The 72,089-nt window shown below is 33.7% G+C and overlaps 1 protein-coding gene across 1 annotated transcript; it reads right to left on the bottom strand.

Moving 5' to 3' along the window:
* Positions 1-41,623: 41,623 nt before the first annotated feature.
* mmm (missing minor mitochondria) lies at positions 41,624-70,373 on the bottom strand (the record flags this gene model as incomplete). Its single annotated transcript, XM_017620785.1, has 8 exons — positions 41,624-42,245; positions 55,835-56,037; positions 57,794-57,969; positions 58,155-59,255; positions 59,321-59,511; positions 63,814-63,988; positions 64,052-64,713; positions 70,233-70,373. Coding segments are annotated over 8 exons (3,271 nt in total), but the record flags the coding sequence as incomplete, so codon positions are not given.
* Between the last annotated feature and the right edge of the window lie 1,716 nt (positions 70,374-72,089).

Genomic DNA, 72,089 nt, shown 5'->3' with positions numbered 1-72,089 from the left:
GTACAAAACCGCGTATCAAGATAATGCAAAACCGCGTATGTGAGGTTGCATAATATATTTTCTTAAGAGTAAAAACACTCAAATTTCAAAATGGTTCCCTTTTTTATATAGCAATCGCATTTCTGGCTAGTATATTTCAGGACGAATGGATAAGGCTTGAGCCAAGAGCTTGTGTGAGCAAATCCAATTTTTAGCAAAAATGTCAGCTACGCGGTTTTGTACATACCCTGCAGGAAATGGTAGTAGTTTGTAGCTTATTATTAACTAACCATCAGTCGACTAGTGATAAATATTTATTAACTATTTCCTTTGGCCGTAACTTATTACTTTTAAAGGGCGATGGCCGCAAAATAGTGAGAACTGGTTTCCTCTGCATTACTTGTCAACTAACTTGTAGCTACCTACTTTTAGACGTAAACTATCATTAAAAAAGCGGGGTTTTCAATTTTTTATAATTTTATTTATTGAAATATTTTATTTAACATTACATATTTGCTTATTTGTTTACATGTTCTTTTGTAGGTGGTATCATATTTAAATTCGATCAGACATAACATCAAAATGATAATATAAAATTCGTCCTTTATTTTCTTTGTCCTGAATATGAAAAATAATCTGCGGAATGAAGAAAAAAAAGTATTGAAAAAAATTTTTCTTGAGGATATTTATGTAGAAACTTCTAAAGAAAACAAACTCCCGATAGCGTCTGCATGACTCCTGCACGACTTTACAACCTGGTGCGAAATAAAGTCCATTGACATTATTACCTTATCAAAAGCGAAATAAAGTCAACAAAAATTTGAAAATAAAGTTATTGACGCTATTTCCTCATTCAAATGGAAATAGCGTCCACAATGCTTAAAGTAGGTCGATTCATAGAAAAAAATGTTGTTCTTACAATAAACATTGCCCCGTAAGTATTGTTTCTTAATGAAAAAGGTTAATGCCAATTGATTTTATTAAACAATTTAAAATTACGAATATAGTAAAAACACGAGGCGAAAAACCAAACGCAAAACGCAGCTGGAATACGAGAAATATTTGAAGAAAGAGTGTAGAAATGATCCAGAACTTGCAAAACATGTTTCGTTTCCACAAAAATAAAGCGAACACTATTAAATTAAAGAAACAGTCCACATCCACAAACACCGGAGGAACACTGAAAGAATTTTGTGTTTTAAATTAGCATATTTTGAACGAATTCGGAATGTCTAAGGTGGGAAAGAAACCAACCTTTCTATAAGGAAACAATTATTGGAAAGGAATTTTCTTACACTGTATTCATGTCTCCGCCAGCAATTTGTGACGACATCATTTAAAAGCAGCTAAGGAGAACGACGACACTATTTATTAGATGACCAAGCCAATGTGTCAAAATGCGGGTATAAACAATTATTGATTATTTAATATCGGAACCGAGACCATGTAAGTTAATTGATTGGTTTTTGGATTCCACACACTTTTGAAACACAAATGATATGCTCTTTTATTGCAGACAAGTTGTTGCCAAAACACAGCAGAAAGCTTCCAATAACTTACAAATATAAAAATGTGAAATATCGAGAGTTAAGCCCTAATACCCTTTATCTGCAATTTGCACAAAAACTAATTTGTGATTTTAGAAACCATCTGGGACTTATTACCTGTCATCACTGATATATTACTTCTTATTTCCAATTTATAATAGTGTAAATTCTTCTGTCAAGCGTTATATAAGGTAGCATTAATATCACCGATGACAGTTAAATCTTAGGTGGATTTTTATTTTAGAATCTGATCTTTGTGAAAAGTGTGCAGATAGAGGGTATTATTGAATATAAGCCCGCGATATGTAAAATATATAAAAAATTTATTTCAACGTATACAACAAATAAATCTACCTGCGCTACAGCACGGCGGACTCGGGCCGCACCGAAAGAGCAATAATGTCAATGGATTTTATTTCGCTTTTTAAAAGGGTAATAATGTCAATTGACTTTACTTCGCACCAGGGTGGGAAATAAAGTCAATTGACCTTATTTCCGTTGATCTTATTACCTGTCACCTAGTTTTGTCATAGCTAATTAAAATCAGTTATTGATCGAAATCGGCCGCTGTGGTGTAGTGGTAAGCAGTGCGCGCTTCCACTCCGCAGCACCTGGGTTCAAGCCCTGGTCAAAGCAACATCGCAAAAAAATATAGAAAAAAGGTCTTTTCTTAACAGCGGTCGTCCCTCGGCAGACCTCCAAGTGTATTTCTGCCATGAAAAAACAGCTTCTCATAAAAATACAAACGCCGTTCGGAGTCGGCGTAAAACTGTAGGTTCCACCGCTTTGTGTGACAACTAGAGTTGTCAAACTATCGATGGCACTATCGATAGTATCGATAGTTTCAATTTTTTTAGACTATCAATACTCATTGATAGTTTTTTCTTATACTATCAAAAATATCGATAGTTTAGTAGGACTATCGATCATCTCTACCAATTATTTGAATTTTTTAATTTGAATTAAAAATTTTATTTTTTAGTGTGATGCCGACGTCATATTCAAATATGCACGCATTTAGGCCAAAATACAAACATATGTTAATCGTAAGTCCTGTTTTGTTTGTATAACTTGTGTTTGTTTTTGAACTTTCTAAAAAGAGAATTATTTTGGCTAAGCATTTACTTAATTTTAAATGATTATAACTTTTATAAGATAATATTTTTTTCACTATGATCCTGTAAAAAGAAAGCAACCTAATTGATTTAGCACTATCGATAGCGCTATCGATAGTGCTATCGATAGTTTTGTTTTTTTCGAGACTATCGTGAATATTGATAGTTTTTCTGAAAACTATCAAAACTATCGATGGTGTGACTATCGATAGTTCGACACCTCTAGTGACAACATCAAAGCGCACGCAACAAATCGGAGGAGAAGCTCGACCAATCACAAACATATGTGTAAGCGCCAATCTATTAGTATTATATATTATCTATCGAAATCCGGCAAAAAGCTAACTAGAAGTTGGATATTGATGATTGATAATTTGTTTCTGCAGGGTACTTTAAACGACGGTATGTTACTTTCTTCATGAACATTAAAATTTTAGAATTAATTGCGATGATGCCAATAAAAATTGTAAAAGTTTAATTTAAGTTTCTCAAATCATAGTCATCTTTTACTCAATGTAAGTTGTTTTCATTTGGTGACACACAAGTTTTATTAAACTAGATTCGTTGGTTTGGAAAGAAAAACAATTTCATCGCTTAATTTTAACATTTTGAACTATCTCTTTGTTTGTTATTTATGACCCTTTTGTTGTTTATGGAATGGCCTCACGCTCAATAAAATTGTTGAATAGTTTGAAGTACCTCAAATTATTAAAATTAAAAACCGTAAGATTTCAAAAATTATAAAATAGCTGCGAGAGGTATCTATTTTGCATGCTGCCATTTTTATTTAACTTCGTGGCACACTCTTTAAACATAGGGCTGCCAGACGTCCCGGTTTTCCCGGACATACCCCGGTTTTAGACTATTTGTTCCGGTGTCCCGGTCCAACCTTAAAATATGCCGGGTTTCGTTTAAGTGTCCCGGTTTTCGATTTGATTGCACAAATTTTGAATAAAAATGACTACACTGAGAGAAAAAATGCGTTGTAATATTAAGAAAAATTTTATGAATTTACTGGGGGAAATAACGCATAGTAAACATAAATATATTTTATTTGGTTATCGTTTTAAAATGTTCGTATCTAAAAACAATACTTTCATACCACGAACACGGGGTGTTCAATCAAACTGAACATTTGAATGCACACTTACATGTCTGGCTGTAGCTGAGTGCACGAAGATGCTTGCCACAATTTGCTAATTTCCAGAGCGTCAGGGTTCAAATCCTATTACAGGCAGCATGGAATTTAAATATTTTTTTAACTTAATTATGAAAAAGCATCTGTTAAGTGCAAAGCGCCTCATTTTAATATTGGCGTATTTCAATTGAATATTTCTATACTAAATACTAAAATTTGTATACTTAAATTTATAACGATTTGGGTTGGTGCTCTTTCATATGCGAATTTTTTTTTAAATATAGCACGTTTTGCACAACCAATAGTTGATGATTAATATAAGTATGTACCTAAATACGTTAAAATGACATGCACAGAGTTTTACAATTATATTAAGCAAAAGCCAGAAGTTTTGAAACAAGCTCACAACAACGAATCAAATGACTGATATTTTAATGTTACCTTGTATAGTATAGTATACCTTGTGCGCTCGGGTATAAAAACAGTTTTGGTCTCTTACCTTTTTGTATTACTAAAGCAATTCCATTTTTAATGGATAACACGGCACAACTGCCTTATTCGCCTGATTCGGACCGATTTACTATTACCCGATATAACTATTCCGACCCTCTTATTACGCCTTATTTGGTTTTATTCTGATATATTCCGTAAATAATGTTATTCCATTTAATTCCCAGCAATCGAACTTTCTGTAATAAGGCCGTTAGTTTATAATTTAAATGGAAATGACTTCGCAAAGTGGCATAAGAACTTTTTATAATAAATCTAATTTTTTTTGTTCGTAGGACAAGAAATTGCTTTATGCACTGGCGCGCTCTCGGACACGGCAGATAATCCAACCTACTCGCAGCTTCCCCTTTTCAAGAGTCCGGCCTGGCAGTTCGCCGATTTCCACCACGGCCATTCTTTGTCCCAGAACTTCTATGCCAGTGCATACATTTTCCTAAAATGCTGAGTGGTCGCCACAGCGCTCCATTTCGGTAAGCACGCCGCCTTCGCGGGTTTTCCGAACAGATCGAATTACGGTCTCCGTCTTCTCAGTTTGGAGCTTACCACGTATCGTTCCCTGCACCTCTGCATAGGTTTTGCCTTCAGCTGGCTTAATGATTAGTTTGGCGAGACTCTTCTTTTTTCCAGTGATTATCTGGTACGGTTTCCTGCGCATTATTATTATTACCATTATTATTATTATTACCATTATTGATAATAATATTATTACTACTATTATTATTATTATTAGTACTTTTTTCTTTTCCGGCTCGCCTGTAGGGGAACCGGATCGAGTTCGAGCTCTCTTTTGCTAGACAGGGCCAGTTTTCCGCAGCTCGGAAAGGGTAGACCCCTTCCGCCGCTGCTCCCGGAGGTAGCTTAGTGTATTTAAGCTTATTTAAGCCATTTTTATGTCCATGGACACATTTTTCTCTTTGGAGAGAGCCCTCTTCATCTTCTTCAAGTTCCCAAGCTTGTCGGCTTCTGCGCCACGTCGACAGTTTTCTCCGTGCTCGTGATGCCGGGTTTTGCCTGCAGAGGAATTTGTGACGGGGAGGAACAACTCTACTGCTCTTTCTGAAAATGCGCTACATTCTTCCTCGAGAACACCTACATCTGTCACATTTGTCTTTGTTGTTTGTTTGATCATTTCAATTCTGTTGGATCTCCGCTTCAAGCCGCTATCTCCACACGTAGCACAGACGCTTTAAGTGTCCCGAAGTTCCCTTCTCTCAAAGGAGCAGGCCATCGCGAGGGCTGTCACAAGTCCTTATGGGATATTGTGTTCAGAGCCAAGACAGCGCAAATCCCGGAGTAAATCCCAACTGGACCTGTGCGGGCAACAAGTACTGAACGTACTTGAAGACCTGCCAGGGTTTTGACGAGACGGAGACGATTGCAGCATTAGCCCACAAGCCATTTCTGTGAGGTATCACCCTCACATACTAAAGTGGTGGCATACTGCTCTCTGCTCTCGCCCAATGTCGAACTAATCGTATACATGTTCCAGTATGCCATGAACAGGATCTAACTGGTCTCAATCCTGGGATGCTTTTTGGGAGGCGGCATCTGTTCGCCCGGACACAGGAAATTCATCAAGCATTTCTGATATGTTAAATCAGGCCCTCGGCTCTTGCCGCTCTTGGTCTGGAACTACTTATTGGTTATTCGCAGCTAACCCACCGAAGTAGGCCGTTCACGATCCGCCCCAGTGGCCCCGACAAAGTCCTGAGCTTAGCCCTTACCATAATAATAATGTCAAAGAAATCCTCTGGTTTCCAGAGGGGTTTACTTGATAAAATTGCTGGAGGGGTTTGCAGACTCTGGTCAGAACCGTGGTCGCCACGGCGATCTGTTACTTCTCAGCTTGAAAAAATTGGCCACATCCCTTAATTGTGGCAATATCATAGTTCTATGACTAATGAAGCATAAGATGAATAAACAAAAACCAATTTCAAAACTGATAATAAACCTCAATTGCAGTTAGAAAGTTATTTTAACCATGATGATATTATCTTCCGTGCTTATGGGATTTGACAAGGACCTACGCGTACAGTCACTAAACGCACTTCAGAGCCGTAACTGCACACATAAGTTTACACATATTTATACATACGTACATACATATGTAAGTATTTATATGAACGAGTATGCAAATAAAAATACACAAAGCAATAAGCGGCATTTATTTACCGTAAACACCTCGCAGGAAGCTAGATAGCTATCAATACTAAAATTATATTTGCGGAAGTTTGCAATTACCTGACCCTGTTACGTGTCGAAAAACAACGCTAGTAAATCCTCCATATCCATGCATTTCTAAATGATTTATATGCGAAGCTAACGCCTGAGGCACGTCCACCACTTCTGTGGTCCTTGTAGCATTTCGTGTTGGCTTCCTTTGTCACAATTGTCGCAAATTTTCCAATAAAAAAGGTCGAAAAATAGCTGGTGTACGTGTCTTACGATGGCTTCCTCTATCTATAAATCTCATTAAGACTTTTTAAATACCTTCAACTAAGTCCTAACGAAACGTTTATTTGCTTGATACGCCGAAACGTTTTATTAAATTCCAAGTGGCATGCATGGGAAAAAACGAACAAGAGAAAAAGGTGAGAAATGAGCACCAAAGGCGTCATATCAGTCAAGTTATTTACATAGATCAAAGCCAATAATTCAGTAAATTGAATTGTCACGCTGATAAATGCCAAACACTCTTGGCAAATTTCCATGGCTTTGGATACTTTACCGTAACAGCTCATTGACATCAAAAGAATATTTTCGATTTTATTGACTTAAAAATGACTGGTAGTTGCGAAAAATTGTAAATCTTCTTCGATTAGTAGCCACCGGAGACAGACTTAGTAAGTGTACATTTTTAGATAAAAAAGTTAAAAGGTATAGTAAAATTGCTTTATGCAATTCTAGTGTTTATCGCGAATATTGGCATAACTCAGAAAGTGTCAGTTGGTAAGTAATGTCTTAACAGGAAATAATGAAATTTTTCGTATTGCGCCGTTGCTCAGTAATACAAAATCGACTTATTTTCGTTTAGCTCGTTTAAAAAAGTTGGCGGCGATTAAATTCTTGACAACTATGAGGTGAATAAAATTTCTGTAGCTCATGAGGCTAGTGAAATTTTTGACAAATGCATATAAAATTTTGACAATCGCAAAGATTGTTGATGTGTGGAATTTTTCGTTAAATAAATGCTTAAATTAATGAATTGCAATCAACGATGGTAGATCTTTACTTAAAATATTAATTTCACTTCAATTTGTAATATTTTATTCCGCTTAAATCTGCGGTTATCAAAAATTTACTGCTGTCAAAAAATATTTCATTTCACACAGCAGATTGGCAAAACTGTCTCACCATAGTAAAAATATTATTCAACAGCTTTCCCCATACAACTTTGTTACCGATTCACACACGCCCTTAATAACAGTTTGCTATTGTTAAAATAAAATAATTTTTTTTTTAAGTGATCGTAATTTGAAAGCTAACAAATTGATTGCAAATAACGCACAATAATTACAAACATAGTATTGCTAAATTATGAAACGCAAAATCTTTAATCGGATCTATGCAGATATGTACCCATAATTTTGAATCTGGTCCAATTCTTTTCGGGCCACATAAACCCAAAGCAAAAGTTTTTTTCAATAGCTCATGGCGATACGACGACTACAGAGAGATCTGAAATGCCTTAGACCACCTTAAAAATAATGGGAACGTATGGTCATACTTTTTGAATGAAAATGATTTCTTTCAGCTTTTTCTAAAGTACACCACCACAATTTAAATTCAAATCGTTCAAAATTGAAACATTCTGACATTTTTAATTGAGTTTAAAAGAATATGAGGTTATCAATTCGTTGGAATATTTCTTTCACTTATGGAGTCATAAATGGATCAGTAATCTTGTATCTTTTTAAGATATTGTTGTAAGTTGGCGTCTTTAGTTATTGAAACATCGCAGTTTTCGTATTTCTGAAATTTAGCGTTACATATAAGTGCAGTAACTTTAGTCCGATTTCTAAAATTTATAACATATTGCCTTTTTCCGCCAAGGTAGATAAATGTGCCGAGATTGGTAGAAATTGATAAACCGGTTAATGAGATACATAAGGCGTAAGTGGGCGGCGCACCGCCTATCTTCCAAAAATTTCCCTAAATATCATTTTCTTCTAATACTATGTTCTGACCGACAACAAAAACAAGTTTTGGGATTGTGGGCTGTTCACAACGGCTGTTAGTGTTTTCGTTGACATTTCTTACATCCTTTCTTTACAATTTTGCTACAAAAAAAAAAAGATAAACCAAAATACTTTTCTTTCATTTTCTTCCCATTATTCTTTTATACTTATCTTAATTTGGCTAGCCAATTAACAATAAATCCGAACTGGCATATTGAAGATGATAAAATATAACTTCCACTTCGATAAATAATCGAAAAAACTAGTGCAGACCCCGATTGGAATGAGTGGAACGTGAGTTTTCAAGTAGTTTTCAGCGAAAATTGGTTTTCGTTTGACAGATTTTACATGCACGAAAACACAAGTTTTAGGTCGATAACCAGTCTTAGCAACGAATTAGGCGCATAAAGAAAATCACACAATTAGTCGCATAGGGTCCCCAGTGACCCCAATAAAAAAAAGAGTGTTACAAATAAAAAACGAAGTGTGTTTTTATCAAAAATATTAAAGTACTCTATTATTAACTTAAAAAAAAACATATTTTCGACTTCAACCTTAAAAAAAAAAATTAAAAATTTATCTCCCCGAAAAGAGGTTACGTTAGTGCACGGTGCAGCGAACAAAGGTGGCGCCGTCAGTGGTACCGCTACTTTGGTTTTGCCGATTTTGACAGTTGTGACAACTTGTAAATAAACCTTTGTTTACAAATCAGCGACAAAGCGAATTTTAATTATAAGTGAAAAATCAGTTTAAATTATGTTCATTTGCAATTTGTGATTGGTTTTTGAGTTGAAGACGGCGTAAAAACTAATAGAATGAAGTGCCGTGTGCTAAATTTCGACAGTCGTCAAGATGCGAGATGCGTAGATGCAAGTGTAGCGCTGCGACGAATTGCAGCATTTTGTATACATAGGGCACGGTAAAGCCGTTCTCGAAATGTATCTTTGTTATTATATTGACAGCATTTCGTCACGATCATTTCGCTTCTGATCCAAGCATCCTCCTTTAGCAAGTTAACTAAATAGTCCCGCTGAGATGCTGCCGCAGTTTGCTGCATCAGCCTTAATTGCAAAGCAATGGAGTGCACTAAAACGTTTGCTGCAGCAGCTTCGATTGCAAATCAATCGAGTGCACTAACGTTCACTATTCTCTAATGGATTATGTGAAAATGCAATATTTTCGCATTTAGCAAAATTAAAACACGTTTTTCGCTGTAAATTGAACTGTTTTGGTAGTTTCAATTCGTTTTTCTTTTCGCTCTATTCTTCGTTTACTTGTGGTACACAAATGTCAACGGCCAGGATGGCGCAATCTTGTATTCTATCATTCTTGACGTTAGTGGTGGCATGGGGTTAGCACCAGTGTTGCCAGGTCTTCGGCATGAGAAAACGTCACTCTTGGTCGGAAAAAACGTCATTTCCTGCCCAAAAACGTCTTTTTCAAATGTATGTATGTACACAGGATAGTTCTTATTAAACTTTTATTGTACACAAAGGTACATACATAAGTATATATGTAAGGTGTATTAAAATGTCATTTCGACAGATCACATTTAAAATTCATTGTAAACTGGTTTGAGATTGTTAATATAAATATCATTTTATATATACACTTTTTATCAGCTGATTAAGTCATCAATATTTTGATCGATTGTGGCTGTATTTCTTTTGTTTATCTAATGTTTATTATTTTTCCATAAAAGCCAAGCAGATTATATAACAAACGAAATGTAAATCCATATTTCAAACTTTGTGCAAAACTTATAAAAAATCTGCAAAGCTTCAGCTAAATTTTCAAGTTTTTATTCGGATTTTTAAGAATTTTTTTGAGTATGCAGTTTGATAGCCCATTATCTTCCAGGGTAATAATGTACAAGTTTTAAGTTGCTAACGAATCGCGTTGATTTTTAATATTTTTTTTTCTTTTGTAGACATTTGGTTAGGTGGTCGATTGTCGAAAATGCTAAATTACGTTCTGCTAAGAAAGAGCATAGCAATATTTCAGCCTTTTTTGCGTTCATTACATTTTCAATGAAGTCTTAAAAAAGTCGCCTACTTTTTTCTGACTTTTTATGCTGCTACAGCTTTTTTGGTGCTTTTGCGAGCGTGCGTGTTTCAATAGATCAGCTCTTCCTGATTTGACTTTTAATGTGCAATTGCAAACATTGCAATAAGCCTCGTAACCTCAAGTGTTTACAAAACCAGCCTTTGAACGCGGGATCCTTAGTCCAATAATCCAAAAAAAAATGACCGTACGCTTGGTATGCATCGTATTTAAGTCATTTGTGTCCAAAGGACAAATATCTTTTGAAGAAGCTGCTGCTGCAAAAAAAAAGCTTGTTAAGATTTATTAAGAAAATAATTCAAAATCAGTTCTACTGACAAGATTTAGTAACCGAGAAAAATTACTGGGAAGTTAAAAAACGTCATTTTTTGCACAAAAAACGTCCGAACGTCAACAAGATACAAAAAACGTCCAAATGACGTTAAGAACGTCAACCTGGCAACGCTGGTTAGCACTCAAGCGAGTAGCGACACATATGTACATATGTACGCGACGATGTTCTAGCCGTGACTAAACATATAAAACGAAATGTGTAGTTTCACAAATATTAAATCTCTTTATTATATGTGTTGATGTTGGTTGATTTTTCCGACAGGGTGGTAAGATGATTTATTTTGGAACGAATATACGTCATCCCTTGTCAAGGTTGGTTTGCAGACAAACCGGTTTCGGCGTTGTGCCATCTTCAGTGTCGGAAACAATAGTTAACTTTTTGAAAGAAAAGCATAACTTTGACTTCAAACTTAGATACAAAAATAGAAAACTTACCTCCGCCAAAAAATGTTACGAAAGTGGTCGCATGGGGTTAGGACTTTAAACAGTAACGATACACGCCGATGCTCAACTTGAAATGGTCTTGACCTCATGCGCCTAATTAACCCTAGTGTTATTTTTTTTTTTTATGTATGCTATCGCATAACTATGGACCACGGTAACCGATTTATATAACTATATATATATAACATAATTTGGTTTAGATCCGATCATTGGATCATGAAAAAATTAACGGTACTAACGGTATTTGTATATGAGAATTGAAGTCGGCTGTGGTTTTCAAAAGTAATAAAAAATGTTAAAAAAGACTTTTAATGTAAATTTTCCTCGATTTCTTGTTTTGTTGTGGAATTCTGACAATCGCTACGCAAAATTTTCGTTGCCAAAATTCTCTAAATGAAAAGCAGCGGGCCGAAAAGTATACTTAATGGAAAAATAATAACTGTAATGTGTAATCAGACAAATCTGGCAGCATGAGGGGCATGTAATTAGATATTGCATGTTGTTAGGCGTACCTGCTATTCTTTTGGAGATTTTTGGCGATCAAAATTAGCGTTAGCAAATGCTGGAACCCTGGTGCCGGTTTTCGATGGAGATTGTGATTTTCCCCGATTGCCTTTTTTTTAATATTTCGAATACCGAAAAAAATAACTGAACTTGTATTTGTATTATGTATGTAGCTGGTTTTGGTGGAACCAATTCGAAGTTGGAAAATTTTAAATCATGGAATCCATTCCATATTTCCAAGGAAATATTACCTTTAAGTAGCTCCAAAGAGATGGCTACCTTAATATAAGTAACCGATTTGACTCAGTTTAAGGGAAACACAGTTCCTTTGTTTTCAGTACTATTTTCTTTTATCGACAGAGCAAAGCTCTGGAGTGCTAGTCGAGACATGCAAGGTTGTATTTTTATACCCGAGCGCACTTGTGCACAAGGTTTAAATTATCTTTAAATTAGCATCAATACGTTTGTGATCGGTCAAATAGTTTCCGAGATATTATAAATATAAAAGTTAAACTTGAACTTTTTTTACTGGCTTTAGTTTTTATTTGCGCCAAATAATCTTCATTTGGTTGAAATCAGCATGGAAAGTTCTATTAAGCTATTTTTTTTTATTTCTTTATGGCTAAACGGTTGGTATTCTACACCACGGCTACTTTGGACTATTTCTGTCTAAATGCTGGAGTACCGGGACAGGCTAAATGTAAATAAGAAAAAGTTAACAAACAAATGTCAAATTAAAGTCTGAGTTTATTAAACACCTCAATGAGTACACTTGACAGTTTTCCATAAACTTAAAACGTTAAACAAAAAGTCTTCACATAATAGATGTTTTGCTATGTTACATTTAACCCTGTAAAGTCTTAATTATCCCGGAAACTGACTGAGCACCTTAAATAATTTTGACGGCCCTAAAAAGCCCCTTAATATCACCTAATTCCTCAGCAATATATATCTGTGTTCGACCAAAATTTATAAAGTTGGTCGGCTACCGTGACGTCAAGCGATTTTTCAATGTTTACTGGGCAATATTTTTAGCGATTTTTCAATGTTTAACGATATTTGCAAAGCACATAAAAAGCACAAAATAATAAACCCAATTAAGCAGTAAAAAGTCTTCACTGGATGGATGTTTTGCTAAGTTACAGTCAACCCAGCAAAGTCTTAATTATCTCGGAAACTGGATGAGCTCCTATAATTATTTAGGTGACTCTAAAAAGCCCAAAAATAGCACGTAATTCCTCAATAATATTTGTCCGTGTTCGACCAAAGTTTAAGAAGTGGATTTTTCAATGTTTACGGTGCAATATTTTTTTAGCGATTTTTCAATGTTTAACGGGCAAGATTTGCAAAGCACATAAAAAGCACAAAATAATAATTCCAGATGAGCAGTAAAAAGTCTTCACTGGATGGATGTTTTGCTAAGTTACAGTCAACCCAGCAAAGTCTTAATTATCTCGGAAACTGGATGAGCTCCTATAATTATTTAGGTGACTCTAAAAAGCCCAAAAATAGCACGTAATTCCTCAATACTATTTATCCGTGTTCGACCAAAGTTTAAGAAGTGGGTTAGCTAGCGTGGCGTCAAACGGTTTTTCAATGTTAACCGGGCAATATTTTTAAAGCCCATAAAAAGCACAAAAAAATAAGCCCAGAAAAGTAGTAAAAATACTTCATTGAATGAATGTTTTGCTAAGTTACGGTTAACTTAGCAAAGTCTTAATTATTTACCAAATGGTCGGAGCACAAAAAAAAAACAAAAAGTGGCCGAAAATAGCACACAATGAGCACAATAATACGAACAAATTTTTTCTTCATTTTTTCATTTTAGCGCCGCTAACTTGATTGAGCTTTGGATGAAAGCGCTTACATTTCTTTTTATTTTGACATTCTATGTTTCTCAACCAACAACAAAATACATGGTAGGGTTGCGTTTGCTCTACTGCCATGCGCCACATCCTCTACTATCTAAATATGGATTCCAAAATAAAATGCCGCCATCCCAAAGTAATGAAAATGAAATATGAGCCAAGTCAATGGCTTGCAATAACTCACTGACCTGCATCAACGATGACGGCAAGCCCAAATATGAGAATGTATAGGTGAAAGTAAATATGTGCAGGGTGGCGACGAATAACTGTTACCCAGGTTTTTATGAAAAACAAAAGGGTCATTTATAGATTTTGCAAAAACCTTTATTTCCCTTTCCATTTATTTACCTTTCAGTTATTCGTCGCCACGCTGTACATTGTACACACATCCAGACGTATATACACGAATTCTAACAGATTTAAGTACATATTTGTTTTTTTATTCCTTAAATTAAGTCCTTGACTGAGAAAAGAACAAGTTACTTCTAATTTGGGTGCCTGACCAGTAAACTTGAATGCTAGAATTTGCGTAGCAAATATTTTGAGAAATACCTCAAAATTTTTTAAAGTAAACTTTTGACCGGAAAGTTCAGGAAAGAAGACAGACACGGTCATAGGTAGTACGCAGAGTGAAAATAATATACATATGAAGCAATTCGCGTAAAATGTCACAAGCGCGGTGAACAAGCTACTTTTCGACTAGTTAGGATAGGAATAAACACGCACGAAAGAAAAAGATTGCACACAACAAGTAAAGAAGTATAAGATCGAGCGAAACCGAGCTTTATATACGCGGCTCAGGTATCAAATATCGTCTCAACTTTCTCTGAACTACCTTTGCATGACAAGTAGGGGTGTTTACCCGATTTCAAACTTTTTCGATAATATGCAGAGTTAGACTTAATGATTTTCAATTATAGTAAGGTTACAAATCGACAAAGTGGATACCGAGATACATCTTTGTAGTCATAAAGTGGGCGGAGCCACGCCCAATTGGAGTAAATTAGAGTCCTCAGTTATTGAAATATCGCATTTTTCGTATATAGGAAATTTACCGTTATATGGGAACCGGGTGTAATTTGAGTACGATTTCAATAATTTTCAACGAATTGCTTTTCCGTACCAAGGTTATTAAGTGCACCGAGTTTGATAGAAATTGATCGGTTACCGAGATACACATTCATGCCCATTATCCAAATCCATCGGTTTACCTTCGTTTGGACCCTTTGCCAATCATATATATTATCGCTTTACAGCAGTCCCTTCCAGGAATTCTGACCTTATAGGGCTTGTCAAAGGATAATTTCGGTAGCACGATATCTGTGATAGAAGGATCACGCAGAAAAGGCTTGAGAACCTCCAAGTGTCTCCAAAGATCCTCACTCTTCATGCTGATTACATTAGGCAGCGATAAGGCGCTTCAACAGTAGAGCTGGAAAGCAATCGATGTTTGTGACCATCGATGTTTTCGATGTTTTCAAAGCAAAAGATCGATGTACTATCGATGGTTCCCCAGTAATGTACATAAATGTACATCCTTGGGGTGGAATTGTAAAACTATTTGTTAAAAATATATTACACAGCGACTGGTATCACACATAATTTAATACATAGTGGTAAAAGCTAAAATTTAGAAAACTGGCTTCAAAAGTGTTTTTAAATATTATATAAACGTTAATACATATGCGGTCTTAACCAGAACAACTGTGAGTTTGGCTAAATATTTGATGGCCTTGTAGATATAAGTTGCCCAGTTTTAAATATAAATTTTTATACTTTTAATAGCTGTATGATTCCTGTAGCTCATTCCTGTAACTCTTCTCTACCGATTATTTCTCTACTGGTAGAGAATATACGTCATTCTCTACCACTCATTAGCAGTAGAGAACAAGGCGGCGAATTCATATCCTAATTCGCCTTTATAGAGAGCTACTGGTTTGACCATTATGAAATGTAGGAACCATTACAAAACAACCAAAATACCAATATTTGGACAAATTCGCTGCGGAGAAAATTTAAAAAATAAACAATTCCTTATTAACTGTCATAAAAGATTTGACGAAAATCAACCCTTTGATGGATGCATTAGTAGAACCGCAAAATGTGGAATATATGGGAAAAAAATCATCGATAATGACAGAAAAAAATATGGATATTGGGGGAAATTGGAAAACATCGATGCAAGCGATAATGCCATCGATTGTTTTCCAGCTCTATTCAACAGGCCTGCTTTTCTATCAGAAGAGATAGAGGAGGAATGCCTGTAATTATACCGGGGGCATCCGTTGGACAGGTGCGCATGGCTCCTGTGATGGCCACACAGATCAAGCGGTGTAGCTTGCTCAAGGTGGCACCCATTTTCCATGGAGTCTCTGACAGGTATAAAACGCCCTTGTTGCCTCGTTGGTAATGTTAATCAGATGTGAGCTTCAACTGTCCAGAATTACCCCTAGATATGTACTTCGTCTCTTCTAAGAACTCAATTTCTGTCCCTGCCAAGGTGGGTTTAGTTAAGTTGAATAAGAACATCCTTTCTTGTCATATCTGTCGATATTGCTTCATGAGACGTGTTGCCGAAAGCACCTGATATGTCCAGGAGTGCACACAAAGCTATCTGTTCATACTGCAATGCCTTTTGAATGGTTTTAGTTAGGCTACTCATTGCAGTAATATGTAGTAGATTTATCTACCTGATATGCNGTCATATCTGTCGATATTGCTTCATGAGACGTGTTGCCGAAAGCACCTGATATGTCCAGGAGTGCACACAAAGCTATCTGTTCATACTGCAATGCCTTTTGAATGGTTTTAGTTAGGCTACTCATTGCAGTAATATGTAGTAGATTTATCTACCTGATATGCTGTTGACTCTGACATAGAGGCTTATTCCTGAGAAAGTTATCCCTTATGTGAAAGTCAATAAGATTTCCAATGTCTTTACTAGAAAGGAGCTGAGGCTAATTGACCTATACGCCTTTGGGAGTTGTGCTGAGTTTCCCCCACTTTGGGTATATAAACCACTTTGCAGCAGGTATTTTTCCCGTTTCCTGTCTGCTTGCCAGCTAGGCGAAATTAGATTGTTTTGCACCGCTCAGCGTGCCTGGGAAATTTGACGTGAATCGCCCCATATGATTTTTTGTTCAAGTTACTCAAAAAATATGTGACATTTGTGAAGTTAACAGAAACAAAATATGTACATTCCTGATGGTCTAAGCAGTAACTGATATTTGTTGTCATATGCAAAAATTATAGCATCTTCCGATAGGGTTATGACGATTGCGTTTTTGCGTTTCATTATCGTCTAAATTTTCTTGCGCAGGTTTTCTTTTGATGTCTGTCAAACAAAAACTAGATAACGAAAATTGCTCAAACTTTCACAGTAATCTATTCACGGACAAGACAAGAGTAGTTTTTTCTCCTTTTCATCATGAAATTTTGATATCCAACTGTTTAAGATAGTGGAATGTAAATTTAATAGATCTGCAGAAAAATTAAAAAAAAAAAACGATATCATCGAAGAAATTACATATATGTTTTGCAATCAAATTCTGAAGTAGGCCGTTCTTGAAAAGTTTTCTGAGATAGGGCGTTTTTGAACTGGCTGCCGAGGTAGGTCGTTCTTCCACTCAGCCATCGATATGTATGTGTTGGCTTCTAGAATAAAGGTACAAAAGTGACGCGCTATCAAATAAGAAACCAAGGCTTTCTACAATTTTTTTCGTAAAAAAAAAATAGTATTGTTTTTGTGTAGATGTGCAAGGCCTTATTTTTTCATATCGTCAATCCACTTTTGCTTTCAACATTTAAAACTATATTCACCCTTTACACATAAAGCTGGACATTAAGACGTTTGTTAAGTTGCCTATTATTTATTGTAAAACTTTGCTGGTCTAAGCACGAATGATATAAAATCGGAAATTTCTGATGGCACTCAAATAAGAATATTAATAAGGAATGCTAATTTCTACAGTTCAATGAAAAATTTTGTACTCCTGCGTGGACTTCGTTTACCGAAGTTACTGGAGATTTACTGGGAAATTATGTATCAAATAACTACTCAAAAGTCTTTACCAACATGCTGGAGAGCTTTAAAATTCTTATGGTGTAATATGCCCGTTAAAGTCGACTACTTCCAAAGTTACGTTGACTAATTCCCAGATAATCTTGTATCCTATAGCGAAAAACTACATGTAGGACATACAATTTTTTTGTTTACGTGTAATTTCACAAAGTTAATCAGTAAATATTAGGTATTATATTAAAAAAGATTTATAGCACAAAACTATTGTTGGTTGACCAGATATATTCATAAAACTTGCATCAAAAATTTAATTATTTGGCAAAATGAGTGAAAAAACTTAAATGCGTGGCTTTCAAATTTTTATATTTAATACCATTCTCGGGAGAACAAATTTTTTTCATGAAAAGCGAATTTTGGAGGTATTTTTAAAACAGTACAGGGCACACCTGACTATATATGGGCATGAATTGAGCGGAAATGTGGTGGTGGGGGCTGTAAAATTCATTGAAACCGCTTGGGGAGTGAGAAACCGTTTTTCTTTCTATGAAACGCTAGGTAGTCTAACGTGCATATACTACACATACTACATATATTGGTATGTATGTGAGTAAATCCACAAGCAAATTTCCCTAGACGTTCATTCACTCGTTCGATGCAGACAGCAGACAGCAGACGCACTTACGTACACGTAAAAAGCAAGTATTTACGGTCTATAAAGATTTAAAAAGCAATAAAATGTCATATAAAAATTTTAATTTCCTCACGCTTTGCGAAGCTTGGCAAAGAGGGAGTTATTAAATTATAGCCTAAGCAGTTTAGGGTGTATGTATGTTTCAACGAACAAAAAATTTAACAACCAGGAAATTTTAAATAATGACGGTGAATAAATTTTACTTGAAAACATTAATATTCGGTTGGATTCATTAATTTTCATATTGCATATGTTCTCTTGGGACCGTTGCTTGTTGTCGGAATTTCCAGTTGCAATCTGTTTAAATTTTTGTACATTTGACCCTTTTCACTAAGGTGGCAGCATAAATTGCTTGTGCAGTTTTTTTTTTCTGCTTTACTTGGCAGAGGATAATGCGAAATTAAATTTTCTAAGAGTAAGAAGATTATTGTTTTGCAAGTTCTTTCGTTTATAGTTAGGCTATCTGCACACTTGTCGTCCAATCATAGTTGCGTTATCGTCTCGCCCTGAAATTTTCAGCCGAGCACATGCATTTCAAAGGAGATCTGCACACTTGTCGTTATCGGCTAGTTAAAGGCAAATCGTAGAAGATGCAGAAACGGATAAGTACGGCACTGTCATTTGCTAATCGTTGTGCACGCATTGTTTGTTTACACTTTATGGGGAAAAATTAGTGAAAAAGTTAATATTTGCATTAAAATTGCATAAAAATTAGTGTCTTTGGCATAAAATCTGTCGAAATAATTAAAAAGTGGATAATTGCAATAAAATTCAATAAAAGTAAGCATTTTAATTTTGTCTAAAATTTTTGCAGCCCAGTTAATATTTTAAAAATTGCAGGTTTTTGTAAATATTTCGTGAAAATATCAACCAGAAAAACAGAAAATATCTGCTTTAAGTCAATTTTTAGACGCTAAATGAATTGAAATATCACGACCGAGTGTGCGAAAGTGTAGTCGTCGTTGCATCATGATTGTGACGATGAAGCAACTATGATTGGACGACCAATGTGCAGAAAGCCTTACTGGCATGCAGTGCCGGATTTACCCATTTGCCTCCAGTAGGCCATTCATTCATAAAAAAAATAAAGACGACAAATCATTTGCTTGTGTCATATAGAGCAAGAGTACATTACACGAAAGAACCATATCAGTTTCAATTGCGAAATCATGACAACATTTTTCTTCTTTCTTCAGGCCATATCTAATACTTCCAATTGCATTTAAAATTTTAACACTAATTCTATCTCATTGTGGTGTTTTGACAATATTTATAGCGCTAAAAATGCGATGGACTCTGCATTGATTAGATGAGCGGTAAGATTAAAAATTAAAAAACAAAACTACAAGGAGCAGAAAAAGGATTTTCGCCATGAGTGTTTTTTAAATTTACGAACTTCTGCCCCAAAATTTTATAGTATACTGTAAATTGCTGCACTGATATAAGTTTAATTTTTTCCATTGAATTTCTATGGTATTTATTTCATTAGCATCAAATTTACATTTGTCATGACTTAAATAAATAAATACTACGCTTAATATTACAGAATTTATATTATTTTCAATGGAAATAATTTTAAGAAAAATCGAAAAAGGCTAGAGGCTAAAAAAAAATATTCCGGCTAAAAGAAAACAAAAAAGCTAAATCTAGCCGCAAAAAGTCTAAAATGACAACACTAAATACTACTCACCTAAAAATGTATATGTAAAAACTATATATAAATAAGCTACAAACGATTTTGAATTATTTAGTCGGCATTTGAACATTCTATCCCTAAAAATAAAAAAGGGGGATAACTTCCGTAGAAAATGTTAACTGTTTAATTTTTTAGGAAAATTCATCAAACGATAATTTTTGTTTATTATATACATAACAAACCATGATAAAAATATTACAAGGTAAAATCATTCTCTCAATTCATCGGCCATGATTTTTTTCCTGCCGTTTCTGAGCATTTTAACATCATATAAAATTTAAAATAAAAAAAAGCGAAATTGTTATTGTTTGAGATTGAAAATTAGAATATATGTGTGAGGTTGAGTTTTGAATTTTAAAATTATATTGTTGGAAGACTGCCTCTCAATGGTTTTACCTTGTAATGTTTTTATCACGTAACAAACGACTTCAAATTTTCCATTAAGGAGTAGCTAACTTCTCGGTGCGCTTAGATCAGAGTGTCTAGATTTCTTTTTTATTATTGCTGGTAAAAATTTAGGAAATCGCCTTGACCGATTTTTGCCCATCAAATCCATTTTTTGTACGCTACCATGTTAATGCGACGAAACAATTTCACGCGTTGGTTGTGGAGTTAGAGCTTTAGTTTTGATGTGGCAAACATTTGTATTGTTATCGATTTGATTGTAGCATATCGAACATTTGCACGAATAAATTTAAAATTATAATGATAGAATAATGGAAATAGAGAAGAACCTGTCGATAGTCATAAAGACTATAGATGGCGGCTACGACTATCTATAATCATAAAGGCGCGTATTCATAGTCCAGCAACTAAGTCGAAACTAACAAAGTTGCAACTTAAATTTAAGTACCAACTTAAAATTTATTTCTATTCATAGTCGCATTTCAGACTTCTACTAAGTAGTTTCGACTTAGTTTACGATTTAGCAAAACGAGTGTGAAAATGTATCGATTTTTCTTTACGATATTTTGGAAAAAATACATTTTTATTAAATAATGTCAAGTTTGATCATCCGTTTATGTAATTTTTATTTTCATTGCATGATTATGCAAAAGAATAAAGTATCATTTCTTGTTAATTCTGTGAAATAGCCAGAACAACCGCAGTGATGTGAAGTCGATGTTTATCGAAAGCATGCTGTGAAACATACAAATAGTAGATATATAAATGTTATGCACAAATTTACTTTAAAAGAACTAGCGTGAAACTGACTTATTATTTGAGAATTTATATAAATTATTCCAATTATAAAATTGTGATGTAGCTTTATTTATTTAATTTCATCTTCCGATTAAAATGGATCGATCTTTGTAAATTTTAATGGGAGATTATTCAATATTATCCAAATCACCCTCTACCAACTTAATTTTTACATATTTCGTCTGTTTTCCCTTAATTTGATAAAATACTTCTTCCTAGTTACGACTTAGTTGCAGGTGCAGCCGAAACTAAATTTTAACTTGGTACTTAGCCCGAAAAGTCGAAACTAAGGCGACTATGAATAGCTTTAGTTGTGACTTAGAATAGTTTCGACTTAGTTGAGTACTAAATATGACTATGATTATGCGCCAAAGACTTTAGATGGCGGCTACGACTATCGATAGTAACAACCTAAAACCTACACTATCGGTGGTGTCGATAGTGGCAATAAAAAGCAAACCATCGATACTATCGACATCGCCTTCGATAGTTTTCCACCTCTACAATACAGCGATTTTCTATTTTTTTTCTATTCTATTCTAAGCTACTAGTCACAACACATAGCGGTAGTTGTTAACCCTAGAATACTGACCTTATTTTTTATTTCTCTAATACTGACGTTCGCCTGTGAGGCTACTTTGAAAAAAAGTACAAATTTTGTCCCTTTAAAACATTAAATTTATTAAAAAAAAATTTTTTTAATATTAATAAAAATAATTCGTATTGAAAAAAACACCTGTTTTATCATCTTTTTGAAAGGGGTCATTTTAAAAAATAAAAAATAAATATTTTAAAGCGAAAGAACTCAAACAATCCATAAATTATCTTAAAGATATTCGTATTTACTTCCACACTTAAAAGGAACTAATTGTTTATCTTTTCTTTTTTTTCTTTTTTTCTTTGCGACTTGTACGTACAAATGAAATCGACTTTTTTGTATCACATTGGGCCCTATGAATAAAAACTAAGCGATTGATTTTTCTTAAAATTTGAGACCTTTTACGTAAATTTATTTGAATAAATCAAACAAAAAGTTTGAAATCTTAAGAAAGAGCAACTGCTTAGTTTTTTCTATTCATAAGGCCCATTCACTGAAATCTTCTTCCGAATTGTCCTCACTATCGCTTCCATTCAACGATATTTATTCCAACCATTTTAGAACTTTTTCTTCATAGGTACTCCTCTCCAAAAAAAAAAAAAAAAAATGTAGTTCAAAAGAGAAAATAGTCAACCAACATGTTAAAAACTGAAATAAGTACAGCAAACAAAATTACCTTTACTACTAAGAGACTGGAACTCAGCCGCGCAAGGCCACTGTATAATGTGCGCCTGCTAACAACCTCGTACAGTGCTAAACTGTTCCTGAAATATCGCGAGAAAACCGAATTCGTTCCGCCTCACAGGCGAACGTTAGTGCTCTAGGGTTAACCGATATGCTGTCAGAAGTTTGGGGCATTCAATACAGTGAAAAAACCTGCCAAGGAGGCCAAAAGTCAAGCACCGATTGATCTGTGCAGCCATGCGCACCTGCCCAACGAAAGCACTGTAATCGCATACCACTACTAATTGAAAATGAGGCTTGCTGAAGCGATTTGTGTCTCAGCCGGGACCTTCAAGGGCTGTAGATAGTTTTAAAAGCAATCTGCGAGGACCCTCACAGACAAAATGCTACCGAATGGTATAATTTGTAAAGAGTAACTAAGTTTTGTTGTTGGTGTTTCTGAAAACGTAGGAGTACAAAAACTATGTACATAACAAATAAATATATTCATGAGCAATGTGTATTTCTAAAATATTTGAATAATTAAATCTTCAGTTTAAACCTATTTTGGTACTTTTTTTGCATTTTGGTACGAGTTTTGGTACACAAAAAAATATGTAAATGACAACCGTGCTTCTGCTGCGTGTACCCTTGAGTTAGAGAATAGGGATGGGTAGTAAGGGGTTGAAATTGCCTAACCATTCGATTTTCGATTCGAAATTAGGTGTTGCAAATTCGATTTGATCCGAATTTTTTCGTATTTTCAACTTTTTTTCTGAAAATTTAAAATTTTGTTTGTAATAATTATAACTCAAATTGAAAAAGAGATTCATTTAAACATGCATTAATGTGATTAATTATCCGTATCGCTCTTCTAAGCTTCAAAACCAAATATAAATCTTATATATAAATAGGCAAACTTGTTTTCTTTACACCCCTTTTACGGCTAAACTAATTTCTAATGTATAAAGAAGTACATATATACATATCATCAGAAGGGTCTTTTGATGCCTTAGTATAAAGCGAAAAAATTAATTCAAAATAGACATGCCTTCTAAATGTATGCTTTAAAATGCTCAACTCGCCTTATCTCCCTAAACTAACCACACAATAACTCCCCTCCACACACCTCACCCTAACTCACCTAATTTTATTTCAACTCAGCACCTAATTTGATAGCATATTCGATGTTCGGAAAACATCTGATTTCCACATTTCATCTATAACTCGGAGCTAGTTAATGGCGACTACAGGGATGTTTTATAACTAATTTTCAAGATTTTATATCTATATACATATATGTTCCAAATACATAAATACTACCTCGCCTAAAGTGTTATTGTTCTTAAGAACACTAAACAACGGCCTATGTTTTTATTCATACGAACGAAAATTCAGCCAATTGAGCCTGCTGGTGTTTTAAAAGTCACGCTAAATTTGCATATCAACAACAAAAATGCTTTTTATTCATTTAGTTAAGTAGCTTTTAACGCATTTCGCAGTAAACATTAAAGTATAATCAGCGCTAATAACTTAAAATCCTTCTTGACAGTGAATAATTAGTATATTTCATCACCGAAAAGGAGTTTTTTTTAGAAAAAAGATGTAAAGGATTTAAATACCTTGTAAATGATCTAATGCTACGCACCTTCTCCTAATTTTAGTTCATATGTGAATATAAAAAATTAAAAGCGATAGAGTGTGTAAGGGATTGATGAGTAATCTTTAGGTCATTGTGCTCATTAGTGAGGGACGATTGTTGCTTATGACAACTCTTTGAGTTTAAAGATTAAAATCGATGAAGTTTAAAAAACAATTAAAATTTCATATGTAGTTTAATTATATGTTGCATTATTAATAAAATATTTATACACCCGTAGAAGGATTATAAGTGCTTTGAAATTATATATCTTTCGTTTTAAATCCGTGACTTAGCTCACGTAGCCTTAGTCGATATTACATAGTAGTAGGTATATAAGTACAAATTTTTTTTTAGCATTTTCTGAATGAATTCATAAATGCTTACTCCGAATGCGTTTGAGATATAAGATCTTATTAAAATTTTAATGTTTTATTAAAATCAGTAAATTTGCTCACCTTAATGTAACTGACGAACACTTATTTACTAATATTAATTGTGAAGGACACAAATAAGCTTATGCGTTAAAAAATCTCGGAAATAAATGATTTGGATGATTGCTAATCGTTTAATACTTTTTTTAATTATAAAATTGNTAAATTTGCTCACCTTAATGTAACTGACGAACACTTATTTACTAATATTAGTTGTGAAGGACACAAATAAGCTTATGCGTTAAAAAATCTCGGAAATAAATGATTTGGATGATTGCTAATCGTTTAATACTTTTTTAATTATAAAATTTCCCAAAGTTTGTAGCTGAGAAAATTAGAGTAATATATTTACACTTCTCAAAGTTTGCCTCAACCGCGTCTTATCACCAGCGTACCGAAAGTAAATTCAAATTAATCAACAGTTTGGCTAGTGACCAGTAGATGGGTAAAAAGTTAATTTAGGTGCACGGAGTAAGGGTGGCATAAAATTAACAGCCAAGATTTTTCATAAATCGGTCTAATGTGGTGAGATATTTAAAACCCTTTTTAAATTTATATTTCTTTTGTGCGAGTTTTGTGTTGCTTAAGATGGTTGAAAAGAAATGTACGCTTGGCAATGAGTGGATTTAGGAAAGTACAATTTTGGACTTTTGAAAGTAAATACTAATGTAGGGGTTGAAATTCGGTTATCCAAATTGATATGATTTTTAAACTTTGTGTAATTTTGCGGAAAAATTAGCCCCAAGCAAGTTGGTTACTGCAGAAAAATAAATACTCAGTTTTCTATTGTTGATTCACTTTGTCTGAATAGCGGTTTTCAACATTTTTTTGTTTAGACAAAAATAATAGGCATATACTTGCGACTCTGTTCGCGGGAATAATAGTATGAATTCACACTTATGTTTCGCTTGATCTGCAGTGAAGGGAAGAATGCAGGACAAAGGGTTCAAGTGCTGATCCTCATGTTAATTTCTGAGGATATTGTCTATACGAAACAATTTCTGGATGGAAAAAGAATGAAATAACTGCACACATAACACTGCAAAGAAAATCTCAAGTTTTTAAATGACTCAAAAAGCGACGAACGACGTAATTTTAAATTTGGTCGTAAATTACTGATTTGTATTCCATTTTTCCAGATCAGATAATTTTCCCAAAATATTTTCATTATTATTTATAAAAAATAAAGAAGGTTTAGAAAGATTTTTAAATCTTTTGCTACTTTATTTTTTATGAATAATGCCGAATTTCCACGAGACATTGAAATGACAAAAAATTGGAGGCACTTTAAAAATGCCATGTGGAAATGAATTTAATGATTATTTATTTAACGTTATGACACGAATATTTTTAATGCCTTAATTTTTCATTATAAGTTTTGTCATATAATGCCTAGTGGAAATCCAGTATAAAGCTATTAACTTTAACAAGGAAAAAATTAACAAAAAACAAGTAAGAAAGTCTAAGTTCGGGCGGAGCCGAACATTAAATACCCGGCGCAAGTATTAAATATATGTTTTTTCACCTTTCCGAAACCTTGCGCTAGATGGTAAGCCGGGGTGTATCAATTTTGAGTAAATTAGCGTCCTTCAATTTCGAAATATTGAAGTTTCAAGCATTTCTGAAATTTACCGTTCAATATTTACTGATTTATCGAAGATTTTGTATTTCTCTCCGTTATATGGGATGTGGGCGTGGTTATTGTCCGATTTTAAAAAGTTTCTGCGATTTTTTATGCTGTACCAAGGCCAACAACTGTGCCAAGTTTGGAAGAAATTGGTGCAGCGGTTACCAAGATATACACATGTAACCATAAGTGGGCGTGGCTACGCCCATTTTCCAAAAATTTATAATATTCTTATTTTTCGTCTAAAAATTATTGTAAATATCAATTTTGAGTAAATTATCTTCAGTAGTTACTAAAATATCGCAGTTTTCGTATTTCTGGAAATTACCGTTATATGGGAAGTGGGCGTGGTTAAAGTCCGATTTCGCCCATTTTCAATACCAACCTACCTTGGATTAAGGGAAACCTACATACCAAATTTCGTTGAGATATCTCAATTTTTGCTCGAGTTATCGTGTACACGGACAGACGGACAGACGGACAGACGGACAGACGGACGGACAGACAGACATGGCTTAATCGATTTCTTTTTTCATCCTGATCATTTATGTATACATTTGTCTATATCTATCTCGATTCGTTTTGGCTGTTACAAACAACCGTTATGTGAACAAAATTAATATACCCTTGTGCACAAGTGCGCTCGGGTATAACAAATATTTTGTATTAAGGCCTGTTCGTTTGCTAAGAAATCAAGCTACTAGCTAAGCAAATCGATGGATAAATAAACAAGTTTGAATGGTTTTGTATTAAGGCCTGTTCTGGAAAATGTGCAATAATGTGTTGTATGAATAGGACATGGAAATAATATTACTTATATGCCACGTCGTATGTACATGGCCGACCCGTACATGGCGTATGAGTAACATTTTCTCTGTTAAAGTTTGAATTTTATTTCATTCCCAGTGCATATCTTAGGAAAATGGCCTTATCTGAAAACACGATATACATATCGGTAATCTACCACCCAAAATTAAGTTTACGTGCCTCGGCATTTTTTTGTGTCATTTTAGCGTCCTTATAATGTAATAGGGTTTCAAAAGTATTTAGAAAATACGTTAAATATTCATACTTAAAAAATCGCTATCTATGTTGGGCATATTTTTACATACATCTTAATAAATCTCAATAATTATGGACTACACCAAGCATTTGGTGTTGTTCTGAAGGTGGTATGACGTCTAAAAATTGCTTCCTTTCATTTGTTACAACTAGCGGAGTGCAATTAAAATAATATTCTGCGACATCTTTCAAAGGATTCGTAGGCACTCTAAAATGATCCCTTACATACTCGTTCTAGGAAACCCTAGAGATGCTTTCGCCTAGCATGCAAAACATGAGAAATAGGCAATATTCGCCAATGGCAACATATTGGCGACTTGCCGATTTATTGCCGTGGGGAGAAATCGGCAACATAATTTTATTCCGATTATTTTAGGAATATGATATCATTATTACTCTCAAACTGATGAATCTTGTGTCGACAGGATTCTCCAAAGCATCGAATTTATGCCAAAGATAGGAGTGAAAAAATAGGAAGCGCCATAGCGGGGGAAATAATTAATTTCATTTTTAAGTCCCAGTTTTGTAGAAAAAAACTGAGTGAAGTATTAAAAAGAATAAAATATCATCTGTAGCAATAATAAAGTGATATGAAAACGACTCATTCAGGTCATAAAAAACCACTCGCCCAGTTGCCTTCAGCGGACGTTTTAGAGCAACTGGTTATAAGAAATCGAAAAATTTTTTGGTGGGTGATGACCAGAAGTGGGCACTACCACAAACAAGCGTTCGCTAGAAGTGAGAATGTGTTTTAGTGTGCCTAATTCATTTTGCATGCTGCACAGATCTCATCGTTACTCTCTTGCCTGTATACGTAAACGCGATATTTACGCTCTTTGAGCGTGTGCTCGTTCTCTGCTAATGCCTGGTCATGACTCACATGCTTTCACTTATTGACTGCAGGTTGAATACTCATCGGATGGTAATACAAAATCACCGCACGATTTGCCAGTTTTGAACTGAACTCATTCTATGAATACTCCCTATAAGGAAATCACGTGATCCTACTTTCACATTCGATTAGTTGAATCAGAAGTTAAACAAAACTTGTCAGCTGATCAACTTCTTTGACTATATATGCGGTTATATATAAATTAATTATATGAACATTTGATTTTCAAAAATAGTTAATACCTTATCCCACAAGTGTTTTAATTGAACACTAAATTCGATAAGCACTCCTGAAAAACTTAAGTTTTGGATTAATAAAATTTTAATAAACATATTTAAATAAATGTTTGGTATTTTTATGTAATCTGATTACATCACAATGTAGCCGGCCATAATTAATACAGTTTCTTATATTTGATTACTTGTCCATTTATCTGCATATCTTCCAAGTAACTTGAATGTGGAACTTACTTTGGGTCCCAAATTTTGTATTTTTTGTGAAATAAAATTAATGATTTATTGTTAATATGCAAAGTAGAACAATAATTATTAATTTGCTGAACACTAACCTTCTTCTCTTTCAAACACAAAAGACTCTCGCTTCTTAAAATTTCGATTCAAAGAGCAAAATGTTAATCATAAAATTTCAAGGATTTTAGATATTCAATATGGTAGCACGAAATGCCGCAATCTGCTTAATTTCCAGGTAGTTAATATGGAGACGAAAAAGTCACATTGAAATTACCTTTTTTTGTATGATAATTGAGCCTTAGCACATATTCAAATTTTTATTTGTATGGTAGTAAAAACGAGCGACAAAGAAAATTTCTTAAAGCATTACATTTCACAATTCTTATTTTTCAAGCGACCTTCATCAGAGTTGTCCAAAGTGTCAACACACCATCTTGTCTTACAAAAGTTTCAGTCTGAGTAATTTTACAACGTAGACACCAACTGTGCGAGAAAGAAATTTAATACACTTATTAAAAAAGAAAATTTAAACTGAATATAGTAAAACTCATTGCTATTAGATTTAATTCATTTAATAGGTTTTTGATTATTTTGGTTTGATAAAAATAATTCGAACATGAAACTAAATTTAAATGACCGAACCTGCTGGTAAAATGCTATATTTATTAAATAACTTCATATTGACACGCCACTTCGCGTTAAAACTTGGTTGCATATGTATATTGGCGAAGCGAACAGCAAAATCAAATAAAAAAAAAAAACGTTTTCATATACAACGCTTTTATATATGGACTAAAAATTAGAAATGAATATTTCTCAGTCCCATAGAATTTGTTTTGATAACTTTTGATTTTGCAACTTTAGCAAAAGTTGTATAAACCATTTATGAGATTGAAAACGAAAAACGTGGAGCGCATGCAATACAAAGTATTAGATTTAATTGACAAGAGGCAAACTACATAACATAGACCTAAAATTTATACAGAGAAAGTACACATTTGAGATCGATTTTAAGCGGTCGTTATTCATATATCCACATTCATACATATATTACCCTTCATATTATTTCTGGTCCATTGCATGCGCCCCAAACTTTTCATTTTCAATCTCATAAATGGTCTATAATGACTTTTGCTAAAACTGCAAAACCAAAAGTTATCAAAACCAATTCTATGTGACTGAGAAATATTCATTTCTAATTTTTAGTCCATTTATAAAAGCTTTGTATATTAAAAGGTTTGTTTTTTATTTTATTTGTTTTCTACTTTTTAGTCTTGTCTGTATAAAATTTTGTAATATTTATTAAAATAATTCAACTTGCAGTGAAAAGAGAACAGAAGACTATGCAAGCAAAATGTTGTTTGCTCACATTTAGTATAAACATACATATGTACATACATACATATGTACATACATACATATGTACATACATACATATAGCAGTTAATTTCATTTAAAGAAATGGCATGTCGTCCATTTCCCTGCAGCGTATGTAAATAGTGCACATATTTAGGCGCCATATTTAACTTCTTCTGGCGGTTCAACATCTACATAGAGTCTTGTAATTGTATCTATTTGATATGATGCCTACAACGAGGCTGATATCTACCGGGTGGCGCCGAATGAGCTATATGGTTTAAATGGTTTGTAACTTTTTTATTTATGCGATCATTATAATTTTTTTTTTTATACTGTATATTATTTGGTAATTTTTTGCAATTAACTTTGAAAAATGATATCCTGTAAGTTATTTCCATTTTCTGCTTCGCACATACGTGCTCTTTTTCGCTTATTTTCCATAACTTTTCGCAGAATTTCGGGTGTAATGGCTATGATTTCATTTCGAATGTTGGTTTGGAGTTAGAGAATGGTTCTGGGTTTGTTAACGTACACTCCTTCTTTCAAATATCTCCACTGATGCACTGCTCTTGTATTTTCCGTAGCCCAAATCCTGCAGTTTTGCTTGTTGACATACCCATTTAACAGGAAATGGGCTTCATCGCTCATTACCAAATTGTGAATAAAGTCTGGATTTACCTCCGCTTTTTCACGTAAACGAATGGCATATTCAAGCCGATGCTGGTAGTCTGTCGCCTTCAACTCTTGCACAAGTTGAACTTTATATGGGAACAAGTCTAATGTCATCAAAATTCTCTGCAGCGACCGCCGTGATAGTCCAAGTTGTGTCGGACGCCTCCTTGTTGATGTTGATGGACTACGCTGCACGCTCTCCCATACACGTTCAATATTTTGAGCAGTGTGCACGATAGCTGTTCTTCCGGCACCAGGAAGGGTTCTTACAGACCCATGTTGACGAAAATTTCCAATCAAATGGTTTATTGCTGATGCTGTGGGTGCAACGCGCACATTAAAATGACGCCGATATGCACGCTGTGTCAACACAATAGACCGTTGGTTTAAAAAATAAAATTCAATTATTTGTGCACGTTGTTCGATCGTGTAATGATTCATAATTAAATTCCCAAGTCCTCCTCACAAATTTCTGAAAAAAAATAAAAAATAATAATTAAAAAAGTTACAAAGAATTCAAACCATATAGCTCATTCGACGCCACCCAGTAGAATTTGCTATAAATAACTTTGGTACATGGTGGTCTGGACATACAACATTGCAAGTTGAGAAAAACGTTGTAATTGAAATAAAAACGATTGTCCAGGTAGCGTGGTTGTTGGAAAATCTAGCCTCATCCATCTGCTTTCATAAAAATTCAATCGTTATAATGAATGTTATCTTTGAAAACATATTTGCCACGTTGACCTGTCGGTCCGCCCTCTGTAATTTTCACATTTGACAGAAGAATTTTCAATCAATAATCTATATACTAATATACGCTAACATAGATTTTGTCTCCGTTCGTTTGGCGATTCTACCGATCAATTGGAAAGGTATTTTTCCGTACGTGAGGAGTTTTTAAGGTTTCGAAAATTACGGTTAAAAATTACAGCCAAAATCGTCGTTTGAAAATTTCCGTATTTGTTTATAGTTGTTGTTGCCGCCTGTTCGATTTGAGTTAATTTTGCATTTAGTTTTATTAATTCGTATTTGAAATTTAACTTTGCAGTAAAGATAAATGTGATGCTGAAGAAATAAATGATAACGATTAAGACAAAAAAAGTTAAGGCAAAATTAAAGATAAAGACGAAAATGAAAACAATGAGAAATACACAAGAATTAGGGCAACTGAAAGGGTAAGAGAATTTATTGAATTTTTGAAGTGAAACTTCTTTAGCGGCGGTGGATGGTTGGAAATAAATTGGCGAATCCAACGGAAATGGTTGGGACGGAAATGGTTGCAAAGGAAAAACCCCAGAACGGTGTAGCTCAACAAAATACCTCAGAAAATTTTGCTTATTTATACTTATGCGGGAACTAACTTCAAATTGATGTATAATCACCTGGCAGCCTAATTGAGATAAATCAAATGCTTACCCTTTTGATTCATATCTTTGAAAATAGTTGAGTACTAGTTGTAAAATCATCTAACTGTGAGCAATTAACTATTTCAGCATGAAAAGTCATCTGTAAAAGAAACATACTGACTTTGCATTGCTTTAAGCTAAATGCATTTTAAAGTAGTTGAAATCAAATGCAGAGTCGAACATTCGACTTGCTGCTTGCACACAATTCAAACTGAACATTTGAGCGCACGTTTACATTTATGGCTGTGGCTGAGCGTGAAGAGATGTTTGCTACAATTGGTCGCGGCCAAGAGAGTCCATGTTCAAATCTTATTAGGCGGATGATTTAATTTTAATTTCGCATATTAAAATGACAGCGTTCGTTCTAAAAAAGCATCCGTGAAATAAATTATCAAGATAAAAACCACAAACAAAATATTTAATTTGCATGTGTTAGCTCCAATGAAACTCGAACCCCTCTGGATATCAGCAAATGGCAAGCATCTTTGCGCACTCAGCTACATCCAGACATATAAATGTGCTTTCAAATGTTGAATTTACATCAACGCGATTTGTATTGATAAAGATGTACTATGTATGTATTGGTGTGTTGTCACCGCCCTGCAGTACGGGAGAGTGACTACAGGACTGCTCAATCGGTAGCTACCTGACAAACACCGTCAATTACCGACCGACTACTTGCAGTGTATTCCATCGATTACTTTTACAAGACAATGTCCTAGGCGGTAGTCACCAGCGGCTCTCTCTACACTACCGGGAGGTACTAAAGTAGTCACTTGCGTGATTTATGGGCGCCCTCTGTCGTAGTTTTTCGCTATTATACTTACGACTGGTTCGACTCGGCACTACCATGTGCACTACTACGGGTTAATAGAGTAGCTACTTACCTTGGAGTCGGTGCAGTAGCGGTTCAAAAGTAGCGATTGACTCCAGCAGTACTGCAGGGCGCTCTGCATGCTCCCTAGAAGAAAATCGGTATTCGCTTTTGGTGATAACGTGTTCTATTTATTTAGAATGCATTACCTTATAATTTCGTCTAGTCTTTTCGCTTCACTTAGGTATTGCCGGTACTGCATAGCAGAATGTTCTATAATATTTTACTAATTGCGGTACATATGTACTTTTAACCCGCTTTTGATAGCACTAAAAGGAGTTGCCTATACGCCGCTGTCTGAATTCGGCATCCCCTCAAAACTCATACGGCTGTGTAAAATGACGTTGAACAATACCACCAGCTCCGTCAAAATTGGGAAAGCCCTCTCCGAGCCGTTCGCCACAAAACGGGGTTTTAGACAGGGCGACTCCCTTTCGTGTGACTTCTTTAATCTGATTTTGGGGAAGATAATAAGAGCTGCAGAACTGAACCGCTCAGGAACAATTTACTACAAGAGCGTACAATTGCTGGCTTATGCCGATGACATCGACATCATCGGTAACAAAAACCGCGAAGTCTGTTCTGCCTTTTCCAAGTTGGATAGGGAAGCAAAGCGAATGGGTCTGGTGGTAAACGAGGACAAGACGAAGTATCTCCTGTCATCAAACAAACAGTCAGCACATTCGCGCCTTGGCACCCACGTCACTGTTGACAGTTACAATTTCGAGAAAGTAGAGAATTTCGTTTACTTGGGAACCAGCATTAACACCGATAATAATGTCAGCATTGAAATCCAACGTAGAATCACTCTTGCCAACAAGTGCTACTTTGGACTGAGTAGGCAATTCAGGAGTAAAGTCCTCTCTCGACGTACGAAAACCACGCTCTATAAGTCACTCATCATGCCCGTGCTGGTATATGGCGCAGAAGCATTAACAATGACAACATCCGATGAGGCGACTCTTGGAGTGTTTGAGAGAAATATTTTGTGGGCCTTTACGCGTTGGTGACGGCGAGTACCGCAGACGATGGAACGATGAGCTGTATGAGCTTTACAACGATATGGACATAGTGCAGCGAATTAAAATACAGCGGCTCCGCTGGCTTGGTCATGTCATTCGAATGGACACCGACGCTCCAACTCTGAAAGTATTCAACTCGGAACCCACTGGTGGTAGCAGAGGAAGAGTGAAGCCCCCACTGCGATGGAAAGATCAGGTGGAGAAGGACTTGGCTTCACTTGGCGTTTCCAATTGGCGTCAGTTGGCACAGAGGAGAAACGACTGGCGTGCTTTGCTGAACTCGGCCAAAATCGCTTAGGCGGTTACAGCGCCAAAAAAGAAGAAGAAGTACATACATATTTATGTACATACCGATTTTTAAGTAAGATCTTAAAAACTGATTTAGAAAAAATTTTTTTGAATGTACATACCCATTTTAAAGTAAGATATTAAAAACTGATTTAGAAAAATTTTAATTAATTTTAATCTTTTACTACAATCTCTATTTTCTGTTTTCAATTCATTAGTTTCTCTGTAAGGCATTCCTTTTTCGCTTCTTTGGATTTTGTTTATCCATTAGTTCTCCCTTTATTCGAAGGTAATGCTGCGGGAAGGGGCTTACGGCCAATAACATGCCCATGCTAGAATAATAAAAGTGAAAGGGGAAGCGATTCCCATCGCCTAATTCGATTATATTTTAATTTTTTACTGGGTATGTACACTTATATACTACATACTCAGATGTGGACGTTCAAATACGTGCAAGTTAAATTTTGGTATGAAAATATTATATTTAAATGCGAAAATTTGTAAACGATAATCTATTTATCTATCTATACAATGTATGTATAGTATACATAGTATAAAGGAAAGTCGAGATTCTTTGTACGCGGTAATCTCGAAAACTACTGAACGGATTTTGACGAGATATTCTCTAATATACTCTGTATCGACAGGAGAGTGACCTATTCTACTTAGAATTTTCATAGGGTTGCCACCTGTTTAAAAAACTATAAAATCCGCATCGTTCGTTGGATTACAAAATATGAGGTGTCAAATGAAAGGGATTGGCCTCTAGAAAAGCACTAATGTTTTTTGAATAGGGTTGCCACCAGTTAATAAAATTACTGTATTCAGTCATAAAAGCGTAGGCATCAGTTCTGCACCATCACTGTCAACGAAAAGACTTAGCCTCTACATGTGCAACAATGTATTATTTTTCTGAGTAGGGTTGCCACCTACTAAAAAGTTAAAAGATTTTCCCCGCCTCCCCTTCGCATGTACAAAAGCTTTCGTTTTTTGAATAGGGTTTCCACCTATTCAAAAATTAGCATCTTCTATATATAGTATAAAGGAAAGTTGAGATATTTTGACCACGCTAAACTCAAAAACTACTGAACGGATTTATACGAGATTTTTTAAATATAATCACAAACATTATTAGATCCGAACTGTTTGTTGGATTACAAGAAATCAGGTGTCAAACAAAAGGGCTCGGCGTTTAGATATTCAATAATGTAATATTTTTGAGTAGGGTTGCCACTTTTTAAAAATTATAAGATCTTCACCGTTTGTTGGACTAAAAACTGAGGTACCAAGGGAAAGAATATGGTCTCTGCATGTGCAATAAGTTTTTTTTTTGTTTGAGTGGGGTTACCACCTTTTTAAAAATTATGTATATATAATACGCTAGAGCATTTTTTGTTACTGACATTAGATTTGCACAGTTCATTCAATTTAAAAAAAATTAGGTATCAAAGGAAAATGCTTGACCTTCCGATTTGCAGTAAGGTTTTATTTTTCGGAGAGGGTTGCAACCTGTGCGAAAAATTAAAGAATTTGGGCTGTTCGTTAGACTACAAGAAATGAGAAATGAATGAATGAAATGAAGAATGAAAGTAAAGCTTAGTACGTACATAGATGAAGAAAAGGATAATGCAAAGGTAAAAATAAAAACAAAAACAAAGATCAATGCCAAGTTAAATTTAAACACTTTACTTTTCTAAGGAAAAAGAGGAGGTTGAATATGTACGCTAAAGACCAAAAAGATAACTATCAGGATAAGGAAATGTATAAAAACAAAGATAAAGGAAAAGGGATTAAGATAAAGTAAATACAACGAAAAGAGTACATATAGTAGGGATAATATTCTAGTTAGTATAATGCCGTTTTGAAAAAGTTAGTTATGGAAAATTATTAATTACCGAAATTCATCGAATAATCGAAGTTTATAGTCATCGAAATTTATCGAGTTATCACTGTTTATTGAGAAATCGCAACGTGTAGAACTATTTAAATTGATCAATGTTTATTGAGTTGTCGAAATTTAAAGACTTATGGCCTTATTCATAAAAAATAAAGTAGCTTTAAAAAACGTTTATAAACTGAAAAATGTATGAAAACGTCACTTTATAAAGCTCTTTAAACCTACTTTATTTTTTATGAATAAGGCCAATAGAAAATAAGTTGTTTGGAATTTGCCAATAATTATCCAGCTATAAAAGTTAATATAAAGTTATCGATATTAATTACATTATCAATATTCATGGAGTTAACGAAATTCATTGAGTTGTCGTAGTGCATCGAATTTTATGAACTTATCCAATTATCAATATTTATTAATTTACTAAAAATTGTCGATTTATCGAATTTAAGTCTTTGCAATTTTTAAAATAAAGGTTATATAAGTTTATAGAGTTATCACTGCTTATCGAATTTCGTCGTGACCCCTCGAAAAATATGTGTCATCGAAATTTTTAGATGTGTCTAGAGTTTATGAGTTATCGACTTATATCGAGATATATGTATTTATGTTGGAGTTATCCAAATTTATCAAGCCTTATAAATGCACAGTTATCGACTTTTATCGAAATTAGTCGAGATTTCGAACTTTGTTGAGTTAAGGGATTTTAGTGTCTCTGAAATTCATGGAATTATCGATATGTATCAAATTATCGAAGTCACGTTTTAGTTCCAAAGCACGAGATCATCCGGTAAGTTAAACGACGTGCTTGGATTGAAAACCTCTCCAAGGGTCTTAAAAAACTGGAGGAAAGGTTGAATTTCGGTAGCCATTGGTATCCCTAGTTTTTATATTGTGCTGCTTACGTCAGTATTTCCCCGTTTAATCTATGAACAAACCAATAATAATAATTCGAGAGGCTTTGTTTACTAGACATCCAAAAATTAGTAACAAAATTAAAGTATTAAAATAAACCTTCAATAAAAATTTAAAATTGTTAGTTCCAAAGACAACGGTGATACATGCCCTACCTGTTTTTGATTCTCTTTTTATAATGAGGTTGTTCACACTTGCCTGGATATCAGGTTATCTGGCTAAACATTTTTATTCTGTAGTGTAAACCGAATACAAAATATAACAACATAACCAGATAACCTGATAACCAGGCAAGTGTGAACAACCTCATTATATTTTGCTTAGAGAAGAAAAATTTTGGTTAGGGGCTTTGTGAATTAAGGTAACGATGCGTAGATACATACCTGCATATGTGTGTGCACGAATGCTAGACAGGGCGTATGAGTAACTTTTGTCCCGGCAAAAAAAAACTCTCCAAGCCGATTATGTATTTACGAATTCAACTAATCGCAATGCCCCAGAGCTCCTCGGGGCTTTTTAGAAAGTGAGATCCAAAGTACCTAAGAAGGTAGTGTTACGGTGATTCCAATTTGTCCTCTTCCAGGCATTTTCGACATGAGGGTCCGGTTGTATGTTCAGCCTTAGTGAGAACTGTGGCTTCGCCGAGGTCAGTTGGGAGGAATTTCTCTCTAGTACTGATGTCACTGAATGCTTTGATACTTTTGGAACAGAAGTTTTCGAAACTTGTAAAATAATTTCCCTATTCTCAAAAGAAAGCCGTGGTACACTAAGCGTCTGAAGAAGCTTAAGAATCTTATGAATAAGTTCTATAAAAAGTTTGAATCCACCAATAACCAGTTGTTTTATGACAAGTATCGCCAATATTTGAAAGAGTTCAACTGTTTAGAAACATTTTTATATAGAAACTATATTCTCAATTTCGAAAATAGTATTCAGTCAGATCCTTTGGCCTCCTGGAAATTCATAAACTCAAAAAAGCGGTGCTACACAATACCAACCACAGCCTTCTTGAGCCACAAATTTGCTCGCTATCCTCAAGAGGCTGTTATTTATTTGCTGATTTCTTCAAATCAAACTATGATTGTGAAAAAGATTTACTCTGGAATTGTTTGTTATCTGGCTTTAATTCCATACGTGAATTCGGCTCACTGACTCTTTCAACTGATAATATTTCAACTGAAGCCTCAAAGCTCAAGGCTCTCTTGTTAAAAAACTGTGCTGCTCTAGTAATTCCGTTGAAAATGATTACTACTTATTGATGCCTCGAAACTGGCATCCGTGACTCTAATCTTCAAAAGCGGGAACGAAAATTATGTAATTAATTACAGCCCGATCTCAAAACTTACCAATGTGTCTAAACATTTTCAATGTGTCATCAAAGACAAGATATATTTTTATTTTGAATGTTTAATTTGTTGGAATCAGCACGGGTTCGTATTCAGCCAATCTACAGTCACTAATCTGGCAGTTTTTAGCGAGTAGTGTATCTCTACTTTTTTAGCTGGATATCAAGTTGATTGTATTTATAACGATTTTTATAAAGGTAGGTAGNTTTTTTAGCTGGATATCAAGTTGATTGTATTTATAACGATTTTTATAAAGCCTTCGATAAGGTTTCGCATGCGATCTTGATTGACAAACTCGCTGCCATAGGTTTGCATTCTACTTTTCTGAAATGATTTAACTTAATCGGAGGTGTTGTCCTGTTATGGTAGACGATGCTCAATCACAACCTTTTATTGCTACTTCAGGTGTTCCACAAGGTAGCATTCTAGGTCCATTGCTTTTTGTGTTGTTCATTAACGACATTGGTTATTGTTTATTTTTCTTTTGTACGCAGATGATCTGAAATTTTATTCAGTTGTCAAGAACTTCGCTGACTTGTTGGAACTCCAATCGAAGCTGAATAATTTATATTCGTGGTGCTTGAGTTCGCATCTTTTATTGAATATTAATAAATTCTTTTATGCTCCATTTTCTAAATCACATAGTTTATTAAAAACTCGATACCGCATCTCTAATTGTACTTAGCAGGCGATAACTGAAATCAGGGATCTTGACCTTAACGTTAATAATAAATTCATAGTCACTAATTTTATTCATATTCATTTTATTATTTCAAAAGCTTATTCAATACTTGGTTTTGTTCGGTGGAATAGCTTTGAATTTTCCGATCTTTACACTTAAAAATTTCCCTCTTTTGTGCGATCTCACTTGCCAGTTTCATATTGACAGGATTGAATGCATTCCTAAGGTGTTCCTCAAATTTGCTTTACGTTCGGTAAGCTTCTCAGCTCCCATTCCTTCATATGTGTATTATCAAAAATGTTAAGATACTCTTTTATCGTTATCTGTAAAAACAAAAATAAAACATTTCGAATTCAAACGTAAAAAAAGTTAAAAATTAGCTTTCAGCTCGTCTTCTGTTAGCTAATTTCTGCTAGTAAAAATATCACTAGCAAGAATTTGCAGCTCTCCCGTGTCATTACGCTCTCGACTCAGTGCTATCTGTCAAATTTTGTTTGGTTATTATTACATACACTTTTCCAGTTAAAATTTGCAGGATCCAGCACAAATTAGTACCGACTATTTGTTATTTTACACACCTATTATTAGTTTGTCAACTTGAAACTTTAAAGGAACCGTAGACAACACAAAGAGCGCTTGAACTGTTAGTGCCACTTCACGTACTCCGGTTTCCGTTTACCTGGTAGTCGCTTAGCCGTCGCAAAATACTCATTTATTTAACCGGGCACACGATTGTGTGAAAGCGTTAAGTATTTTACATTCTACACTTCGTGCCGATTAACCGCAAACCGGAGCGTGTGTTGCATTCTGAGTACGTTAATGCTAAAAAATCTACTTTTTCAGATCGACTCAAATAGCATTAGTGTTGCAAAATCGAAAGGCGTATTTCATAGATAAGGTGATGAAGAATTCAGGGAAAATAGTCTCACTACAAAAATATTACCTCTAGTGGCATTCCATTGCAAAGAAGAAAACGACATAAATTTAAATATGCCCTAATATCTCTATTTCAGTGGTAACCTCTTTTTAAATGACTACATTTTATTAGTATGTTGGAAAATCTAAAGTTGAAATTTTTGTCTATGCATTTTATTTTTATTTCATGCATAATTACTTTACACCAGTCACAAGGAGATGTCCCACCAGTCACAACTTTAAATATTTTTTAATATTTCTATGAAGATTATTTTATTATTAAAACGAAAGCGTGTAATTTATATTTGACAACACAAAAACATCGTTCGTGAAGATTAAGTATGTCCGCTAAAATTTATCTTTGAGTGCACAAGGGTAGGGTGCAATAGAGTTCCTTTCAGTGTCTGACCAGTCACATTCATTCAAATGATAGTAATATAAAACTAAGAAATCTTTTGGTATTTTTGTTAAAGCAATTTTATGCATTAGTTATCGTTCTATGTTAAAAAGTATCTTTCATTGTCCGACGCCATAGTTAAAATTCACAATTGTTCACGTTCTGGAGTTGAATGTCCCACCAGTTACAATGCAATGGCCCTCCATATTTAAAGTGATCTTCAAGAGTAAAATTTTAAATTATTTTTCTCATTTAAGTGTCAAAACAGTACACTGAGGGGGAAAAAATATTAAAATCAAATAGAAACGTAATTGATCTTAATATAAACGTCAACGAAAGTACTGTATATTGGTAAATATTCAATTCAATTACGCGCATATTAAAATGACCGCGTTCGTACTGAATAAGCATCCGTGAAGTGAATAATCAAGACAAAAACTAAAAAAAAAATTTAATTTGCATGTTGCCTATAGAGGAATTCGAACCCGACCATCTCCGGATATCAAAACCTGTGGCAAGCATCTTTGCGCACTTGGCTACACCCAGCCATATAAATTTCCTTTCAAATGTTTAATATCTATCAACACCACAGCACGCGATTTGTACTATGTATGAATGTGTGTGTTGCCACCGCTCTCAGAGCGGCGCTCTGCATGCTTGGGGTGCGTATGTACACTTACATATACATACTCAGATGTGAACAGTCAAATACGTGCGTAATAAATTTTGTATGAAAATGTTATTTTTAAATACGAACATTTTTAATCGATAATCAAATATAAAGTATTCATTTTTACTATGCATTATTTCCCTCAGTGTATGTAATAAACTTTCGCGGCAACCACTCCACGACAAATATTTGTATTAAAATCAACGAACTTGGTGGGCTATTAACAAAAAAATATATATATTAGAAAGCAAACACTCGCATATTTAAGGGTCTAATAAATAAGGCTAAAATTCTTAAACGTTTGATAAATACATTAGTATATATATCTACCTTAAATTAGCACCATTAGCAAATATTTGGACAAAATCTTGTCATTCGCCGCTTACCGTACTACCGGATATTACAATGGCAATAATAAATAAGTGGTTTCTAAATGTAGGTAAAATAATATAAACATTGAAAAAAAAGATGTAGTAGCTAGGTATGCACATACATATTTATTTATTATTTCGACATTAGTTCATCTTCCGATTGTTTTGGATTAACATTGACTTCTGTTTGACTTTCTCTTTCTGATTGTAAATTTTTTTGAGCTTCAATATAACTGTCATATAACCAGTAGCATTCTTCCAATAGGTCATCATTCTGAATACATTCATACCAATAGAGCCGTTCAGTGTTCCCACCCATTGATTTGTTCAGCAAACGACGACGATGATCCCCACGATATAAAAAATCAATGTAACTAAGAGTATCAAAGGTATCAAAGTTATGAACTACTTCATTGGATTCCATTTCAGTGGCAACATAATCATCAACATTATCCATTAATACTCCTACAGATGCAAGTATCATATCGATGCGCTGCAGATCGACTTTCTCATGTGGTAATATCCTTGCCCTAACAGCTGCTACTTCTTCGCCCACACGTTGCTGGATGCGAATCAATGATTGTTTTTTTGCAGCTTCGTAGGCCAAATGCCTTTTTTCAAGTCTAGTTTCCCGCTCTAGCTTTTCTTCGTCAACGCGTTTACGAGTCATTAAAATACTCAGCAAACGGTTCAAATTCAATTCGTCCCATTTATGTTTCATTCGCTCAGTATAGGAGAGGTTTTTATACTCGTCCCTAGAAATTCAAACAAATAAAGAATATATATATATATATATATATGTATGCATGTATATAATATATGTATGTTAGGCAGAGACCCAGAATATTAATTATTTCATGGTGGAGTTTTAAAAAAAGTCATCGAAATTTTCGTAAGAATACTCTTTTGATAATAAATAATTATGTGTGAGAAATTTTTTAAGTCATCTATAACTATTATTTTAAGACTTATATAATAGAAGTCTTTTCATAATAATTATCAGCGAGAAAAATATTTTTAAGGCTTCAAAGACTTTTATTTTGAGACTTACATTATAAAAATCTTTTGATAATAATTATGAGTGCGAAAAAATTTTGTATATAGTCCCGAACGGGTCCCAAACCAAGCACCACCAGGTCCCAAACTATCCCCCAACTACTCTCCAACTAGTCCCGAAATCCCAAAATGCTCCTGAACAAGTCCCGTCTTTTAAGACTTAAAACTTTTTTTCGCGCTCATAATTATTATGAAAAGGCTTTTATAATATAAGTCTTAAAATAAAAGTCTTTGAAGACTTAAAAATATTTATCTCTCTGATAATTATAATGAAAGAACTTTTATAATAGAAATATATGAATTACAATTATAGATGACTCGAAAAATATTTATCTTAATATGATTATTGATTGACTTTGATGCTTTTCTCTTATAATAGTTATGTATCTGATGTTAGGGTGGCCATCGAAAATTCTTTTTTTGGAAATTTCAATACCCAACCCCCTTATTTTCTTCGTTTTTTTTTTGCGAAATATTATTGCTTATTTTTATAGACTTTTTAAAGGTCATTTAGAGGTCGCGACCTCGGATTTAGGTCATAAAATAGGACTGTTTAGATTTATGACATTTTGAATGACTATTATTTTTTATCGGGTAAATTTAAAAAAGACCCATATTTCTCCTAATTTTTTAAATTTTGACCATCGATAATTTCTGCAGTTTTAAAATATGGAGTACTCTCTAAAATTAAATCTATTTTCAAACAAACTGATACCTCATCTATTGCAACCGCATACAAATTTTCGAATTTAGGCGATTTTTGGTAAATACGGCCTTGAGTTTATATGTGTGTAAGTACCGGAATTACAGATTTTTTGAGCAGTGTGGCTAATGAGTTTCCCAATATTTATTCANTGCAAATAAGTGTGCAATTTTATTGAATTTTCCTGAGGTTTGCACAAAATTTAGAGATTTAGTTTTTATGTTTTTTGGTGTAGGACGAACTATATATTTATAAAAAATTATCGAAAATAAATTAGAATAAAAAACTTTTCAGATATTGCGAAAAATTCTCTGTGCCAATACTTTTGTCCGGCACTGTATACAATCGCTCTTTAGCAAAAAAGTGGGTTTTCAAGAAGTTTTAGGAAAATGGGGGTGGCACCGGCCACTTATATGATATCAGCATATCTCAAAAACTACTTGCCCGATGTCGACCAAATTTGGTCTACACATTGTGCTTGAATATTTTCGAAATCGGACAACAACCACGGGCTCCACCAACATAACGGTAATTTCAAAAAACTCAACCAAATTAGTATGAGACCACCTCTGAGGTTCCTCCAAATAAATAATTATAGAAATCGGTTAACGTGATCCGAAGTTATGCGGTAACATACATACATACAAAAAAAATATTCCGACGAATTGATAACGTCCTCCTTTTTTGAAGTCGTTTAAAAAAAAGTAGCTTTCAAAAGCTTTATTAAGTTACATTTTCATATAAATTTTCGATTACTAAAGCACTTCTATACTTTTTTTGTGATTTTGGGTGCAAGTATTTAGCTTTACAAGTAGTAAATTCTCAACAGTTGGACTTTCATTCACTTAAAATAAAATTAAATAAACAGAATGCCCTTTCCACAGCTACTTGCGTAGCTGGTGCACCGATAACAAAGATATGTTATTCAAAATGCTCAGGCGTTCTTAAATGGAGGTTTTGATAATAAGTTAAAATATCTTCAGTCATTGGTAAGTGCCTATCGTCTCATCCCATTCAACAACTATGGATATGATATCCATATCAATGTCTTATACACAAATAAAATATGATGGAGGGTTAATAAAAATGGATATCGCATCCGCAGGTAATGCGCCATATTCACAAAAATTAAGGATATCTTCCCAAGTATGAGGCAGTAGTAAAAGCGTATGCTTTAAAGAAAAAGCTTTTCCTTCTTTCCGTATGCATGATTACTTTAGGGTGCGTTCACACAAAAAGCCGAGCGGCGAAGAGCGAAGCTAGGCGGAACCAAGCGAAGCTGATTGGTGTTCACACTGAACGAAGTGAAGCTGAGCTTTTTTGATGGACTCAGCTGTAAGATACCACAAAAATTACCGTTAAGGAAAAGCGATTAAAATATTTGCTGAACTTTATTGAAAATATTAGTTCTAAAATTCGTTTTTGTTTGAATATTTTGATGTCTTGTTTGCAGCACCGTTATGAAACTGAAAATTGAATAGAAAATTCAAAATAAAAACTTCTTTGTTCTCAGCCCCAAGACGCTTCTGAAAAAGCTTTCTGCATGAACACTTTCATATGGCTACAGCAATTTGAAAGCTTCACTCAGCTCGGAACGGCTTAGCTTGGATTGGCTACGCTTTCTGTCTGAACATACCCTTATACGATAATATCCTCCAAGCACAAGTAAAAGGTAGACTCGTAAGAGCTTTGAAAGTTCATATTAGAGCATGTTCTATACATACGGTACACAATAAATTAATAATGAAGCAATGTGCATGTATAGGACTTTTTTGTCATTAATCCATAGGCAACGACTGGTGCAAAAGTAGCCACAAATGTTTGGTAGTATTTGGGCTTATATTCGAAACCCTCTATCCGAAATTTTTACAAAAACTTCTCTGCGATGTTAGAACCCATGTGGGACTTACCTGTTATCACTGATGTCATTTCTGACTTTGCAATTTAATAGAAATATCTTCTGTCAAGCGTTATACAAGATCAGTATAAATATCACCGATGGCAGTTAAGTCTTAGTGGAATTTTTAAATAAGGATCTAGTTTTTGTGAAAAGTGCAGATAGAGGGTATTGAATATAATCCCTCGAGGTGTTTCGTGACTTTGACTTTGCAATGATTTCCCGCTCAAATAATATGGCAATGGCACAATTTTGTCGCAAGAAAGTTTCCATACAGAAGTAATCAGCTGTGTCACAAGGTGGCACATTTTGCAACAAATACGGGATTTGCAACAACTTTGCGACGTTTCATGAATCCCTAAAGTTAACTTTTAGAATATATGTAAATAAATTGTTGGCCCTTTCTACTTATGTTGAGCTTAATTCCAATTTGATCCATACTTTATCTTTCTATCTTATATATTTATAATCTTTTTTCATTTTAATCATATGAAATTCGATGATTTTTCACAGAGCAAATTAATTTTTGCACGATTTGCTCCATTTTCTTACAATCAACTTTTAAAATTCTATTCACCGTTGAACAAATTACGCTGCGATTGTGCGATTTAAGGCAGCATGCGCGATAGCTGTGATAGATGGCGCTTGGTGTCCACGTTACCATTTGAAAACACTTGTGCCGTTCGATTTATATCGCTATCTCTATAGCAACCGCGTTGGTGTGCGCAAGGCTTAAGTATTTGCGAAGCGCAGAAAAGAAGTGTATTAACACAACCTTTCACAACAGAAATGAGTTTGCTACTGACTTAACTAACTTTTTTGGAAGTATATGATTTTTACTAAATAAAGTAAAATGTTAACTTTATGCATACCCATATACTTTTATGTATATATTTATATGAGTAGAAGGTTATGCTTCTACTCGGAAATGTAAGGTGAGATGAATGAGACAATCAATTTTTATTGATGTGTCATTAATAGCGTTTTCTCAGTATACGCTAACCGGGAATTCAATTTTGATCAGCTATTCAGGGTTGGCATGCGAATTTTATGAAAATAAAAGATTACAAAGCTTCTGAATGCTAAAAAGTTAATATGGAATGGAATTAACCAGGGAAAATGGTGTACAGAAATTACTTAGTTACGTTGTTTTCTTGACGATAGCTAGGGACAAAACGATACTATTAAATACAAGTACATACTCGATACTTTTCGTCCGATACCAAGTAATTTTTCTATCGATACTTTTGAACAGAGTACTGAGAAGTATCGGAAGAAAGTACTTGTATCGAAACCCGACCCAGTGACAACTTTATTCCCGGACTTTTATTTTTTAATCTAATTACACTGGATCAAAAATTTGTGTTTGGTTTTTTCCACGCATGCCTCTATCCATTTTTCATGTAGAATCGCCCGCTGAATCCAAAAATTGAGTTAATTTTTTGTTCCGTGGATACGTTTTCGAGATATTTTCATTTTACCGTTATCCAGCTTAAAACAAAAGTTGGTTCCTCTTAGTCGCTTATATCTCTTGAAGCAATTTAACAACGAAAATACAAAAATCTTTGCGCATTTTTCACTTTTTTTTTTTTTATAGATCTTCTTCGTTAGTAACTTGATTTTTTTGTAACAGGACAGGCTTTAGCACGAATGCGAAAATCTTAGACCGAACCTGTTGTTTTTTTTTTTAATTTTTCTTCTGTTAAAGTGTTTTTTATGTTTTCATCAAAAATTAATAATAATTTGGATTGAAATAAAATAATAATAATTGGATTCGGCAGAAATTATCAGGCCTATCGAAAATTGATGTATATAAGGTCTATGTAGAATTTTAAGCTCTTATTTGCCGTATTTTATATTAAGATTGTTAAATTGGTTCGTAAGACAATTAAGTGTAACCATTTTTTGCTGTAAGTGAAATAACGGTAAATTGAAAAGTCCTTGATAATGGATAAGTTATCCATAGAATAAAAAATTAAGTAGATTTTCGGAATCAGCAAGCAATTCTTTATAGGATTTGGATATAGGTTTGGCATCCATTGAGCATTTATGCTGTAAGCCAGTGTTATTATTGTGAATAGCTAATGTTTGGCAGTTTATTTAGTTGCCAATGAAAATACCTAAATATTATCATCACATTAACATATCGCTAGCTTGAAGTGAAAGGTTACTAACAGTCAATTTCACGAAAGCAATTTAAGTGAAAAATGATTTAAATTTTTTGAATTTATATGGAAATTGACATAAAATAACTAATCAAATTCCATTTCAATTGCTGGTGAAACCGGCAGTAAGTCTACTTTTTGTGAAAACTCATATTTGGATATAGGAGGTAAGGTAAATTAAAAACGCAATGTCTCCAAAAGGATTAACTAACGTGCTTGTTTTATTTCTTCCCCGTCATATTAAATTAAAGGCAAATTTATTAAGTCCGAAAGAGGCACAGAAAAATCGATAAGCTAACAAAATATTCTAAATCTTTAAAATTGCATCGGAGCCTTCTGCCAAATTCTTAAAGGAAGTTGTTTTTCTACAAATGCACTTAGCAACTTTTCGCTCCGAGCTAGCGATTTGAATGCCTATACTGGCAAAGTTATAGTCCTCCAAAGATTATCAACTCGATTACTTTTTTCAGAAATATACCATTCTTACCCTGCAAAAATGGTATTATAATACAGATAACTTTTATTAATTAATTGATTTGTATGATATAAATTATAAAATAATCGTGTTTGATCTTAATCGATTTTTTTTGTACAAAATAAATATTTAAGTATAAAAAATAAAATGCGTACATAAAAAAGCCATCTCTCTTAACAAAATTCTGGGGTGTTTTTTAAAAAACAACTTATTGGACTTTGCATATACATACGTTAATTTGCCAAAAATTCATAAATATGTGATAGCATTTTTTATACAAACATCTATTATTCAGGTACAAATATCGATATAAGTAGGTATCGATAGTTTTAGCCCGATACTTGGTAGATATCCATACTTTCTTTCGATGCTACTTCCATCATTTATTGAATAGCAAAAATTGATTTTGGCAAAGATTGAGTGCCTACTGCAATTAAACAAAAAGTGGTACAATCTTCCACTTACAGGTCTATTCTGCACGTTACCGAAGATTTTGTAACCGGAAAATTTTATTACCAAAAAATGTTACCAATTCTTGTCACTGCGAACGTTGGTAATGCAGTTAAAATATTCAGCAATTCAGCTATGAAGAATTGTGCAAATTCTGGCATTGCATATTTCACGGGGCAATACTTTGTTACCAGCTTATGAAATGGTAACAAAATTTACCGGTTACAAGAATACACAGAATGCGAAAAGGGTTTAAAAATTGACAGGAACTTTATTTACCGGTTCCAAACTTTTTATTACCAGCGCAGAATAGACCTGTTAGGCTTAAATTAAACTACTTAAAACTACAATACCTGCAAATACTATCCCTGGACCTTGATCCTAAGGTCACTTATAGTAATTTATTGAACAATAACAGAATACTGGAGTATTGTGCTATTGGAAGAAAGAAAATTGTGCCAAAATCCGTTTTTGCCGCTAAAGCCGATGGAAACTTTTTACATGCAGATTCGTAATTAGCCCGAAAGAGTCTATCAAAAACTGCTTTTACATTTAAAGAAACAAAATTCTTTCCAATTTTTGTTGGCCTGTGTAATTTGTGCAGCCTACGAAATGGCTTTCAATTTTGATGTCTTTTGACAAGAAATGTGTGAGAAAATTCAAGACATAATTGATTGAGTGTCGACAGCGGTACTAACGCTTCTATTGATTACCTTGATGAGAAAGTAATTATTTTGGTTATAAATAAAAGAAATTACGTGAGAGTTCCAGTGAAAATGTTTTGAAAATAAATACTGAAGATACGGTTACTGACGATTATTTATTCGCAGGCTGTTATTGGAAGACGCCATCTCTTGTGTCTTTTGCTGCTATCAAGTTCTTTCGTGAATAGCTTTATAGTAGGCCAATCAATTATTATTTGTATCACACCTCGTTAAATATATGCATGTACACACATGCATATATATATGAATTTGCTTCAATGGACATACCTTCAGTACAGAATACTTATATATACATTAGGACGGTCCTTAGATGTAGGAAGCAAATTTTTAAATCAGATTTCCTACCTTAATTCACAAAGACCCTAACCAACACTTTTTTCTAATCTGGGTTTTTCACAGATTTTAGTAGGATATCTATACATAGTATAAAGGAAAGTCGAGATTCTTTGTACGCGATAATCTCGAAAACTACTGAACGGATTTTGACGAGATTTGGAGGAAACTCTGTATCGATAAGAGATTGACTTTTTTATTTAGAATTTTAAAATGGTTGCAAGGTGTCTAAAAAATTATAACATCCGCACCGTTCGTTGGCCTCTAGAAAAGCACTGTTTTATTTTTTTGAAAAGGCTTGCCACATGTTAATAAAATTACTATATACAATCATAATAAGCGTAGGCGTCAGTTCTACACCGCACTTGGAATACATTCCTGACAATACATTCATATAGAAATTGCATTTATTAAAGCATTAACATATGAAAACAAACAAGAAAAGGTAAGTCAACGCCGCCTATTTGAGAACTCTATTTTAAAAGCTGAAATTTAACTTAAAAGATTGCTAATTGCACTCACAAATATTTGCATAATTACAAATTAACTTTATAAACAAAAAATTACACTTATTCCGCTATAGATTCAGGGGTCATAACGCAATTTATGTCCACATTGGTATAAGCAAATTTATTCTGAAAAATCAAAAAAAATAAATAAAAAAAAATAAAAAAAATAAATTAAAGAGTAGAAAAAATAAATAAATAAATAAATTAAAGAGTAGAAAAAGTAAAGGCCGCCGAAGGCCGTTATAAAACCACTTGCGTATTATTCTTTACACCTTCGCAAATGCAGAGGGTAAGTTCGACTCAAAAATCCCCTAGGTAAGAACTGGTGTAAAGATCCATCAACGAGTATTTGTTTAAATAGTTTCGTCCAGCTAGATTTGCGATCCGAACCACTGTGCACCGTCCCGGCACTGTAAAACGAAAAGACTTGGCCTCTAGATGTGAAATAATGGATTATTTTTCTGATTACAAAGTGAGATATCAAATGAAAGGGCATGACCTTCGCATGGACAAAACCTTTATTTTTTCTAGTAGGGTTGCCACCTATTTAAAAATTACTATGTTCTATACATAGTATAAAGTAAAGTCGAGGTTCTTTGAACACGCTAATCTCAAAAACTACTGAACGGATTTGGACGAAATTTTCTGTAATATATACAGAATAAATCGACAGATATTTCTAATTTCTATAAGGTTGCCACCTGTCTCAAAAATTATAAGATCCGCTCCGTTCGTTGGATTAAAAAATGAGGGACCAAGTGGAAGGTTATTGTGTCCGGATGTGCAAGAATCCTTTATTTTTTTATTAGGTTTGCCACCTATTTAAAAAATTAGTACCTTATATATAATATGCGAAGATGTTTTTGTTGATGACATTAGATGTACACAGTTATTTAAATGCTCATGTGCAATAAGGTTATATTTTCTCGAAGAGGGTTACATGTGCGAAGAATTATAAGAAGTGGGCTGCTCTTTGGACTAAAATCCAGCTGACAAACGAAAGGACTTGGCATCTCGATGTACAAGGTTCTATTTTTTGAACAGAGTTACCGCCCGAGTTGTAAGAATCGCACAGTTCGTTGCATTAAAAACATGAGATGTCAAACGAAGGGGTTGCCACCTCCTTGAAAAATTGCTACACATCCCTTTTGCGGACAAACTGGTAAACAAACGAACTCCAATTTGTAGTAAACTCTCTGGGAAAATAAGTAATACCTGCGAATAGTTATATCGAGATGCTCGCCTCTACAAAAACAACTTATATGAGCGATCATAGGCTAGGAAATCTATTGAGTGCTCAATTAGGGAGTTCCCAAGGTATCGTAAGTGTTGTATTGCCGTTTACAGGGTTGTCAGTACATTCGAATTTTTCATGCTAAAGCAATCAGTACTTTTCTATTGAGAGCTCAATTAGGGAGTTTCCAAGGTATCGTAAGTGTTGTATTGCCGTTTAGCAGGGTTGTCAGTACATTCGAATTTTTCATGCTAAAAAAATCAGTACTTTTCAGTAAATTTTTATTCAAAGCAAAATTATGAATGTAGGTAACAGATAATACTTTAAAACATCACAGCACCTGCTTTTAGCAATATTTTGGTATATAAATAAAATACAGTTCATAAGAAATAAAAGTGTTATTCATATTAACATGAGTGTACACTAGGGTTATGATTTTTTTACACTTTTTTTAAATTTTGATTTGCCTGTGCTTGCTTTGCTTGAACTTTTGTCCAAGTATTAGTTTTTTGGCGATATTTTTGTTGGTTCGTGAAAATACCTCCCGCGCACACTATCATTTCATTTACAAGGCTGTTGCATGGAAAAGCCCCATACCTAGTATAAAAATTCGACCGAAATTCCTTTTTGCCTACCAAGTTTTGATTTAAAAACGATGTGTATCAGCACTAAACCCACGAATCTATTTTACTTTAATAAAACCATAAAACATTTGAGAAGAAAAACATTTTGAATATTAATTTTCCCCACTTAGAAACTGATAATAAATTGCGCTATGCGCGGGAGTTTTTTTTTATAATTTATCAAAATTGTTGTTATTTTTTGGAAATTTATACAAAAGTTCATCGTTTGCCACCGTAGGCATTTAAATCTAAAAAAAAATCATAACCCTAGTGTACACATCATTGTACACAGAAACCAATAAATANACCTGTCATTGTGGTTTCTTCTTTTGCCCTTTTTTCGCAAACTGATGGAGAGAAAAAATAAAGTTTTTGGGGCTGTGTAGTTGAACAGCGAGACAACACGCGTGTTTTATTTGCGATTTTCACCCCCGCAATTTTTTATTTAATCAAGAAAACGCTCTTGATACTTCAGAGATCATTTCCTTCTTCAGTGTTTAAATAGTCAAAGAATTCTATAAATTTCATTTTAAAATTACTTTTAATATAAAAAGTTTTAATTAGAAGCCAGCTTCTCTCTTTGCGCAAGGAAGCAAACTTTATACTTAAGATCCTCCCGGTTGCTTCGTTTGAGTGCGGTGTTGAAAAAAAAAACAAAATTACATTTTTTTTCAAACTGTGGAAAAGTACCACTATTTAATGACTTCATCTATATTTCCTCATGGCTTTAGTGCTGATACACATTTTTTCAACTACACAAAAACTTTGCAAAACTAAGAATTCGAAAAAAGAGTATCTAACTCTTTGTATTTTATGAAAAATTTGTTTACAATGTCAATAAATTGCAAAAAAGAATTTTATGTTATAGGCAAAAGCCATTCGAATATTANGTGGAAAAGTACCACTATTTAATGACTTCATCTATATTTCCTCATGGCTTTAGTGCTGATACACATTTTTTCAACTACACAAAAACTTTGCAAAACTAAGAATTCGAAAAAAGAGTATCTAACTCTTTGTATTTTATGAAAAATTTGTTTACAATGTCAATAAATTGCAAAAAAGAATTTTATGTTATAGGCAAAAGCCATTCGAATATTAAAATTTGTAGTTATTAAACTGAAAGTTATTTTCGAGATAATTAACAACACTCGACAAACAAATGTCAGCCTTCTTTTTAAATAATTTAAGCTGCATCATATTAACGCAACTGGTACGTAACGCCTCTGCGATATGCCCATAAAACATTACTTGGGTATATCAAACATTGGCTTCGTTTCTTTATACATTCCGGATAATGCCATTTCACAGCCGGAATAAACAGAATGCGTTTGAAATATACATCAACATATCAACAGGAACGTTCTAAAGAATAAATAAACAAAAAAGCTTATTCCAAACGTTCAGAATGAATAAAGAAATGCAGCCATTATCTGAAACATGTCAACTATAATTAAATTATTTTCTTCTTACTTTTTACAGTACAGTTTAAGGAAGTTCTAACGTTATGTAAAACCCTTACGTATTTTGTTTGAATTGAAAATTCAGTACAAATCAATACAAATTTTGAAAAATCAGGGCATTATCGTACTGATTGAAGTAATTAATAAAATCAGTACAAGAGTTGAAAAATCAGTACTGTACTGATAAAATCAGTACGTCTGGCAACCGTAATGTTTAGTAGCTTTGGAACCACCACCACCTGTTTTTTAATGGTGTGAAATTTCATAATACGACTTTTATGGTAGCTTGCGATCTACGAACACAAAATCAGCATGCTATTATAGGCTTTGAATATCATTGCTTTAAACCAGGGCACAATGGCCGAAATTGGATTTTTTTGGCATAAATTCAAGATTTTTTTAGCAATATATTCTTGATATCAGTTAATTTTATAAAAGAACATATGTATGTCAACTAAAAAAAATTCCATATAACAGATTTGAAGTTTCAATCCTGTGCTTTCAGTGCACTTTCAAAGTCGTGTGTATGATTAGCGGTTATCTTGTCAGAATTGGTGCAAAATTATTAGTCAATTAAGATGAGCTTGTGAAAGTTTGCGTTAATATAAATAAACCAAGTTAGATATGGAAAACAAAGGTCAAGGTATTTCCAATAAGAATTAGTTAATGTGCATATCGTGTGAGTGTTTGTTTGTTGTTATTTAATGTAATTGTGGTGCGTATTTAAAGAAAAATACTAAACAATATCTTTATGTTCTGTGGAGTAGAACTAGCAAGCTGAAGACTGCTGACGCGAACCAATAACAAAAAAATGCTTAATAATAATTAGATTTCATTCGAGTAATAATAGTTTTGGCTCATTTTTGCTAATTTTTCCAAAATTTAACATTTTAAGCGGGGTACACGTAGAAATCTATATATCCTCCTTACATAGAACAAAGCGATTTTTTTTTATCTTTAGGCCTGAGAACTTCTATAGGGTTGCCAGCTGTCTAAAAAATTATAAGATCCGCACCGTTCTTTGAATTACATAGGTGTCAAATGAAGGTGCTCAGCCTCTGGATGTCCAATAATGCATTATATTTTTAGTAGGGTTGCCACCATTTAAAAAAATATAATATCTTCACCGTTAGTTGGACTAAAAATAAGGTACAAAGTGAAAGGATACGGTCCCCGGATGTGCAATAAGCTTTTATTTTTTTAGTGGGGTTGCCATCGTTTTAAAAATTACTACCTTACATATACATACGCATTTGTTGTTAGTGACATCAGATTTGCACAGTGCATTCAAATTTAAAAAATTAGGTATCATTAGCTATATAGATGTGCAATAAATATTTATTTTCTTCGTAAGGGTTGCCACCTGTTTGAGAATTCGAAACGAAAGAGTGCTAAGAAATTCTTAGTTTGAATATTTAAGCTATTTTTGCGGTATTTGAAGGAGATTAGTATCAATCTAAATGCGTTTGAAAGCCTTTATTCAGAACTATATTTAGTAGAGTTGCCACAAAAAAATCTCAACTTGAATTGTGGCACTTGGTTAATTTAAATATGTATCACAATATGGGTGCCAGACTAAATGGGTTTAAGCAAGTTTTAAAAAAGTTTTGAAAAAGATTATCGTTCTAAAGGAGGGTAATACAAAGGGAGAGGGAAAGGGTTATCTGATTGGCCCAAAAGTTTTACCATAACTTGTTAGTAGCAGGAAGAACATATGTACCAAGTTTGAAAATGATAACTTTCTTTTTAAAATTTATGCAAAAAAATTAAATTCCGGCCAGTGTGCAGTGTGCAAAATATAGTGCAGAAATTTAAATTTTCAAACCCTCTTCGACTGACACCCACATTTCAATTATTCATTTAACTTATTAAATAATTTGAATTTTACTTTTTGAATAGGAGGCAACCCTCTTCCAATACCTCAAAAACATTTTTAGTGTTCAAACTAAGGACTTCTATTGACTTTCGTTTGACAACCGTATTTTAATATTTAATATAACTTGAGTATGAGTTAACTAAATTGGACATTTAAAGTAAATGACAAACCTTTTCAAATATTTTCAAACTACTACCTTCTGAAACACATTTTGTTTGACACCCATATGATGATGCATATTTCTCTTAACTAATTCCCTTAATTCAAATTGAATGTGATTTTTTAAACAGGTGGAAACCCTTCTGTACTTAGGTTTAGAAACAAAGCTTTTCAAACCATTTTGGCTGATACCCAGTTTGTAATAATTGATTTTTTTTAATAATTATAAATTTTAATATAATTTTTTAAAAGGTGGCAGCTTGTTTCAAAAAAGGAAAACCTTATTGCGCATCTACAGTCCAAACCTTTTATTTTAAAACCTCTTTTTGGCAAATCGAGCGAACGGTGTGGATTTGATGCCATTGATTATTTGATAATTTGAATTTAATTTTTCAACAGGTGGCCACTATTTACGAAAAAATAAAACCAGCTTGCACATCTACAGGCTGAGCGCTTTAATTTAGCAACCCATTTTTTTTAAATCAAGCAGATCTTTTGTCCTGAACAAAAAATTCCATCGCGTAATATATATAAAGATTTCATACTAATTCGAAACTCGGTATGTCATGCGGACCAGTTGCAAGTTTTATTTATAACATTTATTTGACAGCAAAAGCGTAAAAAAGCTTTTGCATTACCACTTTCAACCGGTAATTTTTCATATATAAATACATACCTTCTCTCTTCGGTATTGTCTTTAACTTTGCGTGTTGCGTTTAATGCGTACTCCTTCTCAAGCCGTTCTAGTTCTTTTCTAGCATCAACTTCGGCCTGACGTTTGGCTTCAATAATATCACGATTATTTTCGAAGAACTGGTGTTCCCAAGATTGAATAGATTTTTTCCGGTTTTCTTCTTTGGTAAAATACTCTTTAACCCTCTAAATAAAAACATGAATAAATAAATATTTGTTGTGCATTTAGAATCGATATTTTCAAGAATTGTATCTTCTTAAACGAATTTAAAAAAAAATCATATAAATTCACCGGAGGCTATACGAGTATGCGTACATTACACTGTCCTTTAATGTCCTTAAATATATTCATGGGATTTAATTAAACTAGGAATCTTCAAAATGCATTCAAAATAAAAATCTTGAAGTATAACATTTTCAAATGACATATTTGACATGCTAAAATAATTGGAAAGAAAAGTTATAATTAATCTTGTTTCGAGTCCTTCTTTCAATTGATACCCATATATCCATATATAATTTATGGTCCTTTGTAAAATATCCTGCTACCTATGCAATATGCAGTCTCCATGGGCAAAACTTTGCCTGATAATATTATCAAGATAAAAACTTTTGCCTGTGGAGACAGCAAGTAAGCATGGGTTGTCATGATCCGAATTGCTTAAAATTTGATTCGGAGAGTATTTAAGACAAAAACAGTTTGATTTTTTGGGACGGTCTAATGTGCATATGTGATGAGCTCCATAACAAAACGCAATAATTCAATTTTTTGTATTTATCGTGTTTTGACAGAATCTTATACTACATCCCAGGGAAGCCAACTCGTGGGGAATTCCCCGATTTGTGGGGAATTTCAGTTTACGTGGGGAATCGGTGGATGAACTGTTTTTTTTTTTGTGAGGAATTAGGAGTTAACCAATTTTTTTCTTTTGGAAGCACTATTTGCAAATTGTCATTTGAAATTTTTATTTATGCCGCCATCGGCTGTGATTTTTTGCTTTTCATTTCTTTCAAAGGATTAAACAATAGCAAATTGTAATCATACTTATATTGATAATTTTACATTCATTAGATGTCAAAACCTACAGCTCGTTCAATTCTAATAATTTAAAGTTTCAAATGGGTAAAAATAACCGTTGATTTTTTAGAATTTTCTTAGTCGCACTTGTTTTCATTGAACGAATAAACAAAATTTAGTTTTATGACGAAGCAAATCGCAACAACTTCGGAAAAAAGTCCGGAGTTTTCACGGAAGTTTGTCGAATTTTTTTTTAATAATCCACAAAGTTTGAAACCTGGATTTTTATAAAAAAAAGTACTGCAAATTAAATAACAAAAAAAAATAAATAATTGTGAAAACTTGTAAAAATTTGGTGGGACTTAATTTTTTTTACCACACTTTTTATTCTTTATTTTTCAACTGATTTTATAAAAGTTTGGTTTAGTATATGAATGCATAGATGAATCGCATTTAAAAATAAAATGACATAACTGTAGACGCATCTCATAAAGTGTACAAACAAAATAATATTTTGGAAATTTCAACCTTAAGCAATTGTTAAGGGAAAGTTCACTCTTTCTCACGTTCATCATACGCCCCGGCAATCAAAAAAGCATTGATATCTACGAACAAGCTATAAAATAAAACTTAATAAGCCGAATTGAGTAAAACAAAATGGAGTCCTTAAGTGCAGGTGTCTATTATTCAATTAGGATACTCCGAACATTATAACTTATTGAAATAATTTTATGCATATACAATAATTTTTGAAAAGAATCGACTAACGACGATAAAATGAATACGGGCGCGAAATTTTAGGAAGTTTTGGCTATTTTTCGCGACTTTATGTATATAAAAATGTCGAAGATTCGGTAGAATTCGGTGCGCACGATACCATGTGAATTGCCTAATAAATTTGTCAACTAATTGAAACGTACGAACCTCTAGTTCCCTGGGCTCAGGAGTGTAGAAACTCTGTGGTAATTTGACCATTCGGAAACTGCTATTGTAATCACCGATTCCTATCAGCTTTTCAGGCTCTGACGGTCGATGCTCTGATATGGCTGTTATTATCCCACCACCCAAAATGTCGTTATAGCATGCATCGTCGTCACGGGCTAAATGTCATGTGAGAAATTAGGAAATAAAATACTTTAACTGGTTTTGGAAAAAAATTATACAATTTGTCAAATCGCGTTCGTGCTGACCAAAAAATTGGCAAACAAGGGCAAATTGAGAGGCTAGGCGTACAACCAACTGGTATATTGCACTTAAAAATTAGACAAAATAATCACATATTTACCAAGAATATCCCAAGCTTCAATATTTCCATCAATTCGCGTCAGGAATAATATCCCAGGTCGAGATTCGCTCCACGCCACCGCAGTCAAATCTGTTGCACATCTTCGCCAAAATATTGGCGAATAATTAAAATTTTCCTTCCAAACGGCAAATATTGAACGACCAATAGATACAAAAACTGCTGGGTAAAACGGGTTCTTTTTCAATGCGATAACTGGTCCATCGTGCACCCGAGCAAAATTGATCGTCATCGAAACAGTTTCACGACGTTCTGCACCTGCATATGAACCCAACCAATTAAGCCTTTCAATGCGTCCATAAAATGACGACGTTATAATCGATTGCCTCATTTCTTTTGGATCTTTAGCTTCGAGAATTGTCGCAAAATTGTTGGTATTTTTTGCTGCCTTTTGTGGTGAATCCGGTATCTTACAATGAAATACAGATGAGTCGCAATATATAGAGGTTATTGGCTCATTAAATACAATAGTGAAAATGGGATTAAGCACTTTATTTTTATAAATTGACTCGCTTTGTGTGAGGGCCCTGGGCTGATCACGCCTCATAGCCGCAGCTTGTAGTTTCTTGTCGTTTACCAAATCTAAATTCCAAAATGAAATGGTTCCATCCACAGAGCAGGTAAGGAAAAATTTGTGTATTATCTCTTTATTAGAATCTGTAAAAGCCTTGCCAAAGGAATTCACATGAAACTGGTTTCCTAGCCAATATATGCCGGTAATAGCAGACTTTTGGGATACTTCCAATGCAGACATCATAGCGGCAGGTACAATGGCATCCTCGTTTATCTGTATCGTCCATTTTAAAAAATCAGCTATTAAAACGCGATATTTGCTTTGTGCTGCTGTCAGTATCTCTTCAGTATCAAATTTTTCCACACGTCCTTGAAGATCCCAAGCAATTAGCTGACCATTTTTGCATCCGCCAAATAAAAGATTCGGGTCGTGTGGGCAGAACGAGAGAACAGTTACTTCTTGTGAAGATTCGAATTCCAATTTGTAATTTAAATTATCAGAAAAACTCCACATTAAAATAGGATTTGGTTGCAATACAGCACGCTGGACTATGTCGACATGACGTGATACTAAAAAATCATAATCAATAATGCAGATTGTAGATTATATTCTTAAGAATGAGTTGAGGCAATACTTAAGTCGATTGTAGCTGGGGTATCAAACGTATAAGAAGTGACAATTAATCCAGATAGGTTGTAGTACCAATCGATTCCACAAACGTAGCGTTCATAACTCTTGGAGATGTTAGCAAAACATAGAGTTTCTTTTAAGTATGGCGTAGAGTAGTGCTCAATAGGTTTGTTACAAATATAGGCGTAGTCATTTCTAGCATTATAAAAAAAAAACAAAAGATATTAAATTCACACAATCAAAATTAATCTGTATAATTTCAATGTTTATTTTTCACAGGTAACAAAAATTGTGTCTCCTATAAATAAAGTCCTTGAATATTTTACAATTGTTTAAAAAAAAAAGCAGCGATGTCCCTTCAAATCATGCATCAAAATTTTAGCTTTGTTTCACACGGGCCCGCGTTTGCCCAAAATTTTTAGCCGAAAAAGTGGAACTTATTGTATCCTTCCTGCCTTCCATTTAACCCACCAACTTTTACGCTTCCTACGTGTTTGATGAAATTTTGTACACAGATAATGTTTTGGATTTTAAGGTTAACTGAATAGGCATTATCTTCGAGAAAACTTGTATAAAGTTGCCACCTATTCGAAATTAGTTACAAAATAATTAAAACATCATAATATGGGCATCAAACGGAAGGTACTTTAAAGATCCCTAATTCAAAAATATTTTTAATAGGGTTGCCACCTATTTTGAATCGCATATTTATTTAATTTTTTGTTTAGAAAAAAAAGGTAAATTATTACTATTCATGGGTACCAAGAGAAGGTTGCTAAACAATGCTTTCCCTATACACAAAATGTTGTGTCGTAGGATAATAGTGCAAGGTTGCCACTTATTTTCGATTCTACCCAATTTATATAAAACATCGCAATATGGATATCCTTGTAATACAATTTTTTTTGTGTTAATCTCAAACAACATATTTTTATGTGTACATAGTACACCTACGCTCGAGATATGTACCACTCCTTCAGCGTATTCCGGGATAGGGTTGCCACCTAAATTTTTGAGCAAGAATTTACTTAATAGGTATGGAAATCCATTTTTTTCCAAAATATTTTTTTTAAAGCTATCCAAATTTTGAAAACTTTAAAAAGTATATGCACTCTGGGCAAAGCTCGGTCAACCTGGTACTTTCACTCAATGGTGGTGCAGAAAAAAGTACAATAAATATCTAATAAATTAAGTATTTGAACAACTTTGGCCTTAAAGCGTTTACTAATCCGAAAAATTACCGAAATTACTAATTCTTCCATAGTTACTCGAAAAAATCATATATTTTTTTAAATAAATTTGAGAAGTTTTCAAATAGAATATTTATGTTAAAGGCAACGAAAGTTGGCATCAAATACAGCATACATATATGTGGTCTCAATAGTGTGACACCAAATTAAGAATTGACAGCATGCAGAATATCTGTCCCAGCTATTTTGTAATTTTTGAATTGAAACGATTTTTTTATTTTAAAAATTTGAGATACTTCAAAATGCCACCAATAAACTGCGAAAATGTTCCTCTTACCAAAGCGAACCAATTTTTGCCAATAAAACTAGTGTGCCAAGAAATGAAAAAAATTACATTGATTGCGAAACAAAAATTCCAATTTTGCGATTTTTATTGGCACACTCGAAATTCATTCTGAAATTATTATATACATATGTACATGAGGACATTTTTATATTTCGACTGCTGAGTGGAAGATCGACCTACTCGGCTGCCAGTTAAAAAATGCCCTATATCAAAAAAAAACTTTTCAAGTACGCCCTATTTCGGAATTTGTTTCAAAAACACCCTATCTCAGCCGCCGATTCAAAAATGCCCTATATCATCACATTTTCAATACATTTTGAAGTGAGATAGGGCGTTCTTGAACATAATTCTGAAATAGGGCGTCCTTCAACCAAGTTCTGAGATAGGCTGTTTTTCAATAAAATTCTGAAATAGGGCATTTTTGAAAAGTTTTTGAGATATTTATAACTTTTAAGTAATATGACCTTTACGGTAAGGCGTGCGAATAAACTGAGTCTTGAGGCGAGTTGTATTGCGTTACTCCATTGATACAAGATACAATTAAGTTATTGCTGGGATTCTACGGGGCGTATACGTTACATACACAACTATGTGCCTATGAGCTTGAGTTATTTTGACTTTTTATACCCGAGNTGTATACATTTGTCTATATCTATCTCGATTCGTTTTGGCTGTTACAAACAACCGTTATGTGAACAAAATTAATATACCCTTGTGCACAAGTGCGCTCGGGTATAAAAAAATCTGAATATTGGTTCCGTATGTAGGCTGCTGTGGTGTAGTGATTAAAAGTGCGCAAACCTCCAAGGGTATTTCTGCCATGAAAACCAGCTCATAAAAAATACAATCGCCGTTCAGAGTCGGCGTAAAACAGTAGGGACGCCCTTTGTGGCACAACATCAAAGCGCACGCAACAAATCGGAGGAGCTCGGCCAGACACTAACATCTTGTGTAAGCGCCAATCTATTATTTTTACACGTAGAGATTGAGGTGTTGGCTTGAAACACCGAGACCGCTTGTTCAAATCCCGCCACGTGCAATCCTAACGATAGTAAACAATTTCTGTTCTTTAAAGCAGAATTTATATCGGGAAGAATTGTTAATCACATTAGGTCGATACGATACTAGCGTTCTGGTACTCAATTCCGAAAAATATCGTTTTAAAACTATCGAGTAAAAATATCGGTATCGAATTCCAAAAGTATCGATATGGTATCGTATCGTATCGAAATTCGCGTCCCTACTTAAGACGGTTAACACGTCTTGTGAATCCCCTAAATCTAATTAAATATTTTAGCAAATGTTTATTGCATATTCGAATACTCAGTCTTCTCTTGTCACCATTGTGGACGATGGAGAAAAGTTTTTTATCTGAGAACGAGAAAGAGCAGGGCCTGAGGTTGAAGAGGAAAAATTTGAAGGCAGTGAATCAAACGACGAAGATTAAGAAGAAGTTTCGAGCGTATACTGCAAGACCATTTTTGGTCCTCGGAGTGTATTACGTATGTACGTCTTAAACATTGGAAGCGTTCCTTCCCTCTATCACAATATAATCGGCTTTGTTCTTCGATTTGGTTTCTAGTTTTTATACCCGAGCGCACTTGTGCACAAGGGTATTATAATTTTGTTCGCATAACGATTGTTTGTAACAGCAACAACGAATCGAGATAGATATAGACAAATGTATGCATAAATGCTCAGAATGAAATGAGAAATCGATTAAGCCATGTCTGTCTGTCCGTCCTTTTGTCCGTCCGTATACACGATAACTCGAGAAAACATTAAGATATATCAACGAAATTTGGCAAGTAGGACGCCCTTTAACCAAGGTTTGTTGGGATTGAAAATGGGCATATCGATGGCTGAGTGGAAGATCGACCTATCTCGGCAGCCAGTTCGAAAACATTCTATCTCAAAAAACTTTTCAAGAACGCCCTATTTCAGAATTCGTTTCAAAAACGCCCTATCTCAGCTGCCGATTCAAAAACGCCCTATATCAGCATATTTTCAATACATTTTGAAGTGAGATAAGGCGTTTTTGAACCGAATTTTGAGATAGGGTGTTTTTCAATAAAATTCTGAAATAGGGCGTCCTTGAAAAGTTTTTTGAGATAAAGCGTTTTCGAACTGGCAGCCGAGATAGGTCGATCTTCCACTCAGCCATCGATATGGGCTCATATAACGGTATTTTCAAAAATGCAAAAACTACGCTGCGGTGGAAATTTAACCGCAGCAGTTCAAAGTTGCTAGTGGATACGCGGGTGACGGGTTATGCGTTTTAGGTTTAACCAGAAAATAGAAACTGTGGCAGACTCCTTCTGGTAGTTTAGGAATTTTCCGTGTAAATGAATTAAGCAATTGGAAAAAGCTAATAGCCTTATTCACAAAAAATAAAGTAGCTTTACAAAAGGTTTATGAGTTGAAAAATTTATGAAGACGCCAATTTATAAAGCTTTTTAAACCTACTTTATTTTTTATGAATAAGGCCATAATGCCGAGTTTCCACTAGGCATTGAAATGAAAAAAAATGTTTGCCCTTAAAAAAAAACGCCATGTGGAAATGAACTCAATGACTATTTTTTCACATAATGACACGATTATTTTTAAATGCCCAACTTTGTCATTTGTCATTTCTGCCATTTAATGCCTAGTGGAACTCCAGCATAATACTTTATTCCCCTAATATACTAACAGCCTTGTTTTCTTAATTGAACCGTAAAAGCCGTAAAAGTGAATTGTGAATAAATTCATAACGCTAGTTAATACTATATGTATGTATATACTTACATTCGATTACTGTTGAAAGGTTTTTTTTTTTCAAAAAGGGCGAGCTCATGTTTTACTCTAGAAAATTACACACAAGCACAATCTTTTTTATAAAAGTGGCCGCTAATAATATTTTCGAAAAAAAAACCGAATCCCGAAATGTGAACTACGAATTTGTTTTCACTTATTACTTACCGGTACATATCAATTTGATTAAATTCTAAAGTGTCCAATAAGAGTCGGATATTGGACGAAAGCTCTGGTGGTGGTTTGGTAATTACGGGTTCCATTGATGCCGGAGTTACAGATTTGCTTGAGCCCTGAGCTTGCTCCTTGGAAGCCTCGTCTTCCGAACTATCATCTAACCCCTCTTTAAGGTAAACAAATTATTGTGATTCATATATTGCATAGTTATAATATGGTTTTCTCTAACCTTCATCAATTATCTCGTACAAATATTGTGCCCAGGCATTTGTTGGAAATGTTGGATCAGTTTGCTGTTCCAAGTGAATTAAAGTTGGTGCCGATTGAATACCTATGGTAACTCGTCGTCGCAATATATTTTCAAATTTAACTAATTCACTCGGCAAAAGTTCGACGTATCCATCACGCACGTCCGAAGATTTGCGAAAGGAAAATTCCTTGTTTTCTGGTATCCTTAAGGGATATACACTCTGTACCTCGACCTCAAGTGGAGTTGCATGTTGTTGTTCTATAGTCATCTTTAGTTCATTCTCACTGCCTAGTGATACCCAACGGCGAGGTTTCTTTAACAAACGCTTGTTTACTACCCAACGTTCATATAATTCCATATTTCGAATTATTGATAGCGCCGTTTTAGCATCTGCCGGATTTAGAAAAACAATAAAGGGATCACCCTCTGGCACATCGTCTAGATTTTCCGTCAAGATGGGAGCATAACCAAATAATAAATGATCTTCTAAGTTAAACCCTTGAAGTGCAGCGCTTAAAAATTCGCCGTCTTCTATATCTTCGAGTTGATCTAAAAAATTCTTGTATTTGACTTGTTTCCAAGGGAATTCTTGAGTAACATTTAGTCCAATCAGCAGCTGTAAACGCCGCTGTCCCTTTTCTCTGTAAATTAAAATTATTTGCTCAGTGTTTATTTTATTTTTGTTCTTCAATTATCTTTTGTTGAAATTTGTAATAAATTCAAGGCCAGATTTAAATTAAGCCAAATTGTAGGCCGTTTTATTTATAAATTAGGGATATAACAGTTATGTATAAATTTTATCGCAAGATCAGAAATATTTTTTATTTCATACAATCGCAAGGTGAGCCTAATAAGGGTAAAATAAAGCAGTTTTTATGTCGGCCTTACAGAGCAATTCCGGCTGGTAGTAAAAGGTCTTTCGTAGGACAAATTAAAGATATACGGCAAGATAGTTCGAAATAATTTCGTTATTCTAGCACAAAAGTCTCATTCAGCACTCGGAATGAATAACTCTTTCGCCAGAAAGCACTTGTATATAATTTTTCTTGCGCCGCTTCAACAGTCGCAATATTCGAGTGTGCAAAGCACTGGTGTGCCATTCGTGTCCTCGGCGAGCAGATATGTACTTACTTTTTTTTTTAACTGACTTCAAAAAAAGGATGAGGTTATCAACTCGTCGGAATATATGTATTATATGTTATGTTACCGCATAACTTTGGATTCTATGATTTTTAAAGAAAAGGTGTAACACCTCAGAGGTGGTTCCATACCAATTTGGTTTGGGTCCGATCTTTGGATTATGAAAAAATTAACGGTACTCTTAAATTTTTATATGAGAATTGAAGACGGTTATGTTTTTTGCTTAGAAATTACTTGTAGCATTTTATTGTTTAAAGAGGAAAAAAAATATTTTTAAATAATTTCATTTTATTTTTTTTTAAATTTTGGTTTTTTTTTCTTAATATTAATTCTTTTAATTTCAGAAGTAAAATATTTTTTTATTTTCATAAAATTTTTAGAAACCTATTTAGTTTTTACTTTTCTTTTAATTTACAGTTTTTTTAGTTTAAATTTCTTTCTTTTTTCAGATATAATTGTTTAATTGTTTTGTCTCTTTTTAACTTACTTTATTTTTTTAAATTAAGTTTTTTATTTTTTCTTATTCTTTTTAGGAACTTGTTTTCATTTTCCTTTTTATACCTTTTATGAGCATGAAATGGTATTATGACTTTGGTCCGATGTTTGTAAGTACCAGAACAAAAAGAGATAGACCCATTAAAATGTATACTTATATGATCAGAACGTCGAGCTGAGTTGATTTATCCATGTCCGTCTGTCCGTCTGTCCGTGTCTGTCTGTTGTATGCAATCTAGTCTCTCAATTTTCGAGATATCCGGATCAAATTTGGTAGGTGGGTTTATTTTTATAATGTATTAATCATTTGTCGGAACCGGAAGAATCGGACCACTATAACATATAGCTCCCATACAACTGATTGTTCAGATATGAGATTTTTGGTTATAACTTCTCCATTTATGCAGCTACGAACATGAAATTTTGCAGCACTTGCACCCATTATCAACAGAATGCTTACAGTGAAAATTACAAAGATCGGGTCACTATAACCGATAGCTCCCATACAACTGATTGTTCAGATATAAAATTTTCCGTTATAACTCCTCCATTTATAAAGCTGGGAACAGAAAATTCCGCACTGTTTTCAATAATTATCAACAGAAAACTTACAGTGAAAATTAAAAAGATCGGATAACTATAACCTATAGCTCCCATACAACTGATTGTTCAGATATGAGATTTTTCGTTATAATTCATCCATTTATTTAGCTAGGACCATGAAATTTCGCGCTGTTTTCACTCATTATCAGCAGAAGACTTACAGTGAAAATAACGAAGATCGGGTCACTATAACCTGCAGCCCCCATACAACTGATTGTTCAGATATGAGGTCTTTTATCATATCTCCTCCATTTACGCAGCTAGGAACATGAAATTTCGCACCATTTTCACTCATTATTAACAGAATACGTACAGTGAAAATAACAAGGATCGGGTGACTACAACATATATCTTCCATACATCTGATTGTTCAGATATGGGATTTTACTGTAAAACTCCTTTATTTGAACAGCTAAAACCGATATATTTCGTAAGATATTTTATAAATAATAATACAAAGTCTACTGAGAAAATCGTCAAAATCTATGCTGTATAAGCTTTATCTCCTATAGCACTGATTGTTCAGATACCAGTTTTTGCGATATATCTCCTTTATGTAGGAAACTAAACCCAATAAATTGTGTTACCGGTTTACATACCGATCACATAGCAGAGAAAATCACTTAGATTGGTGCCATATAAAGTATATCTTCCATACCTCTGATTGTTTAGATGCGATTTTTTATATAAGTATATAACTCCTCTATCGATGTATGCAGATGTATTCAAAATCAGTAATCTGTCAAACTAAAATTTGCAGATGTTCATGAAAGGTATGAAGCCTTCGGCATAGCCGAACACAGCGCTGCTCTTACTTGTTTTAATTTATTTTTCATTTTTATTTAATTTTCTGATTTCACTTTTTTAAAAAGAATGTTTTTAATTTAAATTTTTGATCTATTTATCCTTTTTTAATTTTGTTCTTTTCCTTCTAATTATTTAATTTTTTTTTTAATTTTTATGTTTTACTCTAAATAAAAAATTTATAATTGTTCTAATTTTATTTAACTTTTTAAAAACTTATTCTAAAAGGCAAACAGAATAACGTTAAGACCTTCTCGTTTTTAGATCTTTCAGTTGGTCTTTCGGAAGACAGTAAAGATACTTTCCACAATTGATGATTGCATTATGAAAGACAGTTGCCAGAATTGCCCCGTTAAGCACATCTGAAACATACCACATCGATGGCTGAGTAGAAGATCGACCTATCTCGGCAGCCAGTTCGAAAACGCCTTTGATAATCAGTCCATTGCCATTTTGCGACTGATGTAGCAGACTACCGATGGACTTCGATATCTGTGCCATGTTGACACAAATGGAACGGAACGGAATGCTAAAAATTTTTCTTAAATGTTTCTAAGCCGTTCTTAAATTGATAAACAATATTTGAGAAAAGTTTGAAAAATGTTTAGTTTCAAATAATAAACAATAGAGTCCGACCGATTCCAATTTTTTTTCAGGTACCGATGCCGATGCCGATTAATCGGCTTATGGGGAAAGAATCGGCCGATGCCGATGCCGATGCCGATTCCATAAAAAATTACAAATAAATGTATTAATTCATAAAATCAGTTCATTTCAGGGAGTTAAAAAAAAAAAACAAAAGAAAAGAAATAATTGAATTAATTGGCCTGTTATGCAACATTACATACACATATAATATATATACATACATATATCACATTTATGTACATTACACAAAACACTTTTTTTATGGTGCTAAGCAAAAAATATTTAGGAACATAAAATTTCATTTCGTTTTGTACTAAAATACACTCTTTTGCACTCAATGCATCAGAACTTATATGCTAGGTATGTATGTACATACATATAGTGGTCCACAAAATAAAAGAATTGCAATATTTTGACCGATTTTGTCTTTTTTATTTAATGTTTATTATTTTTTTTCATAAAAGTCTAGCTGCTATACAACAAACACCATATAAATTCAGATTTCAAACTATGTACAAAAATTAGAAAAATTCTGCTTATTTTCACCAAAATTTCAAACTTTTTAATCTGAATTTTGGTATGCAGTTTTGTAGACCATTTCATTCTAGTAGTATATGAAGTGCAAGTTTCAAGCTGCTATAAGATCCCGTTAAATTTTGGCAATTTTTTTTTTGCTGGCAGTGTTCTCCATATAAAAGAAAATTGTCGCACATACTTTTGTATGGAAAAAACGTGAAACACCTTCAACAAAAAAAAAATCATTTTTGTGAGTTGTCTGCAAATGTTTTTTAATGTTGGCTGTCGCTTCACCTGAACATTTGAAATTAAAATTAAAAAATTCCAAAGAATCGGCGAAAAAAGGCCGATGCCGATACCAATGCCGATGCTCAATTTTGTGCCGATACTAGCCGATGCCGATGCCGATGCCGATGCCGATTAATCGGTCGGACTCTAATAAACAATGCTTAAAATAAAATTGAGAGATACGACTTTCTCAAACGTTTGAAAATTTATGTTCCAGTATTTGTTGAGTATATATTTCTTCGGTCAGTGTGTATTGCACGAAAAATTTGGAACAATTTCGTCTGTGGACTTAATATAAGTATATAAGACTGCATCACCAAAATAAGTTGGGGGTTTTCCGCCGGGATTACAAAATCTATTATGTTTTAAGACATCCACCAAAATATTTCGGGAAAAATACTAAGATCTACCTTTTGGTTGTTTGTGTTCCGACATCATACTAAGATCTACGTGAACTGGAATGATTTGAAAATACCTCCAAAAATGGAGGTTTTTATGAATAAAAATGGTTTCTTAAAGAACTTTTTGAAGAAATTCCCTCAAATTACAAAGCAGAGTAAACTTAAAAAATCTGCATAAAAATATTTAAAAATCTTTCGAACGGAATCGTAATAATGAGAGTTTTGATGCTGTTTTTTTTTTACTTTTTTCAAAGATTGTTTTAAGAAAAACTTGATTAACTGGGCCAAAACTATTCTCATTTAGACCGATGTGGTTTCAGTAGAAAGTCATTTTCTCGCTCTTTTTATTTCTGTGCACAAAAAAGCCCATTCACGTCCCAATTTTTTCCCCCCTAAATACCAACACATCTTAATTTAACTTGGAATGACGCTCGTTCATCCTAACCTTTCTTTTTCATCCTTTGAAGCAAATAAAGTAATAAAGTATAAGCAAGTAAAGTAATAAATAAATCGGAATGGTTTAGGTTCAGTTCTTCAAGTTTTTTTTTATAACAACCTTAGCAAAAAGTTAAAAAATAGCATCAAAAATCTCATTATTATGATTCCGTTGAAAGTTTTTTTAATTTTTTTTTATTATTTTTATGCAAACTTTGTAAGCTTAAACCGTTAAGTCATTTGAGGATATTTAAATAAAAAAAAATCTTTAAGAAATTATTTGTATTCATAAAAAACTCCATTTTTGGAGGTATTTCCAAATCGGTTCAGGTTTTTCCGAAATATTTTGGTGGAAGTCTTAAAATATAATAGATTTTATACTTCCAATGGAAACACAGTGTGGGGAGTGATGCAGTCTAATTTATATGAATATACTGACTCTTACATCCTAACGTCAATTTTTTACGTCGCCTGATTACTGTTATGTAGGAGAAATATCTTTTCATTTGTCAATAATAGTTATTTTTGTGTTTTTACAAAGCTATCAAACAACGTAAAAAATAAGTATTGGGTTATCACCATTGTAGAGCCTATAATCAGCTGATTACACGAATACACCTAACCAAAACACACGTACAGCCTGTGTATATAACTTTGCGATGGTTATCAGCGAAACCAAAAAAATATTTATGACCCAATAACTGTTCTGTAATAACTCGTTTGTTAAATTTCAGAATTCTTGCTAAAAAATTAATCCAATCGTAAACTTTTTTAAATAAAAACATATGTATGTATCTACACATGTCCGACTGTACTTAAGCTTAACATACTTGAGCATTATTTGATGACATGATGACAGTGTTAAAAGGTTTCGCCATGCTTCGGCAATATCATATTTATAATCCGGATTGTCTTCATCATCTGAGTCCGGTTCCCGCCATCTTTTAATGTGGAGCTTTCCCGAAGTCAGCCTGTTTACAAAAATACGTTAATGATCTTTTTGAGTCAGTTTTATGATTTCTTTTGGGTTATTTAAGAAGATTTTGGCCAGCAAAATAAACTCTCCTTTTCGGGGTGTCTGATATTGAAACCAGATATGTATCTATAACTAGAAAAAATGCTTTCACCTTAACGCGCACGTGCCTGATAAACAAAGTAAATCTCGCAAATCAACTGTCAAAGTTCTCAAGACGATAAGTTCAGTGCATGAAAAAGTGGTAAACTCAATTGGAGGGTAAACTCAAAGAACTTACTATAATTGCAAACCAAAATAATCAGTATTAGAACATCAAACGGAGCTTTGCTTCGTAAGAATTTATAAATTATTTGCTTTTTTTTTTAAAAAATGCGAAATTTTAATGGAATAAATAAAAAATATATGTAAAAATAGGCTATTTTTTATTATTTTGTTAAATATTAAGGGCTTTTAGCTTTCAAAAGAAGAAATAAAAACCTTATCATTTTTTGCACTTTCTGAAGTAATGCGTTTTTCGCTAATGCATAAAATAATTTGTTGTCAGCGCCTTGAGATTTGCACGATTCGTTCCATTTTCAAAAATGAAGTGTCAAATTAAAAAGCTTGATCTGTGGACAATAGAAAGTTTATTTTTTTTAAGAGTTGCCACCTGTTAAAAAATTAGTTTGTTAAAAAATTTGATTCAAATTTTTTTGTAAGTTAAATGAATTATTAAGAGATGGCTATCAATGGAAATGTGTATTAACTACATGTAAAGAGTTGCTACCTGTTTAAAAAATCAAATTCCACTTGAATTAAAGGAATTAGTTAATTGAAATAGTTAGGTATCACCATAAGGTAGTCAGAAGAAAGAGGTTTAAGAAGGTTTTAGCTTAAAAATATTACGAATAGGGTTGCCACCTGTTTTTACAGTCGAATTTAGTTAAACTAAAATAATAATTACGTCAAACCATAGGATTACGCCATCGCATTTGTTATTTTATTACAAATACATACATTGTTAATCAGTGATTTGACTGATTACATTCCTTTTAATTACTGGACTCTTAAATTAACCCAGCAATGTTTTTACTTTTCACTTATTTCTTGGTAACTATGTAAAATTTTTTCATTTGTCTGATACTCATATTGATATACATATTCCAGTTACCATATTCCCTTAATTAAAGTGCATTTGATTTTTTAAACACGTGTTGTTTGGAAGTAAAATATTTTCAAAACTAGTTCAATTGATACCCATAATTCATTTAACTTTTAAATAATTTTAATATAATTTGTAGCAGGTGGCAACCCGTTTCGAAAATAAAAAACAACCCCAAGAACCCAAATTTTCAACTTCTAACTGCACTTACAGTGAAAGTATGAAAGTTATCTAATTTATCAATTTTACTTAGATGAGAATTTTCATTTAAATCCATACATGATTCTATTTTTGCCCACATTTTATATGTTTCCCCTGTGCGCCAGGAAAAATGCTTCTAAGAAATTACTAAAATCAACAAAGGTTCGAAAAGTCATTTGTTTTAGCTAAGGCTTTACAAAAGCCTTGGTAGAATCGATACTACTTATTAACAGTGACTTTATATCTATCTACATATGTACTAGGGATGTTGCTAATGTGGAATTTTAGACATCCGCGAATGCGAATGCGGATCCGGATGTCTAAAAGCAAACATCCGCGGAAGCGGATGGGAATGCGGAAGCGGATGGG

The sequence above is a fragment of the Rhagoletis zephyria genome, unplaced genomic scaffold (assembly GCF_001687245.7).
Source record: "Rhagoletis zephyria isolate East Lansing unplaced genomic scaffold, Rhagoletis_zephyria_1.1 Rzeph_scaffold_02251, whole genome shotgun sequence".
Taxonomy (NCBI): Eukaryota; Metazoa; Arthropoda; class Insecta; order Diptera; family Tephritidae; genus Rhagoletis; species Rhagoletis zephyria.
The sequence above is the reverse complement of the archived record's forward strand: the minus strand, read 5'-3'. Positions and strand labels throughout refer to the sequence as shown.